Source organism: Perognathus longimembris, chromosome 1 (genome assembly GCF_023159225.1).
Source record: "Perognathus longimembris pacificus isolate PPM17 chromosome 1, ASM2315922v1, whole genome shotgun sequence".
NCBI lineage: Eukaryota > Metazoa > Chordata > Mammalia > Rodentia > Heteromyidae > Perognathus > Perognathus longimembris.
Genome location: NC_063161.1, coordinates 37,842,823 through 37,914,911, shown reverse-complemented (window position 1 = coordinate 37,914,911; position 72,089 = coordinate 37,842,823). Strand labels below are relative to the sequence as shown.

The 72,089-nt window shown below is 36.8% G+C and overlaps 1 protein-coding gene and 1 long non-coding RNA gene across 3 annotated transcripts; one reads left to right on the top strand and one right to left on the bottom strand.

The window, feature by feature from the left end:
* Positions 1–13,966: 13,966 nt before the first annotated feature.
* Cand1 (cullin associated and neddylation dissociated 1) lies at positions 13,967–51,568 on the top strand. Of its 2 annotated transcripts, XM_048360089.1 has the most exons (15): positions 13,967–14,479; positions 24,544–24,687; positions 28,112–28,266; positions 29,796–29,919; positions 31,127–31,383; positions 31,460–31,565; positions 32,797–32,942; positions 37,304–37,596; positions 39,535–39,676; positions 40,287–41,780; positions 42,680–42,775; positions 44,750–44,919; positions 45,000–45,164; positions 46,492–46,599; positions 49,542–51,568. In XM_048360089.1, exons 1-15 carry the CDS (start codon positions 14,412–14,414, stop codon positions 49,764–49,766), a joined length of 3,693 nt encoding a protein of 1,230 aa, XP_048216046.1. In that variant the 5' UTR covers positions 13,967–14,411; the 3' UTR covers positions 49,767–51,568. The 2 variants fall into 2 exon arrangements, with proteins under 2 accessions (XP_048216046.1, XP_048216053.1); XM_048360096.1 differs by lacking the exons at positions 13,967–14,479; positions 24,544–24,687; positions 28,112–28,266; positions 29,796–29,919; positions 31,127–31,383 and adding an exon at positions 17,141–17,154 and having other exon boundaries at positions 31,428–31,565.
* On the bottom strand, positions 42,325–63,572 carry LOC125361571. The gene is made up of 3 exons (XR_007212963.1): positions 63,561–63,572; positions 48,166–48,168; positions 42,325–42,456 (listed from the first exon to the last, which is right to left on the bottom strand). It is a non-coding gene; the product is annotated as an uncharacterized LOC125361571 (long non-coding RNA).
* Between the last annotated feature and the right edge of the window lie 8,517 nt (positions 63,573–72,089).

Genomic DNA, 72,089 nt, shown 5'->3' with positions numbered 1-72,089 from the left:
TCAATTAAACTTTGGTAAAGTGACTTTTTAACTCCAAATGCAAAATGCATAGGCACTAAGTGTGGATGAATACTTAGGAAATGATTGGGAAGAGGTAGATAGGAATAAATGGGGGAAGCTCTTTGTAATTTCTTTATGAGTCATACCAGTGCAAGCAATGGTCTGCTTGAATCCTGAAAAGAAGCATACATAGACTGGAAAGCAGTGAGAGAATTTTGTGACTGATTGTAACATCATCAATTACCAAGATCAGCCTGACTTCTTTACTGCAGAGGCTCCAGGGAGCTATGGTAATGAAACATGGAACGTCAGAATAGTTGGCTCCCTTTCTGAACTATTGGATTGGATATTGCTACTGAGAAGAGAGTAAACTTTTCAAGGACAAATTACTTCTTTCCAGAATAAAAACAGTACTGTTAATTCCTCATAGTCTCTTTCTTATTGCATTTTAATACTTTGGATGATTTAGCCAAGCCCTGTGGCTCCAATAGAGGACTAAATGATGTGCTTGGTGCTTGGTGAAGTCTTACATGTGTATGTATCTGTTTGTCTACAAAATCTGTGAGCTAGAGAGCTTGTTTTCCCTTTTCTTTCCTTTCTCTACTTTATTTAAAATTTTCTTGTTGTTCTTGGCATTAGTGCACCGCACTCTTGCTAAAGTGGTGCTATACCACTGAGCCATACTTCTAGCCCTGCCTTTTTTTGTGATTACTTCTGTAGAAGAAATTCAAGACTGCATAGAATTCCTCTTAAGAGCTCTATGATGTCAGAATTGGTCATCAAAAATAAAGTTTCCCAGGAGAAATTACAAAGACTTCTTTACCCAGGTTCCTAGGAATGCTGGTGGAGAGGACTGTGAGGTCCAAAATGCTGCTGGAACAGACAGGAAATTCCTCCCACTGTGAGAGAAAGTCATCCTGTGGACAATGAGTCTTTTTGGGAGCCCAGAATGGATAGGAAACGGCCCTTCTGAGAATCGCACAGGGAGAGTTTCTGAGTGCTCTCCAGGGCAGCTTTTTAGCACTTGTTCTAAATTTCCAGTAGACTACTTTCTAAAGCTGAAATAAGAAGGCCACACTTTGGAGTCTAAAATACTGGTTTAAAAATCAGTTCTAAGTTTCTTAAGAAAGTCAGAACATAATTTTCCTTTATTGATTATGGTATACATTATACCTTTTCACTCCTATAAATCAGGATTGGCAAGCTGTAGGCTACATGGGATTTCTACCCAGCCAACTGTTTTTATAAGGCTCATTAGCCCTACATGGCTTTGGGTTTTAAAAAAGATTTTTTTTTAAATCCAAAGCAAAATATTTTATAATATGTGGAATTTTTTGTGAAACACTAGGTGTCCATAAATATAGTTTGTTTTTTTAGACTGTAGTCAAAATCTTTCATTTGTGTATTTTGTGTGGATGTTTTTGTGCTACAATGGTAGAATTGAATAGCTACTACAGACGCTAGAATATTACTGTATTTATAGAAAATTTTGCTAACCTCTGCTCTACTAGTAATGAGGGGGGAAGATAAGATAATGAGCGGTGGATCTGAAAGCATGAAGAATTTCCCAGTGAGTCCCTATTTAAGAGTCTTGAAACGATCTTCAAAAAAGGCTTGCAAACAATAATATAGAAATAACATCACTTCATGTAAATAATGTGGGGACTAGGAAGGAATATCTGGAAATGATGCCAGTGATGCTAAAAGCTCAGAAATTTGTGAGACTTGGGCAAATATTAGTAGCAAGAAGAAAAGAATTTTATTTGTGAGCTAAACAGGAATGGCATGTAGGGCTGCCACTTGGGGTAAATGACATAGGGCTATTCAGCAGAAGAAATTAAGTTAAATTATTTAGGTCTCAACTATCTTCTTGAGCATGTTTTCATCTTTGCCATGAAGGTTTATCACCACTTTGAAAGGACAAAGTAAGTATCAAAGAAAAACAAAAGGCAGACCAAGAGAATAAAATAGTAAGTACATATTTACCTGTTCTAATTTATCTCTAGGCCTGAATGAACAGTGGTGATTGATAATATTTGAGATTTTGGAAAGAACTGAGGTTGTACTTAAAATCTAGAGTCAGAAAAATAAATGCTCCAATTAGGAAAAGAAAAGATGCTGTGAACTATGGGACTGAGATCTTGACAGGGCTTCTATTAAACTCTAGGATGAATTACTGAGTCTTTAAGCACTTGAAAAGGAAACAATAGAAGTACTCAAAAGAAACCATGCCAGAAAACCCTCATACTTTTAGAAAAAAATTATAATATTTATCTTGATTTTACAAAGCTCACTGTCAAGTTCTGTTTCTTTGTAAAAGATTTAGAAGGGATGATGTTGCAGATTAAGGGTTCCTTCAAGTATAATTATGTGCATTTTTAATTAGAATACTTGATTCATGATATTTCCCAAAGTGTTGATTAATGAATTAGTGCCAAATTACAGAGAATCCTCCAGGAGTATGGAAATGTCTTATTATTTATTTGAAAAAAAATTGTTTCAGGTTATTGCTGACATGATGCCTAAATTCTCTGAAACTGAGTAGCAACGAAGATAAACAGTAGGCCTCACTGTAAAATAAAGATTCAAAAAGATTATCAGAAACAAAAACAAAATTCTACCATTAGATGATAAACAAAACAAGATAAATAAAGCCCAAACGAAGCAATCAAATGAATTTGTGGGCCAGATACAATGGTACATGGATGCATTCCAGCTACTTCAGGGGAGAAATAGAAAGATCATGGTCCAAGACCAGCTAGACAAAAATTGCAATCACTGTTGTAATTACTTTTAACATGCCATGTGAAATGGTAGCTTTTTGTTGTTGTTGTTGTTGATGATCCTCTTGTATCCCCTTCCCGTGGTTATCCCTGTGCTATCACTGTATCTCATCTGAGTACCCTTGATACTGTATATACTGGTATTAGAACTAGGGAAGGGAAAGAGAATATCAAAATCAAGAGATAAAGGATAAAAAGACAAATGACTCCAAAAGCAATACTTCAAAACCATTTTGTGTAAACCAACTGAACAACTCATGGGGGGAGAGGGAAAGAAGGAGGGGGGAGGGGGGAAATGAGGGAGGAGGTAACAAATTGTACAAGAAATGTACCCACTGCCTTATGTATGAAACTGTAACCCCTATTCTCACTTTGAGAAAAAAAAGTAATTATTTAAAAATAAATAAATTAAAAATAAACTAAAGCAAAAAGTGGTAGCATCACAGCCTAAATGGTAAATCATCTGCCTAGCAAGCAATGAGGTCCTGAGTTCAAAGCCCAGTACTGTTTAAAAAAACAAAATGTGGAGGCTGGGGATATGGCCTAGTGGCAAGAGTGCTTGCCTCCTATACATGAGGCCCTGGGTTCAATTCCCCAGCACCACATATACAGAAAATGGCCAGAAGTGGCGCTGTGGCTCAAGTGGCAGAGTGCTAGCCATGAGCAAAAAGAAGCCAGGGACAGTGCTCAGGCCCTGAGTCCAAGCCCCAGGACTGGCCAAAAAAAAAAAAAAAAAAAAAAAAAATGTGGTTCTTGCCATTTTCACATTATAATTCCCTAGGGAGATTTTTAATACTTAATTGATCTGAGGTGTAATCTGAGCATTTATATTCTGAAAAAGCATTTCATATTGCTATGGTTTGAATATGGAATGTCCTTTGAATGCTTATGTGTTAAAGGCTTGATTGCCAGCTGATAAAGCTTTTGGAAAGAGATTCAATCACGAGGGCTCTGATCTTATCAGTGAGCTAATACATTGAAAGTTTCATAACTGGAGGGACTATTGGAGACCGTGGAAACCAAGAAAGGTAAGGCTTAGAGGAAGTAGACCACTGGAAGCAGGCCTTTGAAGGATATTTTCTCTGGGGCACCTTTCTCTGTTTCTCTCTGCTGTCCCATAAATGAGCACCCCCTCTTCCACACACGCTGTCTGCCTTGCCATAGGCCCATGGCAATGGAACCAGCCAACTATGGACTGAAGCTTTTTCAACTTGTGAGCCCAAATTCATCTTTCTTCCTTTAAGATGGTTTCCTCAGTGATGAAAGTGTCTGACAGGAAAGTGAACAATGGAATGCCAAAGTGAACAATGGAATGCCGAAGTCAACACGAATCATTTGCAACATACTAACTCTGAAAGCAGATGGACTTGTGGAAAGTTGAAATAACCAAAAAGAACATTTCATGTAAGGAAATGTCTACAGTGTTGTGTGGATAATCAATGAACCCCAATCATCCCATGGTATGTGCAACTGAAAACCTTAAAATAATCTTGAGTTGTAGAGACCAAATAAAGAATAATGAAATGGCAAAAATTATTTCCCTTTTGCCAGGTTATTACTCTTGTGTCAGCCATAGGATTTTTTTTAGTGCATTGTAATATTTAACCTTCATATTAACTCTGAGAGAGATATTATTATCCCCAATGAATGATAGAGAAAACTGCAGCCTAGTGAGATTAAGTCAGACATTTACCTAAATTATACCTTGTATGGCTAAACTTTACTGAATTACTCCACAAATGATTCATGGACAGATAGAAGAGATCAAATGAATTTGGAATTTACTTGAAAGGAAATTTTCAAGAATTAGTGTTGAAACTAGGTGCCAGTGGTTTCTGCCTGTGACCCTAGCTACTAGAGGATTACATTTTGAAGCCAGCCCAGGAAGAAGTGTGACTGAGATCTTATCTCCAAAAAAATCATCAAAAACCCAAGCTGGAATCATGGCCCAAGTGATAGATTGCCAGCCATGACCAGGAAAGCAGAGCAAGCATAAGCCCTGAGTCCAAGCTTTGAGAAGGAGGAGGAAGAGAAGGATGAGGAAGGAGGAGGAGGAGGAGGGGGAGGGGGAGGGGGAGGGGAGGAGGGGAGGAGGGGGAGGGGGAGGAGGGGGAGGGGGAGGAGGAGGAGGAGGAGGTATTGAATATAAGTAATGAAGAAAACACAAAATTTAAATATTATCCCTAGATTTCCTAGCTTAGGATATTACAATATTCACAGATTTATAAAAATGTGGTAGAAGGGAAAAGGGTTTCTTTTGGGAGGAAAATGATTTGGGGTGTGTGTGTGTGTGTGTGTGTGTGTGTGTGTGTGTGTGTGTGTGTGTCCTGGAACTCAATGTCTGGGCACTCTGTCTTAGCTTTTTCATTAAAGGCTGGTGCACTACTATTTGAGCCATACCTCTTTCTTTCTTTCTTTCTTTCTTTCTTTCTTCTTTCTTTCTTTCTTTCTTTCTTTCTTTCTTTCTTTCTTTCTTTCTTTCTTTCTTTCTTTCTTTCCTTCTTTCTTTCCTTCTTTCTTTCTTTTTTTTTGGTAGTTAATTGGAGATAAGAGTCTCATGGACTTTGTTACCTGAGTGTGCTTCAAACTGAAATCATCTTAGTCTCCTTAAGTAGCTAAGTTTACAAGCATGAGCCATCAGCATCTCAGCGGTTTCTCTTGTTTACCCCTTAGCACTTAAAAAAAAAATCAAAATGTGTACTTATAGTAAACAGATATCTCTTTAAGCAATAACCATCATAAGCACAACATTTATATTTAAACTAAAGTGCAGCATTTGTTAAATTATAGCACTTCCTTCTGCATACTTATTTCTAAACTGATAGCAAGAATATTTATGGAGTTATATTTTTAGTTGTCTAAAAATCTTAGAAAATGCTCATATCAATTTATACCATAAAATGTTATGATGATTAATGTTAATATAGAAGTCAAAGGTAAGAATAAAATGCTAGATATTCCAAAGGAAGGATCTTGGTGACATAAATAATCTTTGCAATTTTCGCTAATATGCAACAAATGGATTTCAAACTCTAAAAGAATAATTCCTCTACAGAATAGCAATTAAGTTTGATTTAGAGTACCACTAAAATTTAACCAAGAGATTCTAGCAGTTGTTTAGAAGAGTAGATCATAGTGAAAACTCTAGCTGCTGAGTTGTTTCCCAATGGTTGGAAATAAATCTCCTTGAGATTAGTTTTATATAACATTTATTTCCTTTGGTATCTAAGTGGAGTTCAGTATTGACAAATGATCCGTAACAGGAAGCACTTTGTGTCTGGTTATTTGTGCATGAAGCTGTCTACATTGAAACACAAATCAGACCTGCCCTTTTCCTCCAGTATTAACATGTCAGCTTTGACATTCAACAAAGGTTTAATTATATTTTGGAAAATAGTAACTGATTGAATACATATTGGTCTATTTTTTTCATTATCTTTAATTCAACTCACAACAATGTAGGAATTGAGCATAGTCACCAAAATTTACTCATCTTACTCCTACTATGACTCTCTTATCCATTTGACATTCAAACCAGGAAAAAATATATCAGCAGAATATTAATTTTCCAAATTTTCTTTCATAGTACTCATTCCTTGAGATGGTAATAGGTTACATCTTAAAACTTTGTGCCCAAATATTTCAAGCATTAGAATATATTCCTCTTTGGAATTCACAATACTGTATATGACACTACGTCAAAGGTTCCACAGTGAAAGTTCTAATGATTTTTTTTTCTCTTCTTAACCCCTGCCTTGGCATCACCAACACACATTCTACAATCCAAATATACCTGTATTTTGGCTCTTACTGTACTTTTTGTTCTTCTATTTTCAGAGCTAAGCTTGAACCCAGGGCCTGGATCACGTTTAGTAAGCACTCTACCACTAAGATACACCCCTAAACCTCCAAGAGAATCTATTTTTACTAATATTTTAAGGAACTTGATTACTGTATAGTTCATGGTTTGAGAACGATTCAGTATAGCCTCCTTGTAGTATATGTGGAAAAAGATAGAAATAAACGATTGGAAGTTTTGACTCTTCCGCCCCCCATCTCCTGATACATTAGGAGTGCTATTAAAGCATGGCTCAGTTGGTAGAGCAGTACCAACGAGTGAAAGCATCAGGTATTGAGTTTGAGTCTTGTTCTCACACCAAAAAAAAATGTTTAAGTGCTTTAATGAAAACAGACAGTTTTGATTCTCTTTACCTTTGTTTTACATTACTAGTCTCAAGTAAGTTGTACTAAAATACAACAAATACCTAATGGATCAACAGCAAATGAAGTTATTCATATGTGTAATCTGTAGTTAAATGAATTCAGTTCTACCATTTTCCTTTAAAATCAGCATGGGGGCCAAATATAAACACATATTGCACATCCATACATAAGTATCCAAGCAAGAGTATACTGAGTATAACAAAAAGCCAGGTATACAGAAGGTACCTTTCTCAGAGTTTACTTCTTGAGACCCAGTAGCCTGACAGTAAACATAATTCAGTTTGGAAAAATTCAAAGGCCATCCATCTCAAAGTACTCAGGTCTACTTCCCTCTGACAAGGAAAACGTCATTCTTTTTCAGATCACTTCAGACATTTTATTTGCCTATGTAAGAGTCATTGTCATTCTAAATTTGTCTCTCTTTCTCACTTTTTTATACCTTTAGAGATCTACTTTCTCTGTTTACCTCTACATGCATATAAGATGAGACATTTCTTATTATCTTTGAAGCCTCAGAAATGACTGTGCTGCCATCTTCCCCCAAATACCCCCTCCTTCCTCAGATCTATATGACTGCCATGGGAAGAGCAGATGTTAAGAGAAATGGGTTGATTGATGGAAAATGCTGAGTCTTTCTTCCTTTATCCACTTTAAAAATAAAGCCAGAAAGCAAACCAACAAACACTTAGAGGAAATGAGAATTTTGCCTTTCCATCAATCCAAGATGTCAGTAAGGGTGAAGAAAATTTGAGAATGTATTTGAAAGCAGTGACTAGACAAATGAAATGACCAACAGCTTCAGATTATTTTTTCTTTGGTTGGCCACCAAATGATTTGTACTCATCTAAAGAAGACAAAGAGAAATGCAGAGAAGTTGCAGCGTCAAGAGGAGTTATCTAGAGAGCAGTCTGTACTCCCTTCATCCAATGTGTGTGACATGGACACTTTTGGTGAAGTAAGTTGGGCTGGAGCCCTCTTGAGGTATCCCAAGTAGGACTACTGTTGCCACCTGGAGGCCTATGGGAGTGTTCAGACCTACTTTGTCTCTCTGCTGAGAGACACTATGAAATAACTCACAGCCTCCATCCTCACAAGGACAGAGTCCCACAAAGGAAGTCAATGTTCTGGTGTCTGCCAAAGAGAGGATATTAACAATAAGGAGAACATTATAACAGTGCAGTTTCCTGTTTCTTCTTCTTCTTCTTTTTTTTTTTTTTTTGCTAGTATCCCATAAATCTAGAGGATTTAGAAGTAGAAAGGAGCATCTGAATGAATGGTGATTGGGCTGAATTATTATCTTAGTTTGTGTCCTATGGATATAATGTAATACCACAGACTGGTTAATTTAGGAACAATAAGTCTATTGGATTTATGACTTTGGAGGTTAGGAAGTTCAAAAGTATGGCACCCACATGCATCATAACACAGTACAAAGTGCTGAGCACAGGTGAGACATATGAGGAAATATGGACAAACTCATCCTTTTTATGTGGAACCCAGCCCCAAGACAATGGCTTGAATCCATTTATGAGAACAGAGCTCTCATGATCTAATTGTCTCTTAAAGGTCCCATCGTTTGAACTACTGTGTAGTTCATTAACAGAGTGCTTGTTTTGCAAGTGCAATTCTGGATCCAGCTCACAACAATGCACTATGCATGTTTATGCACATCTGTGATGGTAATCACAATGACAATAACATTTTAACTTGAAAGTTTTGTTGTAGTTTTGTGCCTGCTCTTGGGCTTGATCTCAGGGATTGGGCACTGTTCCTGAGCTTTTGTGTTCAAGGCTAGTGTGCTACCACTTTGCGGCATGCGTCACTTCTCATGGATTTTCCTGCCTGGGGTGTCTTTGAATTGAGATAATCAGATCTCATCTTCCTAAGTAGCTACAAATACAGACATCAATCACTGATACCAAGGTAGAAAACTTGAGTTTTGAAGGGAATATTCCAATCATTTCACCTAGATCAGACTTTTAACACTGCAAAAGGTCTAGAGAAATATGGTATCTGCTCAACATGTCATTAAGCATCATGGAAAGTATTTTACAAATGTGTTTGAAAAAAACAACCAAGTAGTATTTTATTCTGGCACCCCAACAACTTCAGATTATTCAATTAATCCATTATATGGTCCTTATAGACATTTATCTTTTAATGCTCACCTCAGACCTTCCATAGTTAAACATTTTAAAGATTATTTGAAAATCTACTCTTCATTTAAATGACATTTTTTCTCAATTTTGCCTAAGTTATAAATATTCTGATGCAAAGTTTAATATCTGATTAACATGAATCCACAAAGATAATGAGCAAGTCTTGTTCATTCTGTGTGACCATTTTCTAGTATAGTGCATGGCTTAGTGTAAGAATTCAATATATTTGTAAACTAGCCAAAATATGGAAACAACCCAGATGTCCCACTACAGATGAATGGATCCAAAAAATGTGGTACCTGTACACAATGGAATACTACATTGTGATTAGAAATTATAAAATATTGGTATTCGCAGGGAAATGGTCAGAGCTTGAACAGATAATGTTGAGTGAGACAAGCTTAGCACACAGAGAACAAAGGGGCATGGTCTCGATGATATATGACTGTTGGGTGGGGGGGAACGACAGTAGAGACCAGGTCTGCAAAATAACAAACTTCTTTTCAAACGGTATTTCCACATGTTTGGGTCAGCGACTTTACATTATGTATCTAAAACCAAACGACTACTAAACAAACATAAAAAGGTCTAGAATAGACCTATCAGTGGATCCCAATAGCTCAACAGCTATGTACACATGATTATATAAGACGAGGATAAGCAAAAACAACTCCAAGAGAAGGACACAGGAGGATTCTATTTGTTGACGTTACGTTTAATGTTCTAGGTGAATTTCCTTTGGCGTACTCTACATGGTTACTGTATATGATTTTGTTACACTGGATATTGTATATATGCCTACCTGAACTAGGGAAGGGAAAGAAAAATGAGGGTGTAACAGATATCACAAGAAATGTATTCACTACCTTATTATGTAACTGTACCCCCTTTGTACAACACCTTGTCAAAAATTTAATTAATAAAAAATATATTTGTAAACTATTGGTTGTTACTGGAGAAATTCCCAATGCCATAGAAGACTTTTTTATGCTCTGATTTCTCATCTGAACCTTCTAATCTGACCATTGAACAGAAAGGAGACTCTGAGATTGACTTTACCTAGACTTACTTCTTTTTATACCTCAAATTCATCTGGTACAAACATATCCTTAAAGCATTTCTTCACTGTTAAGTAGCAATCTTTATTCAGTAATACACAAATCAGACTTTAAGCTGTTATGCTGTAATGTAAGTTTAGCTTTCCATCATTTAACAAAATATCTGAAATTATAAGAGGAAAAGTTTCATTTTGGCTCCTGGTTTCAGTCCATTGTCATTTGGCCCCATTGTTTTGGGCCTATGGCAAGGCAGAATATCATGGCAGGGGATATTTGGTAGGTGAAGCTGCTCATTTCATGGTGGGCAGGAAAAGAAGAGAGGGAGAGCACATGAGAGAGAATATCCTCTTCAAGGGTACTGCCACAGCAACCTCACTTTTCTTCACCTCACTTCCTTTACAAATCTTCACTATATATATGTACATATATTATATAGTATATAATAGTATACATATATGTGTATATATATATATATAGTACATTGTATATATGTATGTGAATGAAAATAGGAAAAGGCATTCCAGATAGAGAAACTCATCCTAGTCTCATGATTTGGGGTATAGGCTTTGAAGCTGTCTGGGTTCCCATCCTAACTTCATTTTGTTAGTGGCTCTTTGTTACTTAAATTCTTTGTGCCTCTTATACTTAAGTTAGTTAACATTTAATTTATAGGGATATTTTAAGGATTAAAGAGTTAATAGTACCCACAAACAAGTGCTGCTTCTTCTTCTTCTTCTTCTTCTTCTTCTTCTTCTTATTATTATTATTATTATCATCACAGCTGTTCCCCTCTTAGCATTTTATACTTACATTTTCCCACTTTATGATGGTATGAAAGCAATAAGCATTTATTTAGTAGCAATAAGATTTTGAATCCTGAGCTCCCAAACTAGCAATATGCAATTAGGTGAGCCACAGTTCTCAGCTATACCATTATAAGAATGAACGACTGCACTCTGTTACTAAACTATGATGTTCTGTACACAGGTGTATTAAATGCATTTTTCCCCTTTTTTGTGTTACTGGTGTTTGAGCCAGGGCCTGTGCTCACTAGGCAGGTCCTTTGCCCTTGAACCATGACCTAAGCCATTTTCAATGTAAGTACTTTTTGAACAGGGCCTCATGTTTATGTCTGAGTTGGACTAGACCATGATTCTTCTTTTTACACTTCCCATATAGCTAGGATGAAGGGTTGAGGAACACCTGCATTATAACTATTAAATATATAAAGATTTGGAGTTGGATCAGTAAGAAACTCAAAACATTTATCAGAGCAATTTCTGTATCAGAATTATGATAAAAAAGTCAGAAACAAAAGGTTAGGGACAGATGAAAGAGGCCATTGAATGCCAAAACACAGATTTTATTTTGTAACAGTGATCCACTGAACATTTTTAATTGGCAGGTAGCTATAGAAAACAGTATTTGACACAATTTGTTATTGGCTTATATCACTATACTTTGGGGGATTTTATTGTTACAGCTCCACACATATTTATACTATATTCCAATCAAATTACATCCTTTATTTTGCACAATTTTTAAACTGACTTTAAAATTTATAAGACTGCATATTATTACTACTAATAGCTAGCTTTTATTATGTTGGTTCTTGAATATCAAGTATTTGTAAAAAAATAATATTAGTTATAGATGGGTACCTCTGGCTCATACTTATATCCTAGCAACTTAGGAGGCTCAGATTGTTGAGACTACAGTAGAGGCCAGAAGAGGAAGTTGGGGAGACATCTTAATGAAAAGCTTAACTCTATGACTGGAACCTGTTTTTCTAGCTACCTGGAAACCTAAGACAAGTGAATTGTGCCAGCATGGAGACTATATCGCAAAACATAACCAGAAGAACATAACGCTGGAGGTGTGGCTAGTTCAGCAATTAGATCCTCTGCCTAACCAGTGTGCATGAAAAAGGGAAGGAATATCAGTTGTAATTATTAGTATGCTGGGAGTCTATGTGCTAAAAACATTTATACAGGATTTCTGACTTATACCTTAGAAAACAATCCTATGAAGATATACTCTGATGAGCATCCTTTCACCCACTGGGGGAAAAACTGAGGTTTACATACAGAAGACACAAATCATGACTTGACATGTAATTGTGCACATGCTAAAAGAAAAGGTTATTACCAGGTAAAAGGTTTTGAGTTTGAGATTCACAAAATAATGACTTGCTTTTTATTAGGAAAGTTGTTCAGAGCAGAAGGAAATTAATAGTTGCTGAAGGACTGAGGGACAGAATGATGAAAAATGCCCTAACGGTGGCAGACTTGGGCAAAAAGGAGGAAGATGTATGGCATCGCCATGGAGAAAAAAAAATTCACTTATTCTATTAAACTCAAAGAATATACGGGGGCAGACAAAAGCAATGATGGGAAATTTAGAGATGCACAGTGAGCCCAAGTCACATATTGATCTGTTTTAATTACTATCACTTATAAAATAGAAGATACTTAGAAGATACTCAGTAATATTTGGTGAAAGAATGCTAACGGAATGTCAAATAGCTCTGCTGGAATTTGATGCATTTGGAGAAGGGAGATATTGAGAGGTGTGTTGTTTTAAATAAAAGTACCAGAATGATTCTATTGTTTTCCTTTAAGACAGCTCTAGATCTGCCAGGAAACTCCAATACCACCTACTTGATGCCTGTAACAAAAATCTTAGGTGCTGATTCCCTAGTTGGGTCAAACAAACAAAATATCAGATAGGCAAAAAAACAAAAAAAACCAAATGTCATACAAATGCTTATTTTACTTCTGATGGCTGTGCTCGTATGTCTTAGGAAACAAACATGCGTTCACTCGTGCGCGCGCGCGCACACACACACACACACACCGAGATAAGTTCACAAAAGCTGAGTGCAGAAGATAACCTTTCAATATTTTGAGTAGCACCAGGGGGACTTGAATACAGACGTATTCCAAGGAATATCCTGCTGGGGTCAGCCAGTCCCTAGCGGCTGTAGGATGCATGAAAAGGAGCGAACAGCCATAAATCCAAAGGCTCCTCAAAGGTTATCGGGATAGGAAGGTTATCCGTGCTAGAAAGTCACTTTTAGGTCCCCTTTAAGAGCACCAAGAGATGAGCAATGCGCTAGCCCAAGTCGCAGCAGCCTGCTTCTAGAAACACTGCACCGCCACAACAAACGGGTGTCCAAGGAAGAACCCAGGAGAGTCTCTGAGCGCGCGCTGATGGGAGAGGTTCATTCAGCATAGACGCATCACAGCCTCCAAAACCCAGCACCTCTCCTTCCACGACAGCCAATGAGAGCGCTACAAGTTCCTGCAGCCAATCACATCTTGATCCAGTGACTCCAACGATTGCATTCTGGGAGTTGTGGTTTTCACGTGGCAATGCTTACAGCATGGTAGTTTAGGCAATTCACCACGCGTCCAATTCGAACGGAAAGCTCCATTTTTATGTGCTGCGGAACCCAGGCTTATCCCCCTAATTCCTATTACTCCAAGGCCTTACACTCTTGAAAGTATTTATCTCTTTCTGGCATTCAGGAAAAATAAACACAACTATTTTCAGATTCGAGATCCACTTCTTTCCACACAATTTCCCCCCGTCCTTTTAACCGTCGCTTTAAAGTCTCGCGAGATCCATCCCTGAGCTCGTTGTCATGCCTCCTGAAAGGCGGTTCACGCGGTGACTGACATAGACGACAGCCAACAGAATTGTCCTGTAAACTAGCGCGTCCAAAGCGTGGCTCCGGAGGTCTCAGCGAACTCTGACCCTCAGCTTTCCGTAGCGTCCTGCGTCGGCCGCCCCCGCCCGCTTGAACGAAGGGAGGCGGGTTTTGGCCTCTGGCCCTAAGAGAGTGAGTGCGGAGGGAGCGGGAGCCTGACGGTCCGTGTGGAAGTGTCTGGCTTCCTGGAGCGGCCCTGCTGTCCTTCTCGTCCGTCCGCCTGCCCAGGAGCTGGTGGTCCTCTCCCCGCGAGCAGCTCCGTCGTTAGGCCGTCCGCCGCGCGTCATTCCATTTCCCCCCAGCACAGGCCCGCGTCTGGCCGCCAGGGCGGGGGCTTCCTGTGGAGGCGCCTCAGGCCGCGTCGCGCTGCGACCCTGGAAGCGGGGGCCGCCGCACACGGGAGGAGGAGCCCCAGCGGCGGCGGCGGCGGGCAGCAGCACCCACAGCGCCGGCGGGCGGGAGCCAGACCGTCAACATGGCGAGCGCTTCGTACCACATTTCCAATTTGCTGGAAAAAATGACATCCAGCGACAAGGACTTTAGGTAAGGCCCCCTTCCCGATTCCCGGTCTCCCCTCGGGCTCCGCCATCCGCGTCCCCGGCCCTCCTCTCAGGCCGTGCCCCACCCCTCCGGCCCGACCCGCTGCCTCGCTACCCTCTTTATTTTCCCCAGCCCACCAGCATCCCCTCTGGGCTTTTTCCTACCTCCCCCTCCTTCCCCGCCCGGTTCTCTCCTCCAGGCCGGTTCCCCCCTCCAGGCCGCTGTCCCCCGTCACTTCGCTCCGGCGTCTTCCGGCGTCCGTCCGCATGCCCGGCCTTCCTGGGTAGCGCGGAGGCCCAAACCCCCAGCTGTGGTGCGGACGGTGGCTGCGGGAGGCCGGGGGAACGGGGCCGCCCGGGCCTACTCGCCGGCGCTCCCCAGGCGCTAGGCCGCCCTGCTCCTTGGGGCCCGACTTGCTGCCACTCCTTTCCCGCAGATGCAAAGGGGGTCTGGGTGCATTTTGCATTCTGGTGCAAAGATCAACTTGTTGCAGCCTTGCTGATCGCAGATAGTCGTTACTTTTTTTTTTTTCCTTTCTCCTCCCTCCCCCTTTGGATAATTCCTTGCGGTGAAGGTGGGAAGAAGGGGGAGGGGAGCCCGGGTGGAAGAAACTTGGCCCTTAGGGTTTTCCCGCCAGCGTCAGCCGTCAGTTTGTATCTCATCAGGTTTGGAGCCCACTCCGGGATCTCGGGCTTTCGGTCTCAGGTCCTTAAAAACAAAATCACTGTCGGAGGGGTGACTTGCTGAATCTTAGTAATCCAGCAAAGGAATCTTCTTGAAAGAAGGGCTTGTGAACAGGGAGCCTCAGTACAAGTGCTGTTCCAGGAGACTTGTACTGTGGGTTCTGAGTGCTTGTAGCATGCATACTGAAGATTTGTTACATTTTCAGATTGTCTTAGTAGTTGTTTTAAATGCACACTACAGTGATTGTTAACATTCCTTCCGGCCACCTATTCTTTCATAAATAAGCCCCTTAATTTTTGAAAAGACTTTGTATTTCTTTGATAACAAGTATTCTTTATGGTTGTAGTTTTGTACTTATATATTTAAGAAATGAAGAACCAACAGTGTGCAATTAGAAGTATGGCTAAAACATTTAATAAGTTTTTAGAGTCTATCTGAAGGAATTTTTCAAATAAGTTGATGTGCTTGTGTATGCCAGTGATATCTAGTATTGGTTCTGTGGCTTCAAAACCAATGAAATGTTGCTAACTAGGTATATATTTGCTTCTAAAAACAAAGTTGCCAACAATAAATATTTTAGTGCTTTTTTTAAAGTGACATGTTTTTGGCCTTTTAGAATTTCAGATTTTGTAGTTCTCAGGTCAATCAAAATTACTGAGGAATGAAAGTTTTGTGCTGTTTGCTTTTCTTTAAGGTTTTACTTACTCCCAAATCTAGTCTTGAAATTTAAATACATATTTGAATGAAGTATACATAAAACTTTCAGTAACATAAGGTGTCAGTTGAGCTCATCCTGAAAAAGTACTAAATTTCATCCTGATGATATTTAGTTTTAGTTGAAAAGTAGTACTTGTAAGGTCCTCTCCCGGAGGGCTACGTGCAGACGCTACCACATGGTTAAATCTCCACCCAGTTACCTGGGTAACCTGCTTACCTGGAGGCAGTTGCCTCCCCCTTCCCTGAGGTCACACCTTGGTCACACCTCCCCATCCCTGCCCTACATAAGGCATGGGGTGGGGGGGAGGTGTGACTCCTCTCTAGCCCTCCTTGTGCTCCTTGAACTTGGGAGCAGGTCGGCAGAATAAACTTTTCTCTCCTGCCTGAATACCGCGTGGCCTTCTCCTTTACCGGCTACCTACTTTAAAAACCTAACAGCATTTTATGATAATACAATTTTACTCAAGTAGATAGACACACTGATGGGTGTTTAGAAAAACTAAAAGAAATGTCAAGGTGTACTGTATTGTGATGGCTGACTGAAATTTTCTTAAATTTCCTGCAAAGCAATGTATACATGCATAGGTTTTTACTTTATTCATTTATTTTTGTGCTGGTCCTGGAGCCTGAATGCATGCCCAAAGGCTGCCCCTGAACTTACTTTGCTCTAGGCTAGCTCTCTACCACTTGAGCCACACCACCACTTGTGGCTTTTTTGATTGTTAATTGGAGATAAGAATCTTGTGGACTTTCCTGCTCTGCTGGCTTGTAACTGCTATCCTCAGATCTCAGCTTCCTTAATAGGTAGTATTACAGGAGTGTGCCACTGGCACCCTGCTTTATTTTATTTTTGAATAAGTATGTGAAAGAAATAGTTATGTGTTCTTTATAGTCATTGCTAACTTGGTAAGGATTATCTATGGTTTGGAATAAACCAAAACATTGGCTTCAAGTGTTAGTATACGGTTGATGCAGTTCTCATAGTTGGTAAATGTTACATAGGTATTGTGGGTTTTTTGTTGTTGTTGTTGTTGTTGCTAATCCTAGGGTTTGAACTGGTGCCTGGGCACTGTCCCTGAGATTTTTTTTGCCCTTCTGGCCTTTTTTTTTTTTTTTTTAAATTAATTGGAGATGAGTCTCTTGGATTTCCTGTTCTGGCTGCCTTCCATGAGATTGTCAGGTCTCAGGCTCCTGAGTAGCTAGGATCCTAGGATTACAAGTGTGAGCCACTAGAGGCCCCCCACCCCACAGGTTTTTATTTGTGGGTTTTTGTTGTTGTTTGTTTTGGTGTGGGTATGGTGGCTTGAATCTGGCTTAGACACTGTCCCTTTTCTTTTTTGCTCCAGTTCTCATGACAGCTCAACTTGTAGCTTTTTGATGATTAATTGGAGATAAGAGTCTGTTGGACATCCATCCCCAACCCCTTTTTTCCCTCTCACCTGCCAGCCCTGGCTGCCTGAGATCATGAGATCTCATCCTCCTGAGTAGCTAAGATTACAGGCTGAACCCAGGCTCCAGGTGAGAGCCACCCAGTGCTCTGCAGCAATGATAGACATTTTTATTAACTCCATTTTAAAGAATTTGCAGAATGTCTTAACTAGCCAGTTAGCATGCATGTCTTTAGAACTGAATCGCTGAATATTTCAGACATTTAAAGATTCATAAATAGGTTTTTTCCTGCGTATTTTCAGTGTAAGCATTTTTTAACATTGTTTTTGTAGTGTTGATAACAGAGGGTTACAGTTACGTGAATCAGGTAATGAGTATAATTCTTTTTGAACGATGTATCTCCTAATATTATTCTCTCCCAGTCTTTTCATGCCATCCCCACCTATAAGATATCCAGTTCATTTTCTACATATTGTTAAGTATCACAGTTGTATTTGTAAATATGCCTTGTTTTCATGATAAATTTAGCTATTTTGGTGTAAGAACGAATGTTGATATAATAGTAATATCTTAAATTTTGACCAGAGGATTACAGGAGAGGTTAATTAACATTATGGAATGTCTCATGTGTAAAGCATTGCCTTGTACTAAGAGAAGAAAGCAGTGCTGCCAAACTGAAGAAACTTATTCTCATGGTAGAATCCAGAGAAAATCTGATGTAGTCACAAGTCAACTGTGATTCTTTGTTGTAAACTGAGATCTTAGGCAAGTTATTTAATTTGAGATTACATTTTCTCTTGTGAAAGGTATGTATATAAGTAGCTGCAAAAAGTTGTATTTGGACCAAAAATGTCAGGTCTGTAGATAATGTAGGCTTGATAATTTTGAAACCTAGGTTTTATAAAAGTCTTTACTTTTTTATTTTTATTTTTGCCAGCCCTGGGGCTTGAACTCAGGGCCTAAGCACTGTCCCTGGCTTCTTTTTGCCCCAGGCTAGTGCTATGCCAACTTGAGCCACACTGCCACTTCTGGCCTTTTCTATATATGTGGTGCTGAGGAATTGAACCTAGGGATTCATGTATACGAGGCAAGCACTCTTGCCACAAGGCCATATTCCCAGCCCAGTCTTTATGTTTTTAAAGTTTTTAGTTTTTTAAAGTCTACATGTGGTGGTGAATCATAAGCCCAATTTGAAATGGTTACTCAGTCCTTTTTCCTTAGTGTTGTAGTCTGTGTTTTTTGAAAGTAGGATACTAAGATTTAGGAAAAATGGAGAAGAACTGGAAAGAAAACATAATACTCAGAATTCTAAAGAAGAGGATAATCGTGTATACCTGAAGTTGGGGACAGTACCCGATGCCTACTAGCCTTAATTTTGGGAAAATTTATTTTAAACTAATTAATGCTCATTAAAATAATCCTTAAGAAGATAAATGAAGTACATCTCTTTTTCTCCTTCTTTCCCAGTACATATGCTCAAACCTAGGGCTGTATGCTAGTTTGGCTTACTTGCTCAGACGGGACTCAACCACTTGAGCTATGCCTCTATTCTTGCTTTTTGTTGGTTGGATATGACCTGGCCTGGTATTGAACTATGACTCTCCAAGTCTCAGCGTCCCAAGTAGTTAGGCATTATACATGTCAGCCACTGCCGCCCAACTAGTGGGTCATTCTTTGGGAGGTTACTGTATAACAGTTCTCATCAAATCTTTTCTAAAAGAAACACTTCCGTGTGTACTCTGATTTTTTTCCTAGGAAACCTGTATACTAGTATAGATTAGTTACTTTTAAGTCAAAAGATCTTTAGTGTGGGGTGCATGTTGAAGGAGTAAAGGTGATAGCTGTTAGGCAGTTGGTTTTGTAGATAACAGTGAAAAGCCTTAATGTGGATGAACTCTATAATATTGATATTAAATATTAATGTTGAATATTGAGTGAGTTGAGTTAACTTCTATTTTCAAATACTTTACCACCAAATGAATTAAAGTATCGCAAAAAATTAAGGACTAAAGAAATACTTTTAACTACACTTTATCCTTACAATGGGTAAAAGTGGAGTGTAAGAGTCTCTTTTAGTTGGACAAACTGAAATTTGTCTAAGTTATTTGCCCAAGACTAGTTAAGGGTTAGATCTGGGATTTTTAGGACTCCTTTATCTGTGAATTCTTTTTTTTTTTTTTTTTTTTGGCCAGTCCTGGGCCTTGGACTCAGGGCCTGAGCACTGTCCCTGGCTTCTTCCCGCTCAAGGCTAGCACTCTGCCACTTGAGCCACAGCGCCGCTTCTGGCCGTTTTCTGTATATGTGGTGCTGGGGAATCGAACCTAGGGCCTCGTGTATCCGAGGCAGGCACTCTTGCCACTAGGCTATATCCCCAGCCCCTGTGAATTCTTAATTGCCTTGCTATGCTACTTTTCCAGATTCTTGACTTGAGAACTTCTGATTCTGCTTCACATTTCACTTGGCTTTAAAATTGGGCTTATGGAGTAAAGAAAAGAGGAAAAAGCATCTGAAGATAATTTTACTAATTCCATGAGGGGAGGCTTTGAAAAATTTTATAAAGATCTAGTGCTTACTTTCTGTAAATCTACTTGTTGAATGATTAAGATGTATATATAGTAAAGAGATAGTAACCCCAGAACAATATATAGGTATCTGGTAGTAAGTGGCAGAAGAGATGAATTAAGGTGTCTGGAGATTCATGACTGAAGAGAGCTGAGTGAAGTCTTTGAAAATGAACTCTTGGTGGAGAAAATAAGTATGAAAGAACACTCTACAAAAAACTTGGTTGGGTTAGTGGGGTAGGAGAGGAACTGGCACTGTTCAGGGAGGTCATTACTGACAGGGACCTTGTTTTACTGAAATGAATCCTTTCTTTCCTTGGCTACCTGCCTTCTCAATTGTAGTAGAATTGATTTCAGTTTCAGAAGGTTAAAAGAATTAAGAGTGTTAGGATGTCTCTTCAAGAAACTTTAGCAAGTCTTTCAGTGATATTAGATAGATACAACCTTAAAGTGACTTATTGTAGAATGCAAGCATTTCCTGGTGTGAATAGGGTTTATATTACCAAGTTATTTGCTTGGGAATTGAATATTTGGAAGCATTTGCTTTTTGAAACTGTTCAAAATACCAATGACAGTTTAGGCTTTGGAGTTCTATTGCATACTTGAAAATACTGTGAGCATTTAAAATAGCATCACAAGAAATAAAGTGAAATTATGACTACTTTGCCTTTTTCTTTCTCTTTTTTTCTTTTGGTAGTACTAAAGTTTGAACTTAGGCCTGTGGTTTCCTTAGGGAGACATTCTACCACAACCCTGTTGGGTCTCACATTTTTGCCTAGGGCAGGTCTCATAACTCTATCAGCCTAAGCTTTTTCTTGGAAAATCTCAAACCAAGATCCTCCCGAGCTTCAGATCCGTTTCTAGAGAGCAGTTTAACTACTATTTTTTCCTTTGTTTTCTTTCTAAGTTTCCTTTTCTTCAAAGGCCAGGCACATTTGAGCTATATTCTTAATGTTCTTATCTTCACTGTTACTAGATTTTCTTGTATAAAAGTAGAGTATATCTATTCAAAGGTAATTTGGTTGTCTTTAACACCCATGTTATATGATTTTCCCAACTTTTTAGCTCATTCCTTGCTATTCCCAGTATGCCCTCCTTATTTGTAGTAATTATCTGCTATATAAAGATGTCAAGAACACTGAATTAAATACTCAGCTATACTTCTAGGACAAATATGGGAACTTTTTCTCTGCCAGAGGCTATTTGGGTATTTATAACATTCTGGGGGGGGGGAGAAAATTATTATAGGTACAGCTATGGTTAGCATATGAGAAGAATATGTGTTTGTAGTGTCAGTACTAAGTGAATTTGCATGCTTTATATAAAAGCCTCCAAGGCCAGAAGTCCCCCATCCCTACTTCTGAAGTTTGTTTACTCTGAACCCCTGGGTATTTTTACCAGTTGATCAGTTCATAATTTTGTATGTGTGCTTTTGCTAAAAGATACCTTATTTAATTTGCTTGACATGGGGTTAATAGCAGTATAACACCTGCCTGAATGAAGATTAACATTTTTTTTTCAGAAGGCACATTGCAACCTTCTTGTGCTTAGAAATGTTGAGCTGTGTTTCAGTAATACACAAAATCTCTGCTAAGAGCTGAGACTAGGGGACTAGGGAGGCAGAGTTCTGCAATTGAAAACATGTGTTGAGTGACTTAAACTTTTTGTTTATTGTCAACAAATGACTATGGAAAGAGGAGTATTAATTTAGGCTTACAAAGTAAAGTTTAACAAAAAGCCTAATTTGGGGGGCTGGGAATATGGCCTAGTGTCAAGATTGTTTGCCTTGTGTACATGAAGCCCTAGGTTCGATTCCTCAGCACGCACGCACGCACGCACGCACGCACGCCAGAAGTGGTGCTGTGACTCAAGTGGGCAGAGTGCTAGCCTTGAGCAAAAAGAAGCCAGGGACAGTGCTCAGGCCCTGAGTTCAGTCCCCAGGACTGGCAAAAAATAAATAAAAATTTTAAAAAGGCTAATTTGGAAATACATAATCTTTGAGTAATGAGCATTGACTCCCTCCCTCTCCCAATTTCCATTGATAATCTTAATTTAGGCTACCATAATTTTTCTGTTAAGCCGATGAAATGGGTTTTAAACTGGCCTTCATTCTGGCTAAATGCAGAACTGTTTTTCCTAACTCTAAGAGTCGAAGTAATATTTTTAAAAAGCAAATCTGATCATTCCACTTGTTTCCCATCTTTATTCTGTATGCCTTTCAGTAGCTTCTCATTGCTTTTAGAATATAGACTAAAATTCTGATAAGCTCTACAGATCTCTTTCATTCTTGTCCCTTGCTTATCTGGCACCAGTTTCTTCCCTACTGAATAATTCTGACACTTCAGATCTCAGTCTTTCCTGACACAAAACCCCCTAATCCAGTCTAATTTTAATTACTGCTTTGTTATACTATTCTGTTTTGATGACATTTCTTCCCTTTGTAGTATTCATTGTGGTGTAGAATTATTCATGTGTTTATTTATAAATACGATTTAAAATTAATGTAACTATTTTAGAGGATGATATAAGATCCGCAGCAGCAGGAATTGTCTGCATTGACTTGCCTTTGTATTATAGTAGCAGTAGATTCCCTATAACACACAATGAGTGAAGTCATTAGGGCCACTTTCAGCTTGACCTCAGCCTGCATTTTCATTCCTGTTAACATTTCTTCCCCTTTTAGATTTCTGTACTTCAGTCACATTGAACCTGCTCCTAATCCTTTAAACTAAGAAGCTCTGCTGCTCCCCTACATAGCTCCTACTATAAAAAGTAAAACAAAATTCAAATCCCAAAGTAGCTTTCCCTGTGAAACCACTATTCATCCTTTTAGACCTAATCTAACAGGCAGGTTTTTGTTTTGTTTTGTTTTGTTTTTTGCCAGTCCTGAGGGTTGAACTCAGGACCTGTGCACTGTCCCTGGCTTCTTTTTGCTCAAAGGTAGCACTCTACCGCTTGAGCCACCGTGCCACTTCTGGGCTTTTCTATATATGTGGTGCTAAGGAATTGAACCCAGGGCTTCATGTATAGGAGGCAAGCACTCTACCACTAGGCCATATTCTCAGCCCCACAGGCAGTTCTTTGATTTGAACATTTCCATATGCTTTTGGGTATTTTAAAAAAATTGTGAAGTTTGTCTGTTTGGTTTTGTGATACCTGTCCCACTAGATGAAAAGGAAGGGTCAGTCTGTATGTATCATTTCAGCTGATATCCTAGGGGCTGAGGTGTAGCTTGTAAAGCTCCTGCCTAGCATGCACAAAGCCTTGGGTTTAATCTACAGCACTGTAAAAATACTCCAAAAAACTCTTGCACAAAAATTGTTTGGCTATCATCTCAGCCTATACTACCATATTTAAAATAATAATGGCTGTAGAAGAGTCATTTATGAATCTGCTATGGACGACTTTCAAACTGGTCAAACAGGTTTCATGTGAGGAGAATTAATGTGCTTTTTTTTTTTTTTTCTTTGCCAGTCCTGGGGCTGAACTCGGCCTAGGCTGCCTTTGAGTTTCTTTTTGCTCAAGGCTAGCACTCTACCACTTGAGCCACAACTCTACTTCTGACTTTTTCTGTTTATGTGGTACTGAGGAATTGAACCCAGGGCTTCATGCATGCTAGGCAAGCACTCTACCACTAAGCCACATTCCCAGCCTTGTGCAATTTTTTGTTGTATCAGTTTAATGGAAGAAAGTATTTCCAGATTATGCTGGTTTCAGGATCCCCATTGAGAAGTGATTCTTAGTACTATAAGTCCTCCATCCAGTTTTCCTGGTAATTAAAAATACTATTGGTAATTTTGCTGGTGCTTACTTCAGCTTAGACTTTTGAAATATTTGCTTTATAATCTTTTTATATCTCATTGTTCTCAAAGGTTAAAGGTTCATAAGCTATGTCTGTCTTTGAGTTTCAGTGTACGCTTTCTAGCACAATAGTTGTGAATACAGGAGTGAATCTCAGTACCAGTAGAACCCATTTAGAACCATGTGCAGCTTATTATTTGGGATTTTCTTCTTTATTAAAATTTTTAATTGTTAATTGTAAAGGATGTACAGAGGTTACTTAAGTCAGGTAAAAAGTACATTTATTTTTGGGACAGTGATTTCCTGGCCACCATGTTTCTCGAAGCAGATAAGTGGCATTAGAGAAGTCTTAGGAATTTCAACTACCATGATTAATGTATTTTAAGTAAAATGGGAGTGAACTGTTTTTAGTGCTCTGTGTATCCAGAAATGCCTGCACATATGTGTTGTGCAGTTTTCAGCTTTGCAATATTAATGAAAATTAGTTTTAATTTTGTTCTGTCATTTTATAGTGGAGAAGAGCTTTCAACTAGAACTTTGTTAGCTTAAAAATGCATGTCCACCTTGCTAGCAGTTTTATAGAACTTGGTAAGAATTGAACTTCATGTTCTCCTTTGACAACTTTGACAACTTAGGGTGTTACATTGTCATCCTAATTATTGGAACTAGCCCTAAAATTACTAATGATTTGCTAAGTTTTTTTAACTTACTATTTTTAAAAAAATTACTGATGACTGCTAAGTTTTTTGCCAACTGTCACTATATAGTTTATTACTACCGATGTTAAATGGAACAATTTTCTAGAATCACTTAACTCTTTTGAAAAACGCCTGGTACCCAGTGATAGAGGAGGTGAAGATGAGATTTTTGTTTAATGTTTGAATATTTTTAATTGACAGACTTAATTTTTCACAGGTTTATGGCTACAAATGACTTAATGACAGAACTTCAGAAAGATTCCATAAAGTTGGATGATGATAGTGAAAGAAAAGTAGTGAAAATGATTTTGAAGTTGTTGGAAGATAAAAATGGTGAGGTACAGAATTTAGCTGTCAAATGGTAAGTTACGTTTTGCTGCTTTCCTTTAAGTAATGATAATTAACTTGTCTTAGGTCTTGGACTATGATTTCTATGATTTTTCTTTTCTTTCTTAGAATACTTAGAGTATGTAGAATCTTTTTTAGAATATTTAGAACATATGGTACATATGTTCTTTTACAGAGTGTAAATTAATGTATCCTTTCATAATATTTCTTTTAAATATATTTCTTTATACTGTATATAGTGAGAAAGCTTCGGAAACTGGTTCTCTCACTTGTCTAATCATAACCTGATTCTTTGGTAGGGTTTGAAAGGACTTCTTGCCTTAGACATTTATGGTCCAGTGAGGATGAACTTAAATTTTTTTGGGGGGGGTATAGGAATCTTGTTAATTGTGAATAGGCAATTAATGTTTCTTGTTTTTAGGTGCAGAATTTGCAATAAATTATATACTAAACAAATTACTTTTTCTATGCTAAACCTATATTAAGGAAGTCTATATTAATTTGTGAGTATCATTTATAGAAATCCTTAATTCACCTAGTAAAAACCTTTAGTTTTATCGTTGGAATTATATGTCATATTTGATATTGATTTAAATAAGCCATTGTCCCATTATTACTCCTTTATTGGATTCTTGTAAGAAGTTCAAATTCATTTTAGGCTCAGCTCTTTCTTATATACTTTTAAAAACAGGGTAAAGGTGACAATTCATTAGTTGATGTAGAACTTTTTAGACCTACAGTACAAATTTCTTTAACTAGAAACTACATTTGCAAGTTTAAAATGAAGTGGGTCTTACAGGGCAGTAGTCGCTCATGTCTTGTTGGGAGGTTGAGTTTAAGAGCATTGAAGTTCCAGGGTAGAAAAATTCTCAAGACTCCCATCTAAGCAGAAGAAAGTGGGCACGGTGGCACATGCCTTGCGTCAAACTCCTCATCCCAGGTATAGTGAGAAGCCTACAAGGCAGATTTTGGTCTATGTGTATATCGAAGTAGGAAGCTGTTGGAAAAATATAAATGAATGGTTGGTCTTCATAAAATAATTTGTTAGGGCCAGCCGAAATAGCTCACTTGGGAAAATGTTAAACTGAAGAAAATAGTTTAAAATTATGCAAATGGTGAATAATTTTACTTTAATGTTTTTATTTTACAATTTTTAAGTACTTAATGAGAATTAAACTTTGTTTAAAACATGTGAGAACTGAGTATGACTGAGATTCCAGACAGTGAGAAGTAGAAATGAAAGTTGGAGGCCAGCCTGGACTACATAGCAAGATCCTGTCTCCAAGATTCTGTGTGTGTGTGTGTGTAATTCACTTCTAAAAACTAAAGGAATGAAAATACAAAAAAAAAAGAATAAATTAATAAGACAATCATAGTAATATCTAAATAATCTTAAGCATGGAAATTCCAGTAGATACTAAGGAGCCATATTAAAAAAAATTGGAAAAATTGTCAAAAGAACTCATCATCCCCCAAAAAAGGTTGAAAACTCTTTCACTGTTAGTTTTGTTTTTTGCCAGTCCTGGAGCTTGAACTCAGGGCCTGAGCACTGTCCCTGGCTTCTTTTTGCTCAAGGATAGCACTCTACCACTTGCCACAGTGCCACTTCTGGCTTTTTCCAAATACGTGGTGCTGAGGAATCGAACCCAGGGCTTCATATATTCGAGGCAAGCACTCTTGCCACTAGGCCACATTCCCAGCCCTCACTGTTTTGAAACTTTGACAAACAGATAATTCTAGGGCAGCTACTTCTAGTACTGTTCCATAACAGCAAGTCTGAAAACCTTTCATACTATTATTTGAACAAATTATGGTAATACTAATTAAAGATAACAAACTGGGAAACAGTAGACAAGAAGTATTTAATGGTCGTAACAAAATACAGCAATATATTAAATAATACTCATCAAGTGTATTAAGAATATGAGTTATTCAGTTTAATGTGCTTCCTTAAAGTTATTTGTCCTGTTAATAGGAGAAAATAATTTAGTTGTTAAAACGCTGTTAAGTTTCCAGATTGATTATTTATTGGGGGAAAAACCCACTCATTTAGGCTACTTAGTATAATTAGCAGAAAAAAAAACACTAAAAATTAAGGCCTTGTTGAAAAGAGGAATTAAAGGAGCCCTACGTCCATATATTTATAATTGTTAGATCTTTGTGATATTTGACCCTTTAATGAACAATAGTGAGTTGGCATTTATTATAACTATTTATGGTTGGATTTGGGTATATCATTTAATTTTTTTTCTGTCTCATATGCTTTTGTTCTCATCCTCTGCAGCAGTTCCTGAAGTTTCCTGACCTTGAAAGGGTTATAGCTATCATGCCAATAGTACTAAAGCCTTACTTTCTTCTTTTAGTCTCATTTTCTCAAGAGTATAATTCCAGGGGCTTTATACACAAAACAACACAGATATGGAAATCCAATTTTCTTTTAATTTTATACATGAAAGAAATTTGTAAAAATATGAAACAGTTGCTAGTCTGTTTTCTTTAATATATTATTGCTAACATGTAATTAATTGGATTTTTATTTTAATGTAGTAATTAATGTAATATCCTAATTAGAGTGTTAAATGTAGGTCCTAGACAAAAGATGTTGAAAATGACTATTTTGTAGTACTTTGATTCTTTTGTTGAATTTTTAGACAAATTTTTTCAGAGGCTAGGGATTATGAATTGCCCTTTAAATTTATCACAATCTATTTCAAGTTAATATACCATCTGATGTAAGTTATGTAAACCCTTTTGTAATGTGGTTCCATTTACCTTCCTATACTTGTTTGTGTTGTTATGGCTATTTCTTAATATATGTTAAGTATATGTGATTGAGTTTCTATGCTAGAGCATTCTTTGTGGTTTGAAGGGGGAAATAGAGTTCTGTAAATGTAGCCTTTTATGTATTTTCACATCTACCATTTCTGGTGATCTTTTTTTTTCCCTTCTAATTCAAGTTACCATCTGGCTTAATTTTCCCTTACCTTAATTCCTTTGACAATTTTTGTACAACAATATTAGTGGTGATTCAATCCTCTTAGTTTTTATCTGGAATTTTCTAATTTATCTTGAAATGTAAAGGGTGATTTCACTGAATATGCAGTTCTTGGTGGGCCTTCTTGACTTTTTTTTTTTCTAGATCCAGTGTTTTCTTTTGTTCAAATAATTGTTCTAAATCATCTTCAGTTTCATAAGATGAAAACCAAGGGGGGAAAAGTTGGAAACCTGTAACTACAAGGAGTTTTAGCAATCAGAATTTTCTCTTTTCTTTCCTTTTTTTTATTACATCTTTATTTGTATAAGGTTTGTGATGATAGGTATGGTGTGCACTCGTTTAAGTTGACAGTTGTTAAAGTCAAGTTAATATTTTGAATCTATTTTTCAAGTGTGTGTGTGTCTGTGTCTAGATTTTAAAAGAACTTTTCTTTATGTTACAGTCTTGGCCCTTTAGTGAGTAAAGTGAAAGAATACCAAGTAGAGACGATTGTAGATACTCTCTGCACTAATATGCTTTCTGATAAAGAACAGCTTCGAGATATTTCAAGTATTGGCCTTAAAACAGTAATTGGAGAACTTCCTCCAGCTTCCAGTGGTAAGCAAGAGCATTATTTTCTTTTTAAGTGCAGGTATTTTTTTCTGGTCTTGCCCTTTCCTCCTGAATATAGAGGGGAATGACTCCTAAGAGATCTTTATGAGATCTTTAAGGGAAAAGAGATTCCCCCCCAAAAAAAATAAAAAATCAAAGGGAAATTACTTCTTCTTTCTTAAAGATAAATTTAGTCTTAAGTAAATATTTTTATTGACTTTTTCAACTGTCTCAGTTTTCAAGTAGTTTTAATTAAAGATGAACCTTTTTTAGCTAGGTAATTTAAATTATAATTAATTCATTAATTAGCTTTTGGTCTCCGACAAAAACATCTAAGTAACTGGCATTTGCCTACTAAGCTATTAAAAGCTATTTGCCTACTAAGCTATTAAAATTAGCAGTTTGAAAGTTAACTGTTTCTTCTACAAATGGTGTGAAGTTATCATAGTCTTACTCTATGGGAGGATTTAGCTTGGTTATAATGTTCTCCAGGTGTATTATTTTCATTGACTTAATAAATGCTTATTAATTCATAATGCTAGTTACTATGCTAAATGTTCTATGTTTCACTTAGTCTAAATATCAACCATATGAAAGATTTTAGTATTCTCCTTGGTTTTTAAGTGGAAGAACTGAAATTTACAGACATTAGGTTATTCACTCTGTATTTTGACTCTTGGCTTGGTGAAGATTGAAATCTTTTCATCTTGAGCTGGAGATAAGAGCTCACTGGTAGGGCACCTCCCTCCTAGATTCAATCCTTCTAGCACTGGGGGGAAAATCCTGATAATCTTTTTCTGTCAGATCATACTAGTGTTAACTTTGCCTTTACTTAGTATATTAAGTAGTTATTTCTATCATATTCTACCAACTGAGGTATATTATTTAGTTATATTAGCCATATTGATACTTTATTCATATCCTCCCTCATTGGAACATGTTTACATTTAGATGATTCCTGGTTTTAACAAGAAATTTTTTGACCATTCAGATTCTTTTGCAGTTACTAGTTCCTTTTTATCTCTTCCTATGCCTCTGATATTTGGGTCCTCAACATTTCTGCTTTATAATGAAATTGTATAATCTTTTTGTTACAGAGTCTTATGAGAGGTTAAAGCTTTCTGTTAATCTTTCTTTTTAAAGAAACTGTTAAGCATTAGAGCTCAATTATGTTATTTAATTCATTGATCTTTAAAAGGTCAGGTTACTAGAAAAGAGGAATTAATTAGAGAAAACTCTCAGAGCTGCGCTTCAAATTTAGCAGTAAATGCAGTATTATTACTACTGGCCTCCGAACCAGCATTCAGTAGTTAACCCAGTAAAGTCTATGGAATCTTGTTTATTCTGTTAACTTTTTCCTTTTCTGCAGTTATAACTTGTAATTCTTGCTTGTGTCAAATTATTTTGTTGAAAAGCAACTTGGTTTGAAATTCATGTATAGTTTAGAATTATTGACTATTTAGTAACTACTATGGAATATAAGGTAAACTCTCACATTCTTGCTTTGAGATTATTTTGGCTTACTATTCATATAGGCTCTGCATTAGCTGCTAATGTATGTAAAAAGATTACTGGACGTCTTACCAGTGCAATAGCAAAGCAGGAAGATGTCTCTGTTCAGCTAGAAGCCTTGGATATCATGGCTGATATGTTGAGCAGGTAAATTCTTTGCATTACTTATAATATAGACATCATATTTATTAAAGATGACTTTTGGTAAATCTGGTAAAGCATGATTGAAAATTATTCATGTCTAAATTGTTTTTTAAATATGTGTGATTGAAGGCAAGGAGATTCATAAGCTAATTATACTTATGTACTATTATAGGAAATGTGTAGGAAAAGTGAATTCTGAAAGCTAGCTTTTTAGTTTTGAAATTTAGGTTATATTCACAAATTTTTGTTCACAAATTTAAAATTTTAACACAGTTTATGTTTTGTTTTACTGTTATAATACTGCATGTTGGGGGTGAAGAGATGAACTTGACTTAAAACTATGTTGTTTTTCTACCTAGAAAGACAAACCTGAACAGCTCCTTACCTTAAAAGACCTATCAGTTTTAGTTTCTTGTTATTTCTTTTCTTTATTGCTTCTGATTCTGTGGTTAATTCAAGTGCCTACATGTGAAAGAATGTATATTAATTATAGTGATATACAGAGTAATATAGATGTGCTGTAATCACATACGGAAAGCTTATACTTTATAATTGTTATGTTTGAATTATTGTGATGAGCTCTCAGCATCTCATGCAAAAAAGCTCTTACTTTACTGTCGGAGATAAAAACAGTAACTAGAAGGCAGAAAGAGACTAAAGAATTAACGGAGCATGTTCAAGGAAGTTCTCTATGGAAATAGTGGTATTTGAATGAGTAGCAGAATATATCTGTAAAAATGATGGAGGGGGAAACACTGTATTCTAGAGTTCCAGATTATAGAATGAATAGTACAATAGTAAGAAGTCATTCTTATGCAGATTAGGGCCTTATTAAGGTATGTGGGGAATGTACACTTAATTTGATAAGCAGTGATAATACAGTCTTAGACTAGTCCTGTGTGTGACCTAATCACTAACACTGTTGCCATGTTGTAGATGTTTGAATATACTATTGATTCACTGACCTTTAAGAATGTTACAATATGTAGATCAGTAGAAGATATCATTAAAAGATCTTGGAAGGAGAGTGATAAGATCATTGTTTGGTTTAGTTTGGTGCTTTACCTAGCCAGTGGATTTTATAGGAGATATAATCTAGATTCTAGAAGTAACTTGAGGAACTAAATCTCAAATCTGCATACAGTTTTAATAGGTTTTTAGTTACATTTATAGGGAGAGGGAGAATTGATATTTTTCTGTCTTTTTTTAGGCAAGGAGGACTTCTTGTTAATTTTCATCCTTCAATTCTGACCTGTCTACTCCCCCAGTTGACAAGTCCTAGACTTGCAGTGAGGAAAAGAACCATTATTGCTCTTGGCCATCTGGTTATGAGCTGTGGAAATATAGTCTTTGTAGATCTTATTGAACATCTGTTGTCAGAGTTGTCGAAAAATGATTCCATGTCAACAACAAGAACTTACATACAATGTATTGCTGCTATTAGTAGACAAGCTGGTCATAGAATAGGTAAGAAATTTTAAAATATTTTCAAGTTGTCACTTAAAAATTAGTGTGTTTTTAAGAAGTTGTATGCTTTCTGTAGGTGAATACCTTGAGAAGATAATTCCTTTGGTGGTAAAATTTTGTAATGTAGATGACGATGAATTAAGAGAGTACTGCATTCAAGCCTTTGAATCATTTGTGAGAAGGTAAGTTTTTAAGATCTTCATTTTCTTAAAAAAATTTTCTCTTAACAATAGAATAGTAATTAAGATCTAGATTAGATGTGTAGGGAGAAAGAGCTTATGGAATTTCAGTTGTATTTTAATTATTTTTTTTTAATAACAAATGGCTATTATACTCCTTGAAGCTATTATGTTTGAGAATTTTCCTTGTTGGCACTTTATTAAGGAATGTGAGAAAAGCAGTTATCATTATCTTTGGTTTATTTTTGCATCTTTAGAGGGGAAGAGAAGTCAGTATAATACATTGATCTGTCTTCAGAGAGCAGCAGGAGATGAGAAATAGACATTGAATTTTGTGTCAAATTTTTTTCTTTTAGATCTTTTACATGTATTTTGCTAGGACAATGATTATCAATTTGGAAACTTCGATTAGTATTTTGTAAACATCTTAAAATAGTGAGAGCACTTATGTATTAAAAAGCTATACTGGCTAACAGATATCTTTGCCTTTGTATGGTTGGATAGTATATTACATGTGTCAGTTTGGGGCTTGAACCCTGGGCCTGGTTGTTGTCTCTGAGCTTTTGTGCTCAAGGCTAGTGTTCTACCACTTGGACCACAGTTCAACTTCTGGCTGTAAGAAAAGTCTCACAGACTTTTCCTGCGTGCCTGGCTTTAAACTGCGATCCTCAGATCTCAGCCTCCTGAGTAGCTTAGAATTACAGGTGTGAGTCACTGGCCCACTGCATGTCTAATGATTTTTGTTTGCTGTTATCCTTTACTGCTTCTGTGTTTGAGAAGTGGCTTTATGATAATATCAAATTTTTAAATTGGAAATTCTGGGTTTGTTTCTGTCCTTCTATGAAACATTACTCATTTATTTGTTGGTCTTGTAGGCATTTATATGTTCTGTCCTCAGCAGAGAGCAGAATAGCTAGAGGAACAAGTTGAATGATTGTACACTGACAGCTTTGCTTATAAAGCTAGTTGCTGAAGTGCTTATTCTTCTGGGTCTGGTCTTCAACTTGAGAAGATAGAGCATATTATCAATTTCTCTATGATGTCCCGTCATTAAGTGTTAAAAGTGTGTGTAGGGGAGAAGCCCATTTAAAAGTTGATTAACAAATTGTTTGAACATATAATCAGTGAGAAAAAGATTGATCTGATAAACATGTTATTGTTGGTAATGAAAATTTTGGCAGATGGTTACTCAAGGAGAACGTAGTTACTTAAGCACCTTTGTCTTTGTCTTCAGATGTCCTAAGGAAGTGTATCCTCATGTTTCTACCATAATAAACATTTGTCTTAAATACCTTACCTACGATCCAAATTATAATTATGATGATGAGGATGAAGATGAAAATGCTATGGATGCTGATGGTGTTGATGATGATGATCAAGGTATTTCAAATGGAATCGAAGGAATCTGTTAAATTTCATAATAGAAACCAGAGTTGTACACAAAAATGGTTCTTAAATGCAATTGCTCCATTGTTCCTTAGCATTCAGATTTTCTACAGAATGTTTTTGTAGAATGTAAGTAAGTTAATTGAATCTGAAGATAAACTTATTCAGAGCAGTTTGGTATTGAGAGAATATTTGTCTTCCTTGTTCAGTTATGTTCATGAAAACTACTAAATATTATGATTCTAAAAACTATAATTTTACCTACCTTTAAAAAAGACCCTACTAGAATATGACCCTATTAGAATGTCTCTTTCAAAAGTGTTACATTTGATTTTAGATAATCAATCTCTTGCTTAATGTGTACTTAAAATAAAGGTAATCTTAATGGCAAAAAAGGAAATGATAAAATAATGGCATTCACAGGGAAATGGTCAGATCTTGAACGAATAATATTGAGCAAGACAAGCCTAGAGGCACAGAGGACAAAGGCGCATGGTCTCCCTGATATGTGGTTGTTGGCGGGGGAGGGGAGACAGTAGAGATCATGTCTGTAAAGCAACAAACTTCTTTTCAAATGGTATTTCTTCATATTTTGGTCAGAGACTTTACATCATCTCTCTAAAACCAAACAATTACTAAATAAACATAAAAAGGTCTCAACAGCTACATACATATGATTATATAAGATGAGGCTAAGCAAAATGAACTCCAAGAGATGGAAACAGGAGGATTTTACTGTTTTCAATGTTTAATGTACTAGGTGAATTTCCTTTGACGTACTCTCTGTGGTCACTGTATATGATTCTGGTACACTGGATATTGTATATATGCTTATCTGAACTGGGGAAGGGAAAGAAAAATGAAGGAGACTGTAACAAGTATGGCAGGAAATGTACTCACTGCCTTATTATGTAACTATACCCTCTCTGCACATCACCTGATCAATAAAATTTAATTTTAAAAAAAAGAGCCTACTAAAAGCCTCTAACCTTATATACACTTAGCAAGTACTGCCCATTTTTGTCTCCTCTACAGGAATACTCCTTAAAAAATGCTTTTCGATTGCTTTCTTCCCTTTTGTCTTGAACCTAAGTCCTTCAGTAGTACACAAGATTACAGATGTTTGCCTCTGCCTATTCTCATAATCTGGGCAACCTTAAAGGATTTTTAAAAATTATATATATATTTTTTACAAGTGTTATTAACAGATAGACAGACAGACATAGACAGTTGTGCACAAGCTTTGGGGCGCGCTTAGAATTGTTCTTTAATTGGCCATGTAAGTTTTCTGGAATTCCAGTGGCAAAATGATATTATTTTGCCCATATTTTAGAACCACGTGGTTAGTTAGAAAACAAAACTTTTCCAGCAAACAAAAATTTTCACAGATTATGCAGCGAGGAAATGAAGAAGCCACATTTTGGAAAAAAAAAAACAACAAAAATGAAACAACAACAACAAAAAAGTCTATGGCCATACCACCCTGAACACGCCCAATCTTGTCTAAAAATTATATATTTAATTATAGTTAGTTGTACAGAGTTACCATTCAACAAATCATTTTCTAAGTAAAATGCGTCTTGATCACTTGTCACCCTTTCATCATTTTTCTTCCAACCCAATCCTATCCCTTAATGTCCTTTTATTTCATAGACTGTGGGTTGAATATTAAGACTATATTCCCCACCTTCCTATCTGCACTTGTATATACCCTTTCTATGTGACAATCCTCCTGCCCCACTCCCATTTTGTCAAGTGCCAACTTCCTGGTATAATACTGTACTTCAATTAATATATTTGTGTGTACTTGCATGCAGCCCCATATGTGTTCATGTGTATGTTTATACATTAGTTGTAGCTTCCACATATGAGACAAAAGATAAATCCTTAGTATCTTTGGGCTTGATGTATTTCACTTAGCATAAATTTTCCAGGTCCACCCATTTCTTTGCAAACGGTGTAATATTCTTCCTAATAGATGAGTAAAATCCCGTGAGTGTGCGCGTGTGTGTGTGGCACTTCCCACACTTAAAAAAAAAAATTTTTTTTTTTGGCCAGTCCTGGGCCTTGGACTCAGGGCCTGAGCACCTTCCCTGGCTTCTTCCCGCTCCAGGCTAGCACTCTGCCACCTGAGCCACAGCGCCCCTTCTGGCCGTTTTCCATATATGTGGTGCTAGGGAATCGAACCAAGAGCTTCATGTGTAGGAGGCAAGCACTCTTGCCAATAGGCCATATTCCCAGCCCTAAAAAATTTTTTATTGTAAAGGTTATCTACACCGGGGGCTTACAGTTTCATTCCACATTTTCTTGATTCGCTCTTTTTAGGGGCATCTAGGCTTTTTCCAGATGTTAAACTTCTTGATATTGCATGCTAGTTATTCATCTCTTTCACCACCAAGCTTAGAGTATCTCTGTGTTCAGTAGTAGCTCATATCTTATCTTTTCTTATACTTCATGTTAGTCCAGGTTTATATGTGACTACTTAATTTATATTACTGGTTGGATATTCAAATTAAGTTTCCTGCTCTTTTTTCCCCACCCTTTAGTATTTTCCATCTTAGAATGGCACATATTCATTATTCTATATTCTCAGGCAAGAAAAAAATCTTGAGGTTATACTTCATAACTCTTTCACATGCCTACCATCCCAGAGCCTTTTCTCACTTTTTACACCCTTATTTCCTTTTTCAGCATTTTAACTCTATCATACTTAATCGTATTACAAGTAATTTATCTTCCATTTCAAGAATACAATCTTCATGAAGATGAAAATAATTTCTTCACTGCTTTTTAGTGCCCAGAACTATGTTTGGCTTACAGAAGGCACCTCATAAATGCATTAATGAAGAAAGAGAAACCTGAGCTTGTATTATAAATACCCTTCCAATGAAGGCTCATTGGAAGTGTTCAGCATGCTAAATAACAAACCCAAGTCCTTTAGACACTTTATAACTAACATGGATTAAGTGTAACAAATGCCATATTGTCATTGTGACTCATTAAATAAGCAGTATTAGGACACTTGTTAATTTTTCTAAAAACAGTTTTAAGTAAAACTTAATTTTGATGCAGCTTGTGTTGATGTGGAGGAAAATGCTTTCTTTTTAATGTAGTCTATTTTGTTAGTGTCTTTAACTTTTATTTAAATAGGTCTTGGTGAATTTATTAAATGCCTTGAGTTTTACCAGTATTGAGTTGAATTTTCCTGCTATTCCTAAGGTGAATGAAATTAATCTATTTTTTCTAAAGTTTAGCTGGCTATTGTAGCCAGTAACTCATCCACAAACACTGGGGAATCATTTTATGGTACAGTCTTATCTAAGTATAGAATAAACAATACTTCCATTAGAGACAAATTTAGGGCTGTTGGAGTACTACATGAGTTGGTTTGGTACCCTCCTAACTTTTTAAATCCTAACTGATTCAACTAGATATTAAGTAGAAATAATTTTAGATACAGACAATATATCCTACCAAGTGTGTGTATGGTATAATAATCTTGAGATGTTTGAAGTTTATCATTGGGTATTTAGAAAACATAATAGTTGTTAAGTGGGCAACATTTTCTTGCTGTAATTATGGTATAGTTTCTTTAGACAAAATTGTGAAAGGTTGAGAAATAGGCATTATTTGCCCTAGTAGTACAGAACATCAATAAATTTAGTTGTGAGGCTGTTAGAATTCTTTCTCAGAAAATTCTTTTCTCACAAAATTAGAAGGGGATCTGTAACTATTCTTCAGTCATGTAATGTGTAGCTACAAATTCATTTTATACTTCATTTCATAACTCCATTGTTTGATTTGGTTTTATCTCAAAAGTTAAAAAAACTTATTTTCGTATTTATATTCTAAAGATTTATGTTAATTATTTTCAAGAGCTATGAGTAAGCAGCAGATTATTAAACAATAAGAAAGCATGTTTAATGTTAAAAGTACAATCACAATTTTTTTTTTTTTTTTTTTTTTTTTTTGGCCAGTCCTGGGCCTTGGACTCAGGGCCTGAGCACTGTCCCTGGCTTCTTCCCGCTCAAGGCTAGCACTCTGCCACTTGAGCCACAGCGCCGCTTCTGGCCGTTTTCTGTATATGTGGTGCTGGGGAATCGAACCTAGGGCCTCGTGTATCCGAGGCAGGCACTCTTGCCACTAGGCTATATCCCCAGCCCCTGCAATTTTTTAAAGTTAATGTTTGTGCAAATTTATATAAGTAGCAAGTTCTGTATATGTTTTAAATTTTAGTTCTTTCTAGATATGCCTACTGCACTGTGTATTAATGAAAAGTTGGAATAACTGTCTTGGTTAAGAATACCAATTTACCATGTCATTAATAGCCTGTTCACATTAAAATTTTCCACTAGGGAGTGATGATGAATACAGTGATGATGATGACATGAGTTGGAAAGTGAGACGTGCAGCTGCTAAGTGCCTGGATGCCGTAGTTAGCACAAGGCATGAAATGCTTCCTGAATTCTACAAGACCGTGTCTCCGGCACTGATATCCAGGTTTAAAGAGCGTGAAGAGAATGTAAAGGCAGATGTGTTTCATGCCTACCTTTCTCTTTTGAAGCAAACTCGTCCTGTACAAAGTTGGCTGTGTGACCCTGATGCAATGGAACAGGGAGAAACACCTTTAACCATGCTTCAGAGTCAGGTCAGTTTAAAAATAATATAGTAAATGTGGTACTTAAAAAGTTACTTTGAAGTGAAAAATCTAAGTTTTAAAAGCTCACATCTGTAATCCAAGCTGCTTCAGGAAGTCACCAAGACAGGAGATCAAGATTCAAAGCAAAAAGTAATAATTCTGTCTCAAAGAACAAGCCAAGTGTGGTGTTTTATGCCTGTAATCTCAGCTATATGATAGGAATAGGTAGGGTCTTGGTCCAGCTAATCAGGAAACCTGAAAGCCTGTGTGAAAAATAATTAAGACGAAAAGACTGGTGGTGTGTCTTATGTGGTAGAGTTCTTGGAAGGTCCTGAGTTCAACCTGGTACCAAGAAGAGAAATAGGACTTTGTACTAGCACAGCATTCTGGAATGTACATGTACATGTACATAGCCGTTAATCCATGCTATTTATTTGCCAGTTGTTTATTCTAATTTTTAAGTTTTTGTGTGTGTATGTGTGTGTGCCAGTCCTGGGGCCCGGGGGCTGTTCCTGAGTTTGTTTGTTTGTTTTTTAATAAAGGCTAGCACTCTACCACCTGAACCACAACTCCACTTCTTTTCTCTTTTGATTTCTTTTTTCTTCTTTAAGCCTTCTTGATTATGTTAAGGTTTGGTAAACCTTTATCTTTGATAGTAATGGAGGAGTCTTAAAATACAAGTGTCACTGTAGGGTCATAGACCCGTCTTCATTTCTAAACCTATTTAGTTGAGTGTCCTTAAACAAGTATCTAAATCATATATTTTTAATCATTCATTAAACCTTGCTTTTCTGCTTTGTAATAAGGGTTAATTCAGAAATATTTACCCAGGGTAGTAAAAAATAAATCATCTATGTACTTTTCAGTGTATGTACTAACTGCTAGATAGCAAGTATTTGACACATTACCCTTATTATTAAAATAACATACACATTTTTCACCTGGCATTTTTCTCTAAAATCCTAAATATTAAACTATATACCTCTGTTTTTTGAATAGTTAGTACATACTGGGCATTTGCTTATTTTATATGTAGTTCCTGTAACAGCTTTAGGGAGGAGGGTCTCTCAATCCTACATCTGTTTTTATAGGTTATGAAACATGTTGAAAGAGTTTAAACTAGAGGACGAAGAGATAACATACCACATCTAGTTTCCAATTAATGCAAGTAAATTAGAGAACTTAATTATAACTGAACATTGAATAATAATTGTAGAAGTGAATGGAATGAAGTAGAAACAGTAAGTGTATAGAATTCAAAATATTTATTGGAATTATCAGGAATTCTGAGTTTTACAGGGAATTAGATCATTATTTCTTCTCAGATCTTTGTTCAGTTATGGTTTGTTTCTATGTGGTGGTAGATAGTGTGCTTAATCTCTTTCTACTATTTTATTGAGGGATTTTAGAGGTTAAGTTTGTGACCTGTTATCTTTAAGATTTGTTAGTAGAAACCAATTATAAATTTTACTGACAAACCAAAATTAGAGAATTGGAACCAGGTTTCTCACCCCCACCCCTGTCCCAAGTCAGTTTACTTTGCCTTCCTTCATTGTAACAGCAAACTGGACGTGGGAATTGGGGGGGTGGCTATTTTATGATTACTTTTCCATATATTTTTTTGCTGCCTTTGATGTTGTCTGCTGGATTTCCATTTGTAAATTTCATACCTAAGATTTTGTTAAAATTATTTTAATAAAGACTTGTGTTGCTCTGTAGAAAGCTAAATAGCTTTTAAAACAAATGGTTAGAGTTACAAGAGAACATATATAGAACATTCAACAAACTTGCCTTATATCTATCAAGTCCCTGTTGGCAGTAGAGAAGTGAACTGTAACATGAAAAAGATCAGTTCTTCCCCTTTGTCTTGATTCTCCATAATTCGTATTAAGTTTATTGAGGAAATACCAATTGATATGTCAGCTAATGAGTATGTGATATTTACAGGTTCCCAACATTGTTAAAGCTCTGCACAAACAGATGAAAGAAAAAAGTGTGAAAACCCGACAATGTTGTTTTAACATGTTAACTGAACTGGTAAATGTATTACCTGGGGCCCTGACACAACACATTCCTGTACTCGTACCAGGTATGTGAGAAAAGAATCATTGTCTTTGGGAATTTACTATGAGTTTACTTAGGGAAACTTAAACAATTATTTCCTTTAAAGGGGATATTTGTGACAGCTTTGTACAGCCATCTTGTATGCAAATTGAGATGTCTGCAAGTAAAAAGTTAATTTTTTTAAAATCTTACTCTCTTGAAATGTAAAGTTGGCATTTTAACCAAAAATGTCATTGGTTTTAATAGATAGTATACATTATTGTGATGCCTCATGCCTATAATCCTGTTTATGCAGGAGGCTGAGATCTGAGAATTTTGGTTCAAAGCCAGCCTGGGCAGGAACGTTCTTAACACTCTTATCTCCAGTTAAGCACCAGAAGGTAGAAGTGGAGCTGTGACTCTAGTGGTAGAGTGCTAGCCTTGTGTTGAAAAGCTCAGGGACATTACCCAGGCCCTGAGTTAAAGCCTCAGGACTGGCTGGCACCACACATACTATATACACAGAGATTATGCAATTTTTCTTACTCTAGAGGTAATACAAGGGTGGGAACTTTCAGAATATTCTTTGGGTTGGTTTTTAATTTTTTTCTTAAGCCTACACAAAAATGAGTAGATTCTTTTTGTTGACATTTTAGGAATCATTTTCTCACTGAATGATAAATCAAGCTCATCAAATTTGAAGATTGATGCTTTGTCCTGCCTATATGTAATCCTCTGTAATCACTCTCCTCAAGTCTTCCATCCTCATGTTCAGGCTTTGGTTTCTCCAGTGGTGGCTTGTGTTGGAGATCCATTTTACAAGATTACATCAGAAGCCCTTCTTGTTACCCAACAGCTTGTCAAAGTAATCCGGCCTTTAGATCAGCCTTCCTCGTTTGATGCAACTCCTTACATCAAAGATCTTTTTACTTGTACCATTAAGAGGTTAAAAGCAGCTGACATTGACCAGGAAGTCAAGGAAAGGGCTATTTCCTGTATGGGACAGATTATTTGCAACCTTGGAGATAATTTGGGTTCTGACTTGCCTAATACACTCCAGATTTTCTTGGAGAGACTAAAGAATGAAATTACCCGATTAACTACAGTGAAGGCATTGACACTGATTGCTGGGTCACCTTTGAAGATAGATTTGAGGCCTGTGCTGGGAGAAGGGGTTCCGATCCTTGCTTCATTTCTCAGAAAAAACCAGAGAGCTTTGAAACTGGGTACTCTTTCTGCCCTAGATATTCTAATTAAAAACTATAGTGACAGCTTGACAGCTGCCATGATTGATGCAGTTCTAGATGAGCTCCCACCCCTTATCAGTGAAAGTGATATGCATGTCTCACAGATGGCTATCAGTTTTCTTACTACCCTGGCAAAAGTATATCCTTCTTCCCTTTCCAAGATAAGTGGATCCATTCTCAATGAACTTATTGGACTTGTGAGATCACCCTTACTGCAAGGGGGAGCCCTGAGTGCCATGCTAGACTTTTTCCAAGCTCTGGTTGTCACTGGAACAAGTAATCTAGGATACATGGATTTGCTGCGCATGCTGACTGGTCCAGTTTACTCCCAGAGCACAGCGCTCACTCATAAGCAGTCTTATTATTCCATTGCCAAATGTGTAGCTGCCCTTACTCGAGCATGCCCTAAAGAAGGCCCAGCTGTAGTAGGTCAGTTTATTCAAGATGTCAAGAACTCAAGGTCAACAGATTCTATTCGTCTTTTAGCTCTCCTTTCTCTTGGAGAGGTTGGGCATCATATTGACCTAAGTGGGCAATTGGAACTAAAATCTGTAATACTAGAAGCTTTCTCATCTCCTAGTGAAGAAGTAAAATCAGCTGCATCCTATGCATTAGGCAGCATTAGTGTGGGCAACCTTCCTGAATACCTGCCATTTGTCTTACAAGAAATAACCAGTCAACCCAAAAGGCAGTATCTTCTGCTTCATTCTTTGAAGGAAATAATTAGCTCTGCGTCAGTAGTGGGCCTTAAACCATATGTGGAAAACATCTGGGCCTTATTACTAAAGCACTGCGAGTGTGCAGAAGAAGGTACCAGAAATGTTGTTGCTGAATGTCTAGGAAAACTCACTTTAATTGACCCAGAAACTCTCCTTCCACGGCTTAAGGGGTATTTGATATCAGGTAAGTAGATTTTCTTATCTAAAAATGTCATTGTTAGATATCTTATTGAAAGACAATTTTTAAAGAGCAATGTCTTTTTATATGTAAAAGCTAAATATATGATGAAAAAGTAACTGCTACACTGTAGCACTGTATTCAAGACTTTTTGTTTAGAAGGATAGTGTAATTAGGTCCTTGTACTGGCACATTCTAATATTGCTGTTTTCTTAATATCTAAAAAGCTCCTGAATAATGGACTGTAAAGAGCTTGCTGGTATTGATTATAGTAAAAGTGGAGGAAGTAGTTAAAATGAGATGTTACCAAGAAAGATGGGGAGATAAGAAATCTCTGTTGGAAGCAGCTGTGGTAAAGAAATAAATGAATGTGGTAAAGAAATAAATGTTTCCACTTAACCAGCAAAAACTGGAATTGGAGGCATGGCTAAAGTGGTAGAGTACCAGTGGGGAACGGAAAAAGGAAAGCTAGAGGGGGAAAGTTGTGAGGACAAATCCTGTACCCTGTGTAATAGGGTATGTACCCTGTACTTACAAAGTGTTTGAATTTACCAGTGTTGCTCCTGTTAGAATGGAAAAGCAGTAATTGCTATTCTTTCTTAAACATTTTATTTTTTTTAATAAAAAGAATATTTTGTAAGTTGTGTGTGGATTTAACCAGTTCCTATCTTCGACTGCTGCTCTAACTCTGTTTATATTTACTTGTGGTACTGGGGTTTGGCCTCCCAGACTTTGATTGCTAGATAGACACTAGTAAATTTTAGTTCTGAGTATTATTAAACAAAAATAGCCTGTTTGACCTAAAGACATTTTAAGAAAGCGAATACATTGGTATTATGTGCCATGTTGATTTTGTGGTCTTGGAGAAGCATATACCAATAGATTTACAACTTATTTTTAACTAGGCTCATCATATGCCCGAAGCTCAGTTGTTACAGCTGTGAAGTTTACTATTTCTGATCATCCTCAACCTATTGATCCACTATTAAAGAACTGCATAGGTGAGTTAAAGATAAATGTACTGATACGAGAATCATAGTTTTAAAAACTAAAAACTACCAAGGATTTTTTTTACCAGTGAGTTGAAATACAGAGTAATTGTGTCATTAAAAATATATTGATAATGTATTCATATATATTTTTCTTAGTTTGAAATTTATTACCAAATGACTTTGCAAACAACTAAAACTAGTAACTACAAGAGCATGCCTTTAGGAATAACATACTAACTAGTCAGAAGTTTCCTCTCATGAAAATGAACTTCATTTGTGTGCTTTAGGCCATCACTGTTTATAACCCTCCAGCTCCCAAGATCTATGGAGATGTTCTCACAAGGTGGAACCAAAGAAGCTTTATAGCTATAGCTCCATACCATTCTGCAGTGTGCCAGTAAAGAAAAATGATAAAATATATATCATTATACGCTTGCCTCCGTTTCTTCTACCCTTACCCATTTTTTTTTAAGACCTGTACCACATCCCTAGAAGGATCTTTCAAAAACGAGTCAATCATTGTACATAAAATAAGTTTGAGGTTGTTTTGTTATCTCTGTTGTTTTAAATCAGTATTGGAACTAATTAGGCAGTGAATTTCCGAATGTGTCTGATGTCTCATTTTGTCAGCTTACTTTGAGGCGGATACTCAATCACCACTTCTTCATTTTGTTGTCTGTTCGAAAAGAATCTATTCAGAATAGATCATAGTGGCTGGGAATATAGCCTAATGACAAGAGTGCTTGCCTCGCATACATAAAGCTGTGGGTTCAATTCCTCAGCACCACATGTATAGAAAGTGGCCAGAAGTGGCGTTGTGGCTCAAGTGGTAAAGTGCTAGCCTTGAGCAAAAAGAAGCCAGGGATAGTGTTCAGGCCCTGAGTCCAAGGCTCAGGACTGGCAAAAAAAAAAAAAAAAAAGGACATAATAGATCATAATGAGAAATAACGATGTACCTAATATGTGTTCAACAGTATACATGCTATTTATTCTGCTTAGTAGCTCTTGCAAGTATCATTCCCTGTTTATTGATAATGAAAGTTACACATTTAATAAAAATACTAATCACTATCTTTGTGACTTCAAAGACATGCATTTTAATTTCTTCACATTTGTAAAATAATAGACTTAAATCTTTTAAAGTAGCAAGATGTCATCTTGCTTGTTGGTCCTTTTAGGTTTTCATTTGGTCATGTAATACTCATATGCTCTTAATATAAATTGATGTGTTTCTCAGGGAAGATACAAATAAAAGAGCCTTTGAAGGCTCATTTTTCTGTCATTTGAAGAAACTGTACTTTTTAGCAGTATTCCATCTCTATTAAGCAATGGCTTCTGTTCTCACCTTGTTAATCTTTGAACGTAATTAAAAATTTTTTTTTAATTGCTTTGGCAATTGGAGTTTGAACTCACGACCCTGTGCTTGCTAAACAAGTATACTGCCACTTACATTCTGCCTCCAATTTCTTTTGCTTTAGTTTATTTTTCAGGAAAGGTCTGTGCTTTTAACTATACAGGCTTTGGACTATAATTTTCCTATACAAATGCTTCCTATGTAGGCATTACAAACATGAGCCACCATTCTCAGCTTAAAATTTTTTTGTTACTGTTGATTTTAGTGAATTGTATCAATGTATAAGGAGATTCTTGAAACTTACGAGTCTTTTTGGCTATTGGCGGTATCACTTTTCTATTCAGCCCACCTCTTCATAAAGTATCTATAAAAGTAATATTGAGAGCTTTAGAGACTGTCCTTTTATAACCTCTGCTGAGAGTGGATTATCAATTGAAAATGTACCTTTAGTATTGACTGTTTCTTTGTGACTAAAATAAATTTAGTTCATCAGGTTTGTCTGTGACCTTGCAGTAAAGAAATAACAACAGTGACACCAACAAGAATAAGTTAAACTAATTTAGAAAATACGTTGAATATATATTTTCAATTCATCATAATTGTATGTTGTTTTTCCTTTAAATTTTCAGGTGATTTCCTAAAAACTTTGGAAGACCCAGATTTGAATGTGAGAAGGGTAGCCTTGGTTACATTCAATTCAGCAGCACATAACAAGCCATCATTAATAAGAGATCTTTTGGATACTGTTCTTCCCCATCTTTACAATGAAACAAAAGTTAGAAAGGAACTTATAAGAGAGGTAAGTTAATTACACTGTTGATCTAAACTTGTATTTTACTTTCAAATGCCATGTTTATATATTCCTTTCTATTTTAACAGGTAGAAATGGGTCCATTTAAACATACGGTCGATGATGGTTTGGATATTAGAAAGGCAGCTTTTGAGTGTATGTATACACTTCTAGACAGTTGTCTTGATAGACTAGATATCTTTGAATTCCTAAACCATGTTGAAGATGGTTTGAAGGACCATTATGATATTAAGGTAAGACATTTGTGATTTTCTACAATGTTTTTAGAAAACCTTGCTGTAGCAGCTTTTCCCTCATAATTTACATATGAGTGTAACCAAAAAATTGATTTATCTATCAGTATTTCAATAAGAATTTTATAAAGGAGTAGAGAGAAGAGCCAGTAGAGAGGTGTTGTGATGGAAGTGGATATAAAAAAAAAGTCCAAAACCCTTTCTATTAAAGGAGGAAGAAAAAATAGACAAGAAATGCTGTGTCAGCTTGCTTATTAGTGCATAGTTCCTGCCTGTATTTTCCTAAAAAGTTTAATAGTCCAGAAAGGTTTTGTTGTTCAAAGCATAACTCTATAACCTTTTGGCCTTTCCATATTGAACTGTAGTTCCTTGTTTCCTTGTACTGTCTTGATTAATTTTTTTTAGGCCATATTTGGAGGTGGTCTGAATGGTAACTTAAAAATTTTGTTTACCTGATGAGGGATTAAAAAAATATATATACTGTACTTAATATCAACAATTTGTTAGAGGTCAGTATGGAGAAACTGTTATGCAGTCTGTAGAAGTAGCTAGAGAATCATACTGCTTTGTAGATTGAGCATGGATTTTGCTTATCACTTTTTTTTCTTTTCTCTATTTTAAATATAGATAGTGAACAGTTGATTTATAAGATAAAGTGTGTGTGTCTATATACATGAGTATGTGTACATGTCCTTTCCATTTACTATTCCTTTTGTACCTTTGGCCAAGCAGAACGTAAGTGGTAGCTGAAGAGTAATTGAGCCATTATACAATTTCACCTTTCATGATTCCATATATGGTGGTAGCCTGATGCTCTAAAATTTAATGAGTATTCCTCAGAAAAAACTAAAATAATTCTGCATATTCATAGTGTCAGAGAAAAAGGATTATCTGTAATCCAATATAGACCTAATAAAATAGTGGAAAGTTAGCTTTTCTTCCAATTTGATAGTTTTCTAGTTCATTGAATTTCAATTATGGTGTGTGCATGAGCTTTTAAAGCCCTATCCTAATTGGTTAAATAAAATTCTATGAGGATGGAGCTTGAGGAATGGGTATGTTCCAGAAGCTTCCTTGCTGCTTTTATAGTAGAGCAAAGATGGAAAACCACTTTTCTAGTTTTGTATTTTAGGTTCATGATAGTGATCTCTCTATAACTTAGTTGGGCTATGGGATGAAACAAATATATGTGATTCTGAATGGCATATTGTAGAAAAATGAAGTTTTATATTGCATGTTAGTCATTTTTCTGTTGAAAGGTTGTCACATTGGGATTTTTGTCTACAGAATATTATTGTGTAAATTTTGTTTTCTCTGTTTCTAATAGATGCTAACATTTTTAATGTTGGTGAGACTTTCTACTCTTTGTCCAAGTGCAGTACTGCAGAGGTTGGACCGACTTGTTGAGCCATTACGTGCCACATGTACAACTAAGGTAATCATTGATACACATCTACTAGGCTGAACTTGATGTAGGAAATTTTGGAGTATGGAGAGAGTCCAGTATCTCATAACCCTCTAATGTTTAGGATAAAGTGTTAAAATTTTGTGATCATGAATTATTTTTGTACCATAAATTCTCTCATTTAAAAATAAAACTTCTGCAAGACAAGAACTTTTTTTCCTGGTGTAACCTTTTCTAAATTCAAGATTTCTAGTTTATCCTGTTTTCTTATTGTTTTTCAGCTCTATGCTAGTACCTTCCCTTTTTATTTTATTTCTATTTTGAGGCATGTTAGTGTTGGTTCTTCAATAGTCTGATAGAATTCAGCAGTGAACCCAGTCTGGTCCTGGAAATTCTTTGTTGGGATATTCTTTATTATTGTTTTAATATCATTACTCCATAGATTGTTTATATCCTGGCTTGTTTTTCTATGTTGTTTAATTCACTGAAATATCATTAGGAACAATAATCCCTGATGCTGCTCTGGATTTCAGTGATCCCTGGTATCTCATCTTGTTTGTCTCTAATTTTTTTCCAGTTTTAGTCTATTATCTCTTTCTTTGATAAGTTTGACTGATGGTTTATATTTTGAAAGAACAACCTGAGTGTTTGATCCATCGTTTATTTATATATGCATATATATATATATTTTTTTTTCCATTTTATTAATTTCAGCTCTGATCTCTTTTTATATTCTACAGATTTTTGGGTTTGGCTTGTTCTTATTTTGCTCAGAGCTTTAGTTGTGTCACTAGGTTATTTATTAGGCTAGGATATAGAATGAACATAAAACCAGTAGATTTTTCCTATGTCAATGATGAACTGGCTAATGAAGAAGTTAGGAAAATAATCTCATTCAAAAACTTCAAAAACCAGCCTGGCACTGCCATAAAAGAGACATCATTTATGTAGAGTTGAGGGCCAAAAATAAGATCATGCAACTATACCTATCTGATTTCACAGAAGTATCAAAAACATTGAAGAAAAGAGAGCCTAACAGTTGCAGAGTGAAACTAGATCCCTGTTTCTCATGATGTACCAAAATAAGTTAAAATGATCAAAAAAAAAGTTTTAATATACCTGAATTTTGAAACTACTATAAGTAGATGGAGCACTATAAGGTATAAGTGTAGTGACTATACTAGCTCAGGAAGTAATAACAAAAATGGACAAATTGGACATCAAGTTTATGCACAGCAAAGGAAGCAGTTGCTGTAGTGACCTCTGGTAGATAGTCATTTTACAAAGGATTAATATTCAGAATAAAGAACTCAAAACATCAATAAATGGGCAAAGGAGCTGACAGTTCTCAAGTGAAGAGGTACAAAAAATGTTCCTTTTCGTTCAGCTAAAGCTTTACTGAAATAGAAATCAAGACAACATTGATCTTTCATCTCACCTGTCAGAATGGTAGTCATAAAGAAAGTAAAAAACAGGGCAGACATGGTATGCCTGTAATATCCTAACTGTGTAGGAAGGCTGTTGTTTGAGGGCAGTTCAAACAGTTACTACAGTATCAGGAATGAGCTGGGCATGATGGTATATACTCTGCAGGACCAGCTACATAGTAGGCAAAGATAGGAGGGCTGAAGTTTGAGGCTGGCTAAAGCTGGAGGCCCTGTCTAAAAAAACAAAAAGAATTCACATGGTTCGTGTAGTTACCTAGAGTACTTAAATCCCTGAGGTCACTCCCAAGTACAGAGGGAAAGAGAGAAAAGGAAAGAAACTAGGAAAGAAGACACAACTTAGGAGAAGGGAAGTTGGGAGAGGGAGGGGAAGAAGTAAGGCAGTAGTAATGCATATGTGGAAGGAAAAGGGAAAGGGAAGGGAGGAAAACAATAGTGGGAATATAGGGGAGAAATAAACTTTGTGGTAGAAATGTAAGTTAGTCTAGCCATTATGGAAACGAGGGTGGTTTCAAAAAATTAAAAATAACACTACTATGTAATTCAGCAATACCAATTATTGATATCTTTCTGAAAGAATCAAAGTCACTTTACAGTAAAGATAACTGCATACCCATGTTTATTGTGGCATTCATAATAGCAAAAGTGAAATAAGCCAGATTCAGACAATAAAGCATATTTTGACTTGTATGTAGAATATAGAGGACTTTAAAAGGGACATGAAAGTAAAAAAGAGGGACTGTTAAAGATACGTGGTTCTGGCTAGGAAGAGAAGCATAGAAAGCTTATTAGAGTGATGACTTTTTAATGAATTTTGGAAAATTGGATATTATTTTAGACCAAAAAGATGAAACACACACCACTTTTTATACCAAAGTAGCTACATGAATAAAGGTGTAAATGCCACTGTGTTTGTAAAATAGTGAATAGTAGGGTAGTCAGGAGACATTATTTTTTGGTATTAGCCCAAGTAGGACTGGCTAATCAGGTAAGACATTGAGACACAACGCTTTATTATTATTATTATTATTATTATTTTTTTATTTTATTTTTTTTTTTTTTACTCCAGTCTTGGGGCTTGAATTCATGGCCTGAGCACTGGCCTTGGCTTCTTTTTGCTCAAGGCTAGCACTCTACCACTTGAGCCACAGTGCCACTGCTGGCTCTTTCTTTATGTGTGGTGCTGAGGAATTGAACCCAGCGCTTCATATATGGGAGGCAAGCACTCTACCAGGTACTAGGTCATATTCCCAGCCCCAGACACCACTCTATTTTGTTTAAACTAGGTGGCCAGAATTTTCATCTTTGTGACAGAGCTTTGTGTAAAATAAAATAGCCCCTTAAAAGCAGTGGGGACAGCTACTGATTTGAAAGATATTTTTAACTAGCTGGGATAGAAAGTATGCCTTTTGGATCTAAATGAGAATAAATAATTATGTTTTATTTAAGTATATTTACCTCCTTAAATTTTGTTAATTATAAAACTACCTTTTATAGTGTGTAAACTAACATTTCTTCGTATTATAGGTAAAGGCAAACTCCGTAAAGCAGGAGTTTGAAAAGCAAGATGAACTAAAGCGATCTGCCATGAGAGCAGTAGCAGCACTGCTAACCATTCCAGAAGCAGAGAAGAGTCCACTGATGAGCGAATTCCAGTCACAGATCAGTTCTAATCCTGAGCTGGCGGCCATCTTTGAAAGTATCCAAAAAGATTCATCATCCACTAATTTGGAATCAATGGACACTAGTTAGATGTTCATTCAACATGGGGACTGTTACATTTGACCATACAATGCACTGAATCAACAAGTTAATCATAAGACATGGAAAGAGAAGTGTCTAAAAACTTCAAAATGTTCCACTTTTTTTTTCTCCATGGAGACAGTTTGTTCTGCTTTCTTCCATTGTTTTTGTAGCATTTATTTCAGAAATATATGTATTTCCATAATCCAGAGGTTGTAAAGCCACTATTGTTTTAGTGGTTAGGACAACATTTAAAATGGAAACTAAAAGGTAGGATTTATGGAATGTGGAGATAGGGTCCAATATCTATTTACTCTGTAATATTTAGGATTAAAGTGTTAAAATTTTGTGACCATGAATTTCTTTGTTTTATAACTTTCCTCATTTAAAAATCAAAACTTCTGGCAAGACAACAAACCATGTTCCTTTTTCTTGTATAACTTTTAAGCAGTGTAAATTCATAGCTGGCAGATGAGACTATCCATCTAAGATTGGTTATATTTCAGAGGGGTTGTTAGTTTGAAAAAGATAACCAAGGTATCATTTTTTTAAGGATTTACAATAGCCCTATTGCAAACACTAATTTTGCATGAGCAAGTTTACAAATATGTATTGTCTTTAAAACAGCATGTGCAGATTATTCATAATACAAGAGTTAAGATTAAAAAGTATTATTAGTGTAATTTTCAGATATTTATTTTTGCACAGAAAACACAACCTGGAAAGAGGAGTAAATTTTTGAAACTTTGGTTTTCTTAATGCTCGTGTGAATTTGCAGATGTTTTCAGCAAATCAAGACACATTAATTTGCCACTTTTTTTCTATTACAAATTTTCTTATACATTTAAAATTTGTATATTTAAGTACTCAGTTTTTTCCAGTAACCCATTTATGTATGTGTGTTTACACCTAGAAATTCTTAAAGCAAGGTATGCCTTTTATTGTTGGATATCTACATTCATTATCAAAGGACACAAATACCACATATACTTTTTTAATTTTATTATTAGGAAATTTCTGAAGCTGGCTATCATACACAGGTTTGTTAGCTAAGTAGTATTTTCATTTAGTTATGTTAGATCTTTTTCTCCATCTCTTGTAGACCTAATTTACTTATTGTATTTGGTAAGTATTAACTACTTTTCCTGATTAAGGGATATGTGCTGGGGGAACAAAGCTTTCGCAGTACCTTGTATTGTAGTGAGAATTTTATTTAACATATCCTTCAGTGAGCTTATTTCACACTGTAGCCTCTTCCTTCAAATTTGTGGTGCTCCTGTAACAGTAAGGAATAATTTCTGAAATAAAAGACTTCTAATGCTGTGCAAACAGTTTACAAATATTGAAGGAGGCAGTTGTTAAATTGAGTGACCAATTTTCAAACAATCAGATGTTTGGGAACTGTACCCCCTTTTTTTTTTTTGGAACTGTGAATTAGAAATACTTTTCCTGCTATATTCCTTACATGCTTAAAATTTCAAATTTGCGTTGATTTTAATTGACACATTCTGTAGTTATTAGATTATTGGCTTGATTTGAATGTGCAGGTAACAATTCAGAAGACATTGTTAATAGTGAAGATTTTGATTGATTGGCATATTGACATGAAACCATACCTGAGGTTTAGTGCCATTCCCGAATATGGCAGGTGATAATCTTATACCATAATTTGCATAAAGCTGTAATGAAATTTATATTGAGATGTTATTATGTACAATGCATTACTGTGGTATAGATATTTTGTGGATATATTTAATTTTTTTGGGGGGGGTTACATGGTTTCACAATAAATTACAATACTGCAGGCTCTAGGACTGAAGATGACACTAACATGATACGTTTTATGAATGCCTTATAATTCCCAAGTTGTACTAGATTTTCCCCTTGTTTTTGATATCTAAGATGAATGTTAATGTTTTTTTTGTTTGTTTTGGGTTTTACAACCCAGTTTATTTTTCTATCATGAAATTGTAGTGCTGAAGAAACATAGTGTTTTTGTGGATTTAGTGTTTATATCTACACATACATAAGTGGTAAAGAGTGTTTGCATTTTAAGTGCTGAGTTACATTGATGAGCTCCACACTTCTACTGGTGATAACCTGATATTGGAATAGAAGTGGCATGGTGTGGTGTAGAAATGCTCTACCATGCTTATTGCTTACTGGAAGTGTTAGAAAGTTAGGCTTAGCAATTCTCCACGGGGGTTTTTGAGTGATAATAGTATAAACACAGCTTGTTGGCTGATATTCATGAGGACATTTAAATTAGCTAAATTTCTCTGAAAGCTTTTTGGGGAGAAAGTATTGGAGATTAAAACCAGGGCCCCTAGATAAGCACTCAACACTTAAATTACATCCCTAAACTTTTGCTGATATTTTTTTTCTTCAAAGCTCAGTGTGGGATTGAGTTTTGAATTTCGATTGATTTGCCAAACCAAGGTAGACAGGAAATTTGATACGCTAGATACTATCCTTAGAAATAATGAAATGAGTAGAACTGAATGACAATGTTTAAAATGGTGGCCATCTATTTTTAAATGATACCTGAAAACAACTATTAATAAGTAGGATTCTTAAAACATTCGAGTATAATTTATCAGATGAGCATTGACATAAGCTTTTTACATATTTGTTAAGTAAATAGTAAACAATTCTAGGGAATGATTTCAGTATTTTTAAATCTAGCTCAACCCCAGGTATGGGAGTTACATATAATGATTATTAAAGTTCAAAATGTTACATCTACAAAAGAATTCAGCTTAAGTTGTATGTAATCATTTGAAAAAGTACATACTAATACTTTGTAATTGAAATAACAGTTGCAGCTCACATTAGTTTTACTGAAGTTTTCTCTTTGCCGATTGAGGTGGGCAGATCTTGAATTTGAGACCACTACATAATAAATCCTTATCCCTACCCCAAATTTTTCTAACTAGAAATCTTAAATTTTTTTAGCTAATTAAGATTACTTTATACTTTTAATTGCAAAAATAGAACATAACAGATGCATTTGACCCTTACTATGAAAAGCTCACTGCTATTTTCTCATACAAAAGCAAAATTAAATTGCTTATTTTTCCTTTCTAATACTAAGCTTGTTTTTCTAACAGTATTAGAAAAGATTCTGTGAAGATTAGTAGTGGTTTAGGGCAAGATCTTTGAGCAACATGTTTATATTGTTTATATCTTAGCCAACTCTGAGTCCCCAAAAAGGATTTATCTTTCATAGGGCATTTAAAAAGCCATCTTTAATTCAAAATTACTGAGGAGGTAATGCATATGATGTTATTACTTTGTTGAGCACTGTAGTATCAGTTTCAGATTTCAGAATGATTTTACTTGATAAAGTTCTGTTTTGGAGCTTTAATCACCTTCATACCTTTAAATTACATTTTCAGGCAACTATCTGGGATGATTCTCAAGCTTATTTTGCTGAGATATTTAGAAGAGAAAACCATACAAATTGAAATCTTCATAAATGAGGGAGTGACTGTTGGGATGAGTAGATTTAGTTATTGTTACTAGCAGTTTGTATGAAGGGATTCTGCGATAAAATGCTCAACAAATTGTGCTTTGTATGATACCACCATAGCCCATGCCTTAGTAGTCTATAACCTGTTACTTTAAAGCTATTTTTGCTTCACAGACATATTGCTTGCCTATTAAGGACTTGTAAATTTGTGTGATACTGTTTACCTATCATCCTAGTGTAGCATTTTCAAAGATATGTACTGCTTGCAAATGTAAGTTAGGCTTTTCGAAGATCTTCCCAGATCCTAGAATAAAGATCCTAGAAGATCTTTATTATGGAAATGAAATCTCATTTTCCTCCAGATTTTATACTTTAGTAGGAAATGCACTATTATTTTAGATCAGGATTTTAGACAGTAGGACTACTAACATTTTGAACTTGGAATTTTTGTCATGAAAGTGTTGTGCATGATAAGACAATTAGCAACATCCTTTTTGCCCCCTTTTTTATGCTGTTACTGAAGCTTGGGCCTTTGTGCTGTCCCTTTGCTTTTTCACTCAAGGCTGGCACTGCCTGTTGAGCCACAGCTCCACCTCCAGCATTTCGGTCGTTAATTGGAGATAAAGGTCTCATGATTGTCTTTGAACCTTGATCCATGGCCACCAGCATCCAGTGAGACTCACTATTTTAAGAGAATTTTTGTTTCCAGCAACTATATCTGAGATTTCTTGATTAAGTATTTCTTTAAGGAAGACAACTAGATCTTCTGTTTACATATTATTAAGTATTCAGACATCCTTTTGTGTTTTTCATCTTCTACACTACTTGATAAAAATTCAAATTGTTTTTTTTCTACAGTGCTAGTGTTTAAGTTCAGGATCTCATTGTTGCTAGGCATCCCATTTACTTAGCCTTTTTGCTTTAGTTATTTGGGGGATAGAAACTCACATTTTCCCCAGGCCAGTCTTGGCTGTATTCCTCCTGTTTATGCTTCTCAGTTAGCTGGGATGATCATATACCACCACGTCAAGCTGTTGGTTCAGTGGTGTCTCAACCTTACTGCCTGAGTTAGCCTTGAACTGTGATCATTCTTTTCTCTTCCTACTGAGGAACAGGTTATAAGCATGAGCCAACCTAGTGTGATTTAGTGGGAATAGATTTCCACAAAATATAACCTCCAGTGACTTGAATGGTCTTTAAAACTGATCATAAAGGGACCCTAAGTATAAAGTGGAGTCTGGGGTAGTTTTAAGTGCCACCTATGAGGACAGGAGAGCAATAATAAGCAGCCAATGCACTTGGTATCATTACTTTGTTAAAGACTTGTTTCCCAATATGAGCAACTCCCTTTTTAGCCTTTTGGTAAATAGTGATACCTTGTATGATTCTAAAGCATGTCTGAGAATTATTAAAGTCACACTGACTATAGCAGATGTTTGGTACTTTCCTAGAATTGGTTTGTGATTAGAGATGATAAAATGCTGTGTGGATATAGGATTTTGAAGACAAATGCCAATGGTTGAAAAAGTAGCACAAATAGCCTATGTAAAACAAGGTTGTTGAGTGAGAAATGGCATAAGCAAGGGAAAGCTAATTATACTTTATGTAATAATGAGACACTAATAGGGCTAATTGGTTTGTATAACACCATAGCTCGTGCTTTAGTAGTCTTAGTATTGACTAAGTTTGCAAACCTTGTAGGCAGAATGGCTTATTTGTAGGTGTTTTTCCTCTGTCTAAAAATTGCTAGATTCATGGTCTTAAATCCATATTTAAAAGATTTAAATTTAGGAATCGTTTCAGTATCTGACTCTACGTAGAACCCAGCAGTCAGATGAGGACATGTGGCTTTTCAGATAACAAGCACAAGTGCTGACACCCCTGCTCCCATGGACCTTTTACTGCCCTCTGCGTAGGACACAAAAAAAGCTAGCAACCTGTGCCCCCCAAAATTAAGTTGCCATGCTTCTGTTCCTATGTGGGGGTCTCAAATTGCTGGTGAATCAAATTATTTTTGACACCTTTTTAGCACATGTACTTGACGTTTAAGAGAAAGACACATTGCATGATTACCATTAGAATAGTAATTTGGTGATTTGTGGCACAGAGGTTCTTGTCTAGTACATATTTCACGTCTTGGAGAAGAGTACTGACTAAATCACAAAACTGCATGGTATGTTCAGATGTTGAGTTTTCCTATTTAGAATGCCAGTAGGAAAACAGGCCAAGCTTGGAAAGGCAGAGAATAGCAACCTTGTTAATTGTTTGTGTTTAGTAGTGGGAATAATAGCAGTTAAATAAAGGCTTAAAAGCTTAAAAGCCAGGCAGTTGATGTGATCACATTTGTATTTTTCAGGGATTAGCTGCCTTTTAGAGAATAGATTAGAAGAAGAGAAGGTGAGGTATTACTGCTCAGTTAAGATATTGGGGGTAACAGATAAGTCAGTGGTAAACTGAACCAATATAGTTTTGAATATACGTAAAGATACATACTTCAAAGCCAGGTTCCCTAAATAGGTGGCTTAGAACAAGATTAAATGTCCAGTGTTCGTAGCCTGGGAGAGTGTATTCTTCCCATCTCATCCAGCCCTGGTTAACCAAAACTATTCAAATGTTGCTGGTTACTGGCAGAGGGTTAATCACATCTGACTGGGAGTGTCCACTTGACCCAGTTCTGGTGGATGATCAAGTCATGGTATCTTTAACAGTTGAGCACTCATTCACATGATTGGTTAGAATACCAAGCTCACATTGAGCTGGAGAGATTGTCTTTTCAGGAAGATCTGTTACTCCACAAAAGCCCTTTTTCCTGTTCAAAATCTCAACCATGCTTTCGCAGATTTTCTTACACTCAGACTCTCCTCCTGCCTGCCTTTATTATTTTCCTGCCTTTATTATTGCTTACTACTGTTGTTGCCCCATCCATAGCACCTTGGGTAGTGGTAAGTGGGTGTCTACCTAAAGCACATACTGGTTTTAGCATGTTTAGCATATTGGTTTTAAGTATATCTTTCCAGATCAGTACCCTCTTTAAAGAGTCTGGCAGTGTTGCTGTTTTCTAGCATGTTCTTAAATACCCTTCACTTAATATTCGAACCCCATGAGTCTTGATCAATTTATTTTTTTCTAGTTGTGTCTTGTAAATTTATAAATTATAGTGGTATATATTCATGGGGCACAAAGTGACATGTACAATATGAGATGATTAAATCAAACTATTTATCCATTACCTCAACTTCGGATTTTTTGCAATGAGAACCTTTGAAATTTAGCAGTTCTGAAAAGCATGATTGTCATACAGTAAGTTTTCATCCATTCACTTGAACAGTTGTACTGAACTCCAATATCTTCTACAATCCAGCCCTGTCATAACCTCAGCCACTCTAAAACTGTTCATTAACTTCAGAGTCATATGGCCTCTATTTCCCACCATTCTCTCTTAGAGTCCTTCCAAGGTCCTAGGCTGACTTCATTTGTACAATTACTTGTCATTTTGTTGAATTGTGGTTGCTATCTTTTCCATTCCCTATAATTTCCTTTTACTTAGCCATTTGTCTCTTACCTCCATATTTAAGAGACAACCATTAGGCTTCTTTTTATTAATATGATTAGGCTTTTATTCCTGGTCTCCTTCCATCCTCCTGTCCTCATCTCAAAAGCTAAGTTGTCTCCCTGAGTGCAGTTCCTCCAGCCCCTTCAGGTTTTGGTTAATTTGGTTTCCCACTTTTCTTCATGCCACCTTTTAATGATTCTACGTTCTATATTTTAAAAGAAAAAGGTTTAAAGAAACTAACCCTTATGTACATCACCTTTATAATAATTCCAGTATTTTTATTAGTATACATCGTATGCTAATAGTGGTTTCATTGTGACATTTTCACATGAATATGAAATATATGGTGATTAACTTCCCCTCAATTACTCTTACCCAATTACCCATTCTTCCCTTTGAAAATAGTCCCAACTGGTTTCATTCTTTTACACACTTGCCCTAACTAATTCAATCATAGTCATCCTCACTCACACTCTTGGTTAGCCCTCCCTCCCTCTGCCCCCTTCCTAACAGTACCCCCACCCACATCAGAGCTTGTTTTATTTTCCTGACTTTTTAAGTTAATTGCACAAAGGGGTTCCCCCAGGGTATTTCAGATACACATAAATTATATTTTTCTCAGAATAACCCCCTATTTGCTTTTCCTTTTCTCTCCAAACTCATATTGACCAGCAGCTTCCACTGATTCCTTATCTTCATATATAGCTCCAATGTATTTTGAAATTATTCCCCCTCCATCTTTCATTTTCCCTTTCCCTTCATTCCTTTAAACAGCCCTACAGTTAGAATCATGTCCTATGTATAAGCATATATGTATGTACATGTCCATGAATATGTCTAAAGACTGAAAAAAATAGTGTATCATAGCTATCCCGAGAGACTTAATTTTGTTTCCCTAATTTCTTGCCTTTGCTTCTCAAGCTAATCTAGCTTTCATCCCTCATTGATGACCATAGCAAATGATTTCAGTGAATTGTTAGATGCTAAAATGGCATTTAGACATTTAGTCTGCTAGCTTTTTCCCTGTTCTTTCTGGGTGCACACGTGGACCCTTCCCTAGAAGCCCTCACCCAGCATTCATAACCCAGGTAACTGGTGTACCTGGGAGGCAGTTATTTCTTTAGTTCTCTGAGGTCACATCTTGGACCGCCCAGTCAAGCCTTCTTTGGACCAGGGAGGTTCCCAGGCTGAGGTCATGTCCTCATCTGCTATGGCCACTCCTACCCCCCACCCCCATTAATCCCAATCCAATCCATCCAGAAGTTGCCCCTTCCCCTTCCTCTCCTCTGGGCACCTCCATCTCGTGCTGGCTAGCAGTATGACACACCCTCCTCCCTGCCCCCCCGCCAAACCTGAACCATATGGCAGTTTCTTTCAGCTAAACCTTACCTAGTCTTTTTCTTAAACTCTTTGCTACTAACACTATCGATCACACCCTCCTTGAAGCTACATTGGCTTCTGGGCCATTGGTCTTTCGGGTATTTCTTTATACCTTTGAGGTCATTGCATCTTAGCTTTCCATATCTTATACTTAGCTGTAATCTTTTTTGTCTTCGCCATTCTTCTGATTTACACATTGTTGATTTCTTAACCTGTACTGCCCAAGTATTTGAGATTTGTTTTAGATTTACTCTGAATTTCAGACTTAACCACCTGGATACCTCACTTAGATATTCCTTACCTCAAGCACAGACCATGTAAATCTGGGCTTCTTTCCCTAGTTTGCCCCTGTTTATCTCCACTGATAGTACTCTACTTGCCTGTCTGCTCAATCTGGAAATCTAAGAGCATGAATTTGGAGGCAGAATACAAAAACAATAAGGAGTCTTCTGTTAGACATCATGTGGGTTTGAATTGTAGGGTAACCTTGACAAATTATATAACCCCATTCTTGCAAGGATTAAATAGTAATATTTATGTCATTATTAAAACTACCTTGTACATACTAAATGCTACATGATTGTTAGCTCAATATTTTTTTTATTTCCCAAAATACCTCTCATGCCCATTCTCATTACTTTTCAGTGTTCAAGGCCTCATGTCCTAATCTTGGTTGGATGGATGCAAAGGCTCCCTGGTGACTATTTTCCTGTTGATTCATTCAGCAAGCTAACTTACTACACATTTTGCTAGGTGCTGCTTGGACAACAAAGACGAGAGACAGTTTGGTCTCAAGAAGCTTGCCAATTACTGCAAGAAGACAAACATAAGGATCATAAAAAAATTATAAAATAGTTCACAGGGGAGATAAATGTCTTCAGAAAACAAGTGTTACTCCTAAGAATAGGAATCTAGTGTGCAGATAAATTTGCTGCAGCATTCCCAGCAGTGCTTATTAAAGTAGAATCCTGCCCCTATCCCTAGAGGTACTGATACAGTACATTGTAGGGTGGACCCAATAATTCACTTCTCCAGTGGGTTCTGGATTCTGATGCTGTTTTCCAGTACCACACTTTGAAAATGATTGCACAGTATTACCAAGGGGCCTTCTAGACAATTGACACAAGGGCCTGACCACTTTACATCTTTGTACTGCATCCCTTGTGACTTCCTTTTGTTCCCAGGGCAAGTGACAAGCTCCAATCTGATTAGTGTCTACGCATCCAGCCTCAGCATCTGCCACAGCTAGGGCTGACATTTGCCCTCTAACAACTATAAATTATTTCTCTCCATCACTATGATACTCTTTGGTTTCAATGCTTTGTTCAAGTTCAAGATGTACCTTTTGCCAAGAAAGCTTTGTCCTCTTTTCCTTTTATTTGACTGGCAGTTGTTAATCTTATGGACAGAGTCAAGGACTTCAGAAGGATCCCCCTGCTGCCAAGTGATGAAGAGGGGTTCATTTGAAGACCTAACCCTATACTAGGAGCCTAACATTTCCAAGCATGTAATATCACTGAATGTCTTTTAGAAGCACCTGTTTGTTAGGGTTGATGCAGATACTGCTATTCTTCACCTGTTTCTCATGTGATTGGCTATGGTTACTGACTGTGGGGGGTACAGGGAAGAGCCCCCCTGGACCAATTGTTCATGGATCTCTTGTGTAAAACAATACAGTCCTACCTTTCATACTAATGATGCACCTTGAGTCATTTAAGTGCCTTGGCTATACAAAAAGTATCCCTATTTATTTTGTTTGTAACATTCTCCTCTTGGACACCATTTGCTTTTTCTTGTAGAAATTCTTGGTTTACCACTCCTGATTTATATGTTGCTTTGGCTCTGTTTCTTTCTTTTCTTTCTTTTTTTTTTTTTTTTTTTTTTACAAATATTTAATGTTATTTTAGGATTTTTGAAAATTTTATTTAGGATTTAACCTGGCCTTTGTGAATGTTAGGCAGGTTCTCTAATACAGAGTTACGAATCCACCACTTGAGGTTTAGGGTTTGTTTGTTGTCAGTTGTGGGGCTTGAACTCTAGGCCAGCTCAAGACCAGTGTTCTACCACTTGAGCCACAGCACCACTTCTGGTTATCTGGTGGTTAATTCCAGATAAGTGTCACAGACTTTCCTTCCCATGCTGTCTTTGAACCAAGATCCTTACAACCTCAGCCTCCTGAATAGTTAAGATTACAGGCACAAGCCACCAGTGCGCAGCCCACTTGACTTTTTGAGAGAGGCTCAGTTATTTAGCTCAGGTTGCCTTGAACTAGCTCCATCGTCCAGGCTGGTCTCAAACTCATGATCCTCCTGCCTCTATATCCTTAGTGTTAGGATTATAAGCATATACCACCATGCCTGGTAGTAGGATTTTAAGAAAGAATAAATATAAACACATGAAATTTTATCTGTCAACTTGAAACTTCTCAGTTATCATTTATGCTTTAAATAGAAATATAATATTGTTACCAAAATTTTAGGATCTAAATAAGGGTTTAAATCTGGTCTGCCATTTCCTGGGGGTAGAATTTTAGGTAAATTATTGATGTTTACTGATCTGGTTCCTCATCAGTAAAATGGAGTTATGTAAACTGCCCTCAAAGGATTGCTAAGTATACACACAACAAAAAGGCTAGTGTATACTAGGTACTCAAAATTATATTTAGATATATGTTTAATCATAGGCAAATGACTACAAAAGATTAACTGTCCACTCAGATTTTTTTCATATGTTCTTGCCACTACTAATCACTTGGGATTTTCTTTTTTCTTTTTTTTTGCTCAGGGCTAGCACTCTACCACTTGAGCCACAGCGCCACTACTGGGCCGTTTTGTATATATGTGGTGCTGGGGAATCGAACCCAGGGCTTCACGTATACGAGGCAAGCTCTCTTACCACTAGGCCATATTCCCAGCCCTCACTTGGGATTTTCTAAGGAAGGAAATAGGATATGAAGAAGTGTACCTTAAGAGGAACACTTTACTCTGTGTTTTGAGAATCATGGGATGAGTTGGTATGAGAAAATAAATTAGCATAACTTATTAATAACAAAGGAGTAAAACAAAACAATCTTATCTAGAGCCATATTTCAGACATTATATTACATTTTAGAGATTTTTTAAAAGTCTTTAAGAATAAAGGATTTATTGTATAAAATATAAAATATTTTCTATGGGTGATAATAATTACAGACCTAGCACCTAAAATAACCTAATAAGAAGAAAATCATTAAAATTGATTAAAAGAAATTGTAAAAGTAGGTTCTCCTCAAGTGTTCTGATAGTGCTGATCAAGGTGATGGCCACATGGTTGTGTTCACATCTGACAATTTATAGTGCCATCTATACTTGGGACTTATATTCTTTGTATATGATGTTCTCCAGTAGTTTCTAGTCTTCTTGCCTTGTGGCTATTTCTGGAATTATAAACAAATTAACCTAATCAGGACATTTTAACAATGCTTTTCTCTTCGATATTGAAGGAATTCTCTTCAATACTGAAGGAATTAAAACATGCAGAAGTATGACTTAAATGAAATCAAATCTACCTCAGAACTCCATTATTTAAAGCAGCACAACATTTACTCTTTATCTTACTATTGGGATTGGGACAAAATAGTCCAGGGACCAAGGTTAGGGATAAAGGGCCCTTTATTCTTGTGATTGTTCAAGTGCAGTCTCCTGAAGAGCTAAGCAATCTTTTCCTAAGGCTTGTAAGCCATAGAACTAAAAGCTCTTTATTCTTTTAAAGTATTCTTGTATTCCACAGTATAGATTTCCCATAATTTACACAGCTAGTTCTATATTGAAGTTGTTTCCAACATATTGCTATTTCAAACAATGCTACAGTGACTATTATTGCACTGTGACATGAAGATATTTTATCAGAACAACCAAAAAGAAAAACATTTTTTTAAACTTTTAAGTTTAAAATTATTTTCAGTTAGTCATTTGTAAATAAGATGTTCTTCCCTTTTCTCTAGGTTCTTCTTTTGGGGTGGGGGGTGGTCACAACATATCCTTATTGTAAGTACAAGATTCTGAGTCTCACTACCATCATCTGACATTCCTGGCATATGAGGCCGAGCGCAAGTGGGTGGATCAGCTGGTTTCTATGGTTTTCCCATCATGGATTAGCTTCCTTCTATGCTGCACTCTGCCTCCTAGTGCTTAGGCTCTTAGGTGGCCTGACCAGCAAAGGATTGTCTTCTTCCTTTTGGTTAAAAAACAGAGATTATCTATCTATCTATCTTTATGTGTATATATAGATATACACACATGTATTATTCAGCCATAACCAAGACTGAAATTACATTATTTGCAGGAAATAGATAGAGCTAGAGATCCTATTAAGTGAAATAAGCGAGATTGAAAAAGTCAACTATTGCATATGTAAAATCTAGTCTTTAAAAATGAGTAAAACAGGAGTGTAAAGCGGGTGGGTACTGGTAAGAAGGGAGGAGGTGTATGGGGAAGAAGAGGGTTTAGGGTGGCAAGTAGAATCACAGTATTCTATACACCTATATGAAAATGGAACAACAAAACCTCTTAGTTTTGTTCCAAGAAGAGTGTTAGGGAAAGGAAGAGGGATAGCAGAGAGAGTAGAAACATAAACATGTGTGGAAACATTGCAATGCACTCCTTTGTGCAACTAATAAGTGCTAATAAGAATGGGAAAAACAGATCATCACCAAACTACAATGACAACAAAGCCATTGAATAAAGAGAACTAATTCATTTAAAAAGTGAGCCCTTATTCTCAGGTCTGAATGGCACAGGTGATCCTCAATGAAATTTCTAATCTCTGAATTTTCTGCTTTTTAAAACTATAAACCTATTTTATATTTAGGATTCAAAACTCCCTGAAAACATTTTGAGGGAGTTGGGATACTTTTAGAGGCTTACATAGTTATAAAACACAAATATATCTAATAGTAGTAATTTGCACTGTGAAGAAAGTCTAACTTGAAGATAATACTTAAAGAGAATACAGGTCTCTGTAGTCCCTTTTAGGTTAATAGAAACACGAAAGAAAAATAAGTCTTTCTGGTATGTTGTTGTTCAGCGATTTTAAAAATTAGGTAGTTGCATATTCTGATAGAGCCTCTTTGATTCAGATGTGACAATATCTGTGCAAAATGGACAGTGACCTAAGCAATGGTATCATTTTTTAAAAATCTTTCATCCTGCGACTACCTGTGTCTGTGTCTTTTTCCCCTGATTTTCTCTTTGGCTAAATCCATTCTTTAGAATTAGTGTGTGTGTGTGTGTGTGTGTGTGTGTGTGTGTGTGTGTGTGTGTGTGTGTGTTAGTCCTGGAAGTCAGAGCCTAGACACTGTCCCTAAGCCCTTTTTTAAAGATTTTCTCAAGGTTCATACTTCACTGAGCCACAGCTCCACTTCTATCTTTCTGGTGGGTTAATTAGAGATAAGAGTCTCATGGACTCTCCTTCCTAGTCTGGCTTTGAACTGGAATCCTGAGAGCTCAACCTCTTGAGAAGTTAGGATGATAGGTAGGAGCAAATGGCACCTGACTTTCTTCATATTCTTCTCCTTTGTTACGTTTTGCTCTAAGACTAGAATATGTTAGGCACTGGAAACTGCAGTGATTACTGGTTATTTTATTTAGTGTATATTCTATTTCCTAAAGTAGAACTATTATGTTACTTTTATATGCCTTTCTAAATTGTGATAACAGTAAAGAACATTCTTAATTAAATTTCCAGTATTGCCATGTTTGCTAAGACTAATTCATTTCATAGCAAAGTAATAATTGTATTATCAACCACTTCTAATAAATACAAATCACATTTTATGGCAAGTATCATGTAGTTTTTAAAACATTTTAAAGTTTTTTAAAAAATTGAATCTTCACAAAATCCTACTGAAGAACTATCATATTTATTATTTCCTTTTTAAAGTCCAAGAAAATAAAGTCCTAAGGAGATGGATCAATGCATAAATCTTGTAAATGGTGGATTCAGAATTCTACTACAAGCTACACAACTCTCTAGCCTGGGCATTAACTGGGTAATACTGTCTGTAGTAACCTACAAATGTCAACATTGCTGTAAACAAAAGTTAGGCCTTGGCATTCTTGTGTTTCACATGTAGTTTTTCATTTTCTTTTGCAATGTTGGGCCTTGTGCATAATAGTCAATTACTATACAGTACCACTAAATTATACCTCTTACATTTACAGTTTTGATATTTTTGTTTATTTCTGTTCGTATGGGACTTGAACTGAGGACCTCACACTCTTGCTTGGCTTGTTCACTCAAGGCTCATGTTCTACCATCTGAGCCACAGTTCCACTTCCACACTTACAGTTTTAACTAGTTGCAAACAGTCTCGTGGACTTACATGATTTTTCTGTAACATAATTTCAAGTAATTTAAATTTGGGAAAAGGGTAAGCTGTAAGACATTCCTAGTGGTCAAGCCCTTCCTAGCTAAGGCTGTATGTTCTCTGATACGCATTAAGGAATCCAAGGGAAAATTTCAGAGCTTGAATGTTTTCCTTTACAGTGCAGTGGAAATCATATAGAATGGTAAAGGAGGGTAGAGTTTTAATAACATTTGACAAAAGACACTCAGGAAAGCTTATGGGCATGAAAAATAAAGATCAATAGCGGACTAGAAACAGAGGACCACTGCAACATTAGAAAGAACAGTCCAGTATCCCAGTGAAGAAATTAAGGGGATAATCTCAGCTTAAGTATGAGATCTAAATGGACCCTTTCACTCCCTCATCCTGTATCTATAGTTTAGAATCTTTTGTGACCTCTGTATGGCCTCTTGTTAGAGGATCTTTCCTGGGAGGGACAGGTCCAGGCATGTGTTCAGAGAATGAGATGCTGGCCCTGGAGGCAGCTCTGCCTCAGCAAGCATTCCAAAGAGCAATGCAGGGGAAACGGTTCCGTAATGCATGATTAATAAACATGTTGATTCATTATATCTGAGACTCCAACTGATCAGATTGGCTCCTATGTTGGGGAGACCTCAGGGAGCATGAGAATTCTCCTCTTACAAAGGTCATTTCAGATTCTAGATTTGAAGAGCTGGAAGTATCTCCCAGGATATAAGATGAACTTCTTCTTACTGATTGTTGGCTGATACATAAGCAACTGTGGGAAGTAGCTCATGAGAAGACTTGTGGTTGGATCTCATTCCAGAATGGACACACTCATGTTGTCTTTGCTTACACTTGACTTTGTAGCCCATGGGCATGGAGGAACAAATGAACAGAGGACACTGGTTTTATTGGTACACTAAAACCAAGCCCCCTACCCCTTATGCCCTCCGCTAAAGTGAGGTGTTGAGTGATTTGAAGGAAAAAAATTCCTAAAAGGTCACGGTTTTAGGAGCAGTCCCTTCCAACCCGCCTATCTACATTATAATTTTATTGTGGTTACCTAGACTGCCACTCACTGTCACATCTATTAGTTACATTTTTACAGTGAGAAAAGGGAGAGCTTTTGAAAACTCTGATTAAATTTGAATTCCTTATAAACATCCAAAGCCTGACCCCCCCCCTTTTTTTTTTTGGCCAGTCCTGGGCCTTGGACTCAGGGCCTGAGCACTGTCCCTGGCTTCTTTCCGCTCAAGGCTAGCACTCTGCCACTTGAGCCACAGCGCCGCTTCTGGCCGTTTTCTGTATATGTGGTGCTGGGGAATCGAACCTAGGGCCTCATGTATCCGAGGCAGGCACTATTGCCACTAGGCTATATCCCCAGCCCCTGACCCCCTTTTATTACTACTAAGTGAGAGTGCATTAAAAATATGATAATATATGCTTACAGATTCAAGTTTAATTGCTTGCTAGCCTTTGGAGATTAATTATAAGTCCAGAGCTGTCACGCCCCTCTGACTCCATTTTCTGGTCAGAGGCAGACTTTCCGGGCAGAGGAAGTCTGCCTCTGAACTAGAGCTGGCTGCGCTTTCCATTCTAGGTTGAAAGGTTTTGACATTCTGGGGGAAATTGAAGCTGCTGCCTCCATGGAGAGCTGCTTACTTTCCAATTTATTTTGTTGGGAGTCACAAGAATGACTATTGAATTTATTAACTCAGAGCCCGTTGGTTTCATTGTTTATATGCTCAAAGAGAAAGACAAAGATAACTGAAGAAACTGTAAGCAGGGGCTGGGGATATGGCCTAGTGGCAAGAGTGCCTGCTTTATGATGCCCTGGGTTCGATTCCCCAGCATCACATATACAGAAAATGGCCAAAAGTGGCGCTGTGGCTCAAGTGGCAGAGTGCTAGCCTTGAGCAAAAGGAAGCCAGGGACAGTGCTCAGCCCTGAGTCCAAGCCCCAGGACTGGCCAAAAAAAAAAAAAAAAAAAAAAGAAACTGTAAGCAGAAAGAACTTAGACACTGAAGAGAGCAAGGATTTTGAATATGTCACTCAACTAACAAAATAAACTGAGTTCTTCCTGTGAGCTTGATGCCATTACAGCCAGCGAGGGCAGAAGAGTAGAACACACAGCAACTTGCTCTCAAAGAGCTTATGTTTTCATGGTGACAAGGAGGATGGCTATCCCAATTAATGAAAGTCTATTAAATAATGATAAAATTTTAAAAAATGATGGCAAATAAAAGTAAAGGTGGGGGAGGTGACAGGGTGCTGTTGTATGTATGATGTTGAGGAACGCCCTCTTTGATAAAGTGACAAATGATTGGGATCTTGAAAGAAGGGGAGTGCATGGGAGGATGAAAGAGCACTTAAATCAGTGGAGGCAGCAAATGCAGAACATAAGGTGGGATAAACAAGTTTATTATTATTATTATTATTATTATTTTTTTTTTTTTTTTTTTTTGGCCAGTCCTGGGCCTTGGACTCAGGGCCTGAGCACTGTCCCTGGCTTCTTCCCGCTCAAGGCTAGCACTCTGCCACTTGAGCCACAGCGCCGCTTCTGGCCGTTTTCTGTATATGTGGTGCTGGGGAATCAAACCTAGGGCCTCGTGTATCCGAGGCAGGCACTCTTGCCACTAGGCTATATCCCCAGCCCTATTATTATTTTTTAAACAGCAAGGAGGCTAGTGGGGTTGAGCAGAGAGAATGAGGGGAAAAGCCATGGTAGATCAAGTTAAGAGAGTGAGTATAGAAGACGTTATATTCTGGAGAGGGCTTCAGATTTTAGGACAGTATATGGGGAACTTTTGGAGACTGTCTTTGTTCCCTAGTGCTGTGGATTAAACAACCTTATAGTTTAGGAAAGTACACCTTATTTATCTTACAGTTTTGGGGCTCCAGAATCCAAAATGAATCTCACCTGAAAGACAATGTTCTTAATACTATTTCTGAAGAGACTTAGGTTTGCTTTTTGTTGAGTTGATGGTCTCTGTAAAGTCCTTGTCTCCAAATTAGATTCTAAGGCAGTGGGGGTCAGGATGCCAGTGTATCTTGGGGAGAAGGCAGAACTTGTTCCATAGAACATAAGGTTCAAGTCAAGGTGGTGCCAAAGCTGCATTCTTTCTGAAGACTCCAGGGAGAATTTGTTCCTTGACTTTTCCACCTTTTGGAGGCTGCCTGCATTCCTTGGCTCACTGCCTCCTTCCAGCAACTACACCGTTATAGCCTCTCCTCTCACGGGTGCATCTTTCTCCCATGCTCTGACCTTGTTTCTCCTGACTAGGATTTTGGTTACCTGAAAAATCAAAGATTATCTCCCTTACCTTAAGACCCTTCAGTTAATCACATCTACAAAGACTCTGTTACTAGGTAAGACAGCATATTCACAGGTCATGGAGACTAAGATTTGGATGAGGACATTTTGGAGGGGCTTGAAGTTAGGAACTCGGCATTGTGTGTATGCTTTATGCTCAAGGCAAGCATTCAACCACTTGAATCACGGCTGTACTTCTGCCTTTCTGGTGATTAATTGGAGGTAAGTGTCTCACAGATTTTCTGCTCTGGCTGTCTTTGAACATCAATCCTTAGATTGCAGCCTCCAGACTAGTTAGGATTACAAGCACAAACCATTTGGCACTTGGTTAATTATATTTTAAAAAATATTAAGATGGGCTGGGGATATGGCCTAGTGGCAAGAGTGCTTGGCCTCATATACATAAAGCCCTGGGTTCGGTTCCTCAGCACCACATATATAGAAAAGGCCAGGTCTATGTATGCATACCATACATAGACATGTACAACTAAGTGCTGTTAATTAAACTGTGGGCAGTTTGTTGGTTTTGTTTTTAATGATTTTAACTCTCTAAAAATATTTTGGGGGATGGCAATGTGGCTTAGTGGTAGAGTGCATGCATGAAGCCCAGGGTCCAGTCCCTCAGTACCCCATTAACAGAAAAAGTTGGAAGTGGTGCTGTGGCTTAAGTGGTAGAATGCTAGTCTTGAGCATAGAGAAGCTCAAGGACAGAGCCCAGACCCTGAATTCAAGCGCCAGGATGGGCAAAAAAAATAAAGAAAAGAAAAGAAAAATATTTTGCAAACTGAAGCTGTTTTCATCATCCCTTTGTTGAATGCTGTGATTAAAGATTCTGGTACTAGTTAATGAGATGCAAAAATTACAGAATTTGTTTACAAGAAAAGTCGACAAGGTTAGGTGATATGCAAGTGGTTATAAATAGTGTAATTCTTTAGAAAGGCAAGGTCAAAGCTCACAAAATAAGCACTGGGAAATAGATGCTTACAAGGTGGTAGGGATCCAGGGGAGAAGGTTAGATGAATAGAGAAGGGGGTAGGGGGAAAATGCAGTCAGGAAATCAATGTATATACTACAAATTTAAGAAAAGTAAGGGAAGGGGTGGGAGATGAAAATGTTAAAAGGCAGGACATTGATCAAGATGCATTGTACTCATAAAATGCTTTGTTAAGTAGCAACTACTTAAGTACAGTTTCTTAAAGGTAATTAAAAAAGAAAAGTCTAATAATATTGTGGCCCATACAAGTTGGCTTAAAAAGTAATTTATTTCAAATTACATGTCAAAAAATCTAATTGAATACAGTAAACATAGACCACAGTATCCTGTTGAAACTTTTTTTAATTTTAAAATTCACATTTGTTAAAAATAAGTTTGTAATTTAGTTATTCTATCATCTATTTATCTTATACATTCCATATTGTCTATACATACAAATGTATAAATTTATTTTAATTGACAGATTTGGAAGTTTATTCTGGAACATTTATGTTTCATGAATTATATTTCAGAGCCCCTTGAGTTTCTTCACTTAGTAAATATTGTTTTGATATGATATACTTCATTTATCTGTATTTGATTACTTATAGTTTCAGGATTACTATAAATGTCGACCTTTTAAGTTGATTTGATAACAGCTTTATGATAACAATAAAACATAACAGTTCATCTTTGGCTTGCATGAACTTCCCAATGATTCATTTTTAGATGCTGAGTTACTTGAAAGAGATTAGCGCAATATTGGAATTAATGATTTTTTTCTTTGAAACCTCCAATGATATGATTTAAAACTGGTAGCATTTAGCTGTGAATGTCTTCTGCTGATGTAGCAGCTACTGTTTAATATTTTGTATGTGTCTGCAAGAAGACTTGGAAATGAAAATAAGCAAAATTGCCATTTGAATAACAACCCTTTTATCTAAATGAAAAGTTAATGCTCCACAAAGTGCTATGTGAAAGTTGCTTTTGTAACAGTATGTGTGAAATCATCTTTTGGGGGCACTGTCTTATTAAAATATTCACTTCTGAAGGGCAAGGTGATGTTTTCTCAACAGTGGGGTGTCTTACAACAGAAATGTCCCCCAGGTACGTAAACAGGTAATAAAACAAGAGCTGTCAACTTAGAATAGAGAAGGGACAAGCATTGTATCAAAGTTCTTTTCAAGGACTGCTCGGCCTTTATTTCTATATTCTGTTTCCCCAGTCAACATTTTAGCTCATTATTTAGGGACACTACCATTTAATGCCTCCTTTCTTCATACCCTGCAAACAGGTGGCCTGGTCCTGCATGTCCCTTGATGGGGGTGCCAGGAGCCAAGGTATAACTGACGGCACACTAAATGGTTGTGGTTGGTAGGATTGTAAGATAGACACCTCTCCCACAACTTCCACTCATCATGAGGAAGCTCCTCCCCATAGTGTGGTTTTTGTTGTTTGTTTTTGTTGGTTGTGAGGCTTAAACTCAGGGCCTTGGCTCTACCACTGTGAGCCACAGAGCCACTTCCAGTTTTCTGGTGGGTAATTGGAGATAAGAATCGCATGGACTTTCTTGCTCAGAATCCTGCGCAACAAGGCTTACAGGTGTGAACCCCCAGCACCCGGCTCCAGATGCATGGAAATATGGCTTAGTGGTAGAGTACTTGCCTCATATACATGACACCCTGGGTTCGATTCCTCAGCACCACATATATAGAAAAAGCCAGAAGTGGCACTGTGGCTCAAGTGGTAGAGTGCTAGCCTTGAACAAAAAGAAGCCAGGGACAGTGCTCAGGCCCTGAGTGCAAGCCCCATGACTGACAGAAAAAAAAAAAAAAAAAAAAGAACGCTTTAAATAATATTCTTGAAAGGGAGTTTCTACTTGCTCAGGAAAGTGCCAGAAAGCAAAAAAAATGGATTAAATAGAACTGCATGTTACAGTGAGGATTCTGTTCATAGCACTTGCCTCTCACATAGGTCTAGGAACACAGAGGAAGCCGGAAGTGGAATGAATGTCTGTTAAACCCATCCCTGGTTCTGAAGAATTCAGAACAAAATATGAAGCCTGATGGGCTACTGAGACAGGAGGTATAACATACTGGAATGGACCCAGGCAAGCTGGAACATAAACTCACCCTGCCTAAATCCTAACAATACCAGGGTACTTACCTTTCCATTGAATGCATGTCCTTTCTTTTGCAAATGCAATTTAATTTTTTTTTTTACTGTTATTACAAAGGCGATGTATAGCCAGGTTACAGTTGCATATGTCTGGTAAAGACTACATTCCTTTTTGAGCAATGTTACCCCTTCGCTTGCTATCTCCCAGTTTTTCCCTCTTGTCCTTACCCACAAGTTGTATAGTTCATTTTCTTTTCTTTTTAAAAAATTTAATTGTCAAGGTGATGTACAAAGGGGTTATAGTTACATATGTAAGGTAGTGAGTATATTTCTTGTCAAATTTGTTACCTCCTCCCTCATTTCCCTCCCACCTTCCCTCTTCCCCAATTTCCTCCTCCATAGTTCATTTTCAAAATAGTGTATTGTTTTCTGTGCTTTCCTTACCCTTCTAGACATAAATACACAAACAAGATAGAAATGAAAACAAAAACAGCAACAAATAAAAAAAACACTCTTCTTTCCATTTCCTGGAGTTCATTTCAGTATTATTTTGTATGATCAGAGGAACATAACCATTGTGCCTTTGTGTCCCTCTCCTAACAATATCCTCCTCTGGTTTTACTGTGTGTGAATGCCTAGAGTCATGTATCGTTTGTTTCATCCCCATATATTTTTTATTTAGTTCCACATAAGAGAGAAAACATGCACCATTTGTCTTTCTGAGCTTGGCTTGCCTCACTTAACATGAGCCAATGCAATTTTTACAAGTCAATTCCGATTCATGCTTTCAGTCCTAACTTTTAGAAAACTACCTTTCTCCCTCAAACTGCTAGATGCCCTATGCAGTGTTACATTTTAATGCTTGGATGGATTGGTAGCTCCCCAAAACACATGTCTGCCCTGGAATCTGAAAATGTGATCTCATTTAGGAAATGGATCATTGTGGATATAGTTAAGGAACTTGAGATGAGCTCATCCTAGTGGGCCATGCTTCCAATGGCAAGGGTCTTTTATAAAAGAAAGATTGAGACAGACATATGAGAAAGAGGCATTATTAGCTCTGGAGGCAGAGACGAAGGATGCTACAAAGGAACTTGGACTCTGCTGGAAGTCAGAAGAAGGTACTGAATCTCCCTGTGTTCTTCATAGATGTACGGCCCTGCCTTGCTGACAT

Excerpts from the sequence above, each read along its gene's own strand:
- Cand1 (XM_048360089.1), top strand. The coding sequence starts at position 14,412 with ATGGCGAGCGCTTCGTACCACATTTCCAATTTGCTGGAAAAAATGACA. Across the intron at positions 42,776-44,749 it reads ACTATTAAAGAACTGCATAG|GTGATTTCCTAAAAACTTTG; the intron begins GTGAGTTAAAGA and ends TTAAATTTTCAG. Across the intron at positions 46,600-49,541 it reads GTGCCACATGTACAACTAAG|GTAAAGGCAAACTCCGTAAA; the intron begins GTAATCATTGAT and ends TTCGTATTATAG.